At 34.6% G+C, this 72,089-nt stretch overlaps 1 protein-coding gene across 1 annotated transcript; it reads left to right on the plus strand.

Annotated features, from left to right (window-relative positions):
• The first annotated feature begins 32,717 nt into the window (after positions 1 to 32,717).
• LOC115985827 lies at positions 32,718 to 34,568 on the plus strand. The gene is made up of 2 exons (XM_031108728.1): positions 32,718 to 33,969; positions 34,057 to 34,568. The coding sequence occupies exons 1-2, from the start codon at positions 32,718 to 32,720 to the stop codon at positions 34,566 to 34,568; spliced, it is 1,764 nt and encodes a 587-aa protein (XP_030964588.1).
• Positions 34,569 to 72,089: the final 37,521 nt, after the last annotated feature.

Genomic DNA, 72,089 nt, shown 5'->3' on the forward strand with positions numbered 1-72,089 from the left:
TCAAGGGAATATTCTGTATCTCCGTTAAGAGACTATGAATTCCATCTTGGGAATATATGTTCCATCAACACTAAATATGGCTGCCTAACATACTAAGGTTTTGATCATGTCTTATATATCTCAGTCCTGATATATCAAAGCAACTTACACCTCATGATCAAGTCTATTATTCTCTCAGGATTAAGACTTTATGTAAATAAAAGTCATGAGATTTATTATTCACTTAACAGTCATTAGGAGAATAATAAATCTCACAACGGTCCAATCCAAAATGTCTTAACTCTTAAAACATATCAACATACCAACTAGAAGTCTCCACTTCCAAGATCAAGACAAATCATCTTAATTGATATGTTATAGTCTTCGCAAATGAAATACCCAATTTCATCATCGACTACGAGCTATGTTTTGAGTTTACAAGGAACTTGTGATTTTATATCTTCTGTGACTAAATCACATAAATCACATAAAATGCATCTCATGGATTATGATAATGTCCCATTAGTTCATTTATAGATAATTTCATATAATTAAACAATTTAATTATTTATGACATGCCAATAAATTGGATTTTAGGGCATAAACCCCAATAGAAGAAAGGTGGTTAGATAAGAATCTATGTGGATTTTTGGGATCTTAATAAAGCTTCTCCAAAGGATGAATTCCTAATTCCTAATGTTGATATTCTGGTAGATGCGACATCTGGTCATGAACGTTTCTCATTTATGGATGGTCATAGTGGGTATAATAAGATCTTTACGGACCTAATAGATGTTTCAAAAATTGCCTTCAAAACACTTTTAGAAACTATTTCTATAAGGTTATGCCTTTTGAATTGAAGAATGTAGGTGCTACCTACCAAAGAACTATGACTTTGATCTTTGGTAATATGCTTCGTAAACAAGTGGAAGATTATGTTGATGCTCTTGTGGTAAAGGCAAAGAATCCTTTAGGGCATTTGTTGCATTTAAGGCAAGTCTTTGAAAGATGCAGGGAGCACAACTTGAGAATGAACCCTTCCAAGCGTGCTTTTGGGGTATCTTTAGGGAAGTTCTTGGGATTTTTTGGTCATCACAGAGAGTTAGACAAAGTTATAAACAATACAAATCAAGTTGGAAGGAAAAAGTAAATTGAGAGTTTTTCCTTAATCCAAATCCTATAGTAACGTGAATCTCTGTGGAGGGAAGGCTTATCAATTTCTTCAAACTTTTTAATCCTGTTGAAGAATGAAAGAATAAGGTGATGAATTTAGAGGGTATAGGCATATTTTGTTGAGTTCATTTTTATTGCCAATTAGCTACGTATGGTACAATCTTGGTATTATAGAAATAAAATAATGTCTTACCTTAAATGTGGCCTCATGACTGAGTAAGATGTGCATTCAAGTCATGATACTTTGTGATCAATTTGTATTCTAATCATGCACCACAAATGTGTAATACTAATATCCATATTCCCAGGTCCCAAGAGCATTGACTTTTTATCTTTTGTGGTTACTTTGCTTTAAGTGGATGTGTTTTAAAACTAATTGTGAGAATTAACACAAATCTATCTTTTGAGAAAGGAATATATTTATCTTCAAAAGGAAGATAAGCAGAGAACTTACTAAATAGGACTGCTTCATTAATAGAAAAAATATTCCCTACAGCCACAATTAATTTGCAAACAATCAGTTAAACTCGAATGGAAACAAATGGAACTTAGATTTATGGGAGAAGCTGTGTTTCATTTTTGTTTAATTTGGTAAAAGTCTTGGAGGTGGTAAATGTTTGTGTGTCAAGGCAAGTGTGTGGTATGGAGTCTAATACGGGTCAGCCCTGTTTTTAATGCTATTACTTGGTTCTCTTTTAGAATAAGTTTTGTTATTGCCTTTTGGCTTTTCTTTCATATTTTCTATTAAAAGTTTTTATTGCCTTCCACTCTATCTGCATAATTAATGAGGTTAGGTACTTTAAACTTTTGTTTTAATGGTAAACAATTGCGGACAATGTGTTTTGTTATTGTAGTTTTACAGTTGATGGTGTGTGAATTGTATTAACACAACCAAAAAATGAGTGGTCGCTATTAGGTTTGCAAGTAATAAAAAAACTGCAAAGATGCACTATTCATGTACTTCTTTTATATAGAATAGGTACAATATTATTCTAATAAGTATTGTTTTGGTTCTTAGGCTCATTGGCATATCCGGCTGAATTCCAATGAGCCAGAAAATTGTATTTTAGTGGTGGAACTCTCCCTCTCAATATTCATTCATTCTAACTACCAACTACATTATTCATTCTCTGCCCTATCCCTTCCCTTCTAATTGCCATCTTCTTTATCCGTACTTTGCCTCAATCCTTGCTGCTCTATTCATTTTTCTTGCCCCTATCCCTTCTCTGCAATAGTATATCTAGAAGGTAAGCACACTCTTTCCCACTTCACCCACTATTTTCAATTCCTGTAACTTTTCAACGATACTTTTCTTATTTGAATTTCTATATTTAACATTTTCCACTCTTGCTGAATTTTCGAGGGTTTTCCTTCGATCCCTATTGAAGGATAGATGGGTTTATTCTCTTTCTTTGGATGATTTGGTCTCAAATTATCATCTCTATATTTTGGTTTGGGTAATATTAGGGATTTTCACTCTTGATTTTAATAGTTAGAGTAAAGTTCAAAACTTAGTTTTTAACTAAGATCCTTGCAACATTTTTTCTTTGAGAATGCACTTGAAATTCCAATGTCTCTTTAGTTTCACAAGTTTACTTAATTTCTGTTTATTTTTTATGGATCAAACCTTTCTTTTGTAGTCTCTCTTTCATCTTTCTCTCCTATAATTTGAAAAACCTTCAAACCCTACATTTTGTTAAAATACAGATTTGCTTAGTTCTTTGCTAAGCACAACACTTGGGAAATTTACAAGAAGAGTTGAGGAACAAACTGAAAGGTAAGGACAGCCTGATTTTCTCTTTGTTTATCTCATACTTTGTACTAGATTTTGTCCAATATGGTCCGTTTGGATTGAGGGGGAAGGAGAGGGAGTAGATTAGAGTAAATTTGGCCCAAAATTAGCTTAATTTTTACCAACTCTACTCTACTCCCCTCCACTCTCCCACTTTCTCCCCTTAATCCAAACGGGCCTTTAGTGTATTTATGTTTGAATTGGCTCTGATTTGCATATTTTAGCTAGCTTTCTCTTCAAAGAAACAAATATTTGCATTCAATTAATTCTTATTCTGTATTCAACTAACCTGTCAAGCTATTATGTTCTCTTTTAAAAATAATTGCCACCAACCATATTGGGTTTTTGATTTGTCCTAACTACATAAGCTGTTTGTGATTCTCTTTCATTAGTTTATAGCATTAAAAGCTCGACAATAGGAGATTTATTTGCATAGGAACAAAAGAAGGCAAATCAAATGAGTATTCAAAAAATAAAACACCTATTGGGAGGGCTTTTGTAGAACACCTAGCAGATATAATAATTTGTTTTTACTTACATAATCCTTATGGAAAAAAATAAACAAGATATATGGTTCTGTAGAGCCTAAGTATTAACAACCCAAACATACCCTATACTTTTGGCCAAATTAATTAATAGCAAAGTGATGCCATGTTGTCTTTGGCAAGATGCTAAATGGGATGGATGTTTTCTACAAGAGTGAAGTAGAAGGATATCTTCCTTTGAGTTTTATAAAGTGCAACTCAATGCATCATTTATGTGTTATGCTAATGCTATTTTTTATGAATATTTTGTTCTTATTTTGCTAGGTCTTAATTGATACTTAGAGCCAGAGAGTAGTTGAAAAAGGGGTAGAGACAAATAAGAAAATGAATATTGGTGATACTGAGAAAAGTGCAAATATTATCAAGATCTTAATGAAGTAGGAGTTGATGGAAAAGGACAGTAGTAGGAAGCATCAAGAAATTGAAAATCAAATGTACATGGGCTCAAGGAAAGAGCAAGGCAATGCAGATTTCTATTGGTACTGGCTCTTATCTTTTAATGATTGCTATTGAGAAAATTCTATAATGGAAGACTTGGTTAGGCCTACCATAGCCACTTTCTTTGCTTTTACATAGGCTTGGACATTTGATCTTGAGGGACCAATTTTTAGTTTCAATCAGTGCAAGTGCAAAATAAGGATTGGCTTTAAGGGATCTCATTTTCTCTCCCCCCCCCCCCCTACCTCAAGATATATATATATATATATATATTTTACTTTGAATTCTTGGAATTAATTGTCCTCTTCGCAACGTAAATTGGGGAGCTACAGTAAGAATCCTATAATGGTGATGAGGTGTTTTGTATTTTCCTCATTATGTTTCATTTGAATATATTTCATGCATAAACACAGATTAAAAGGGATCTTATAATCTCCTTAAAAAAAAAAAAAAAAAAAGGCTAGTTATGAAAAAAAAATAATAGGGAATATTTTTGTCATTTGAACAATTTTTGTCTTTTTCTTTTTTGACAGAAGTATTTAGTTTTCTATTAATCATCTATAGAGTTATCATAAGATTTTTATGATATCATATTTATGATTAGTTGGCTTAAGGAGCTATCATGGAGTTTTTATGATATCATGTTTATATTATTAGAGAATAATATTGGTAGGATTAAACACTTAGTGAAAATAGCAATTTCCTAACAATAGAATTTAAATATTTTATTATTATTATTACTTTTAAATATTCTACCATGAATAAGAATTAAAGTGTCCCGCGCATTGCTCAGGTTGAACGCTTGTAAATATAAATGAATAAACAGTTTGAAATAAGAAACATATAAAGTATCAACAAAAATACTCCCCCTAACATAAATATCCCATCAATACATGGCAAGAGCTAAAAAGGTAAAATAAAATGTGAAGCACATAAATACAATCTAAACTCCACAAGCTCCAACCAAAGAAATACTCTCCCCCTGAAAACAAAAACTCTCCAAAGTACTCCCTTTTTTTGTGACGGAATGCCAAAGGGCAAACAAACTCCGTCATCAAAAGGGAGGTGGTCTAAACTGTGCCAACTCTGCATGCAAGGCACAGATCTCATCGAGCACGTCCACCAAAATCTGTCCATGAGTCTCCTGAACGGTCAAGACATGATCCAACATACGTTGAATGTCTGAATCATCCAAAGTAGTCGGTGGAGGAACATCAGCATCAGCAGCAGCAGCACCCGATGTCTCAGCGGCATCAACACCTGTAGAAGAGGGAGGAGGGGGAACAACACTAGATGACGCACCACTAGGACGCGAAGGAACAGCTCGCATATGAGCAGCCCTCTATCTAAGAAAGGTGGCACCTATGGGAGCAATGACATGAACAGGCTCACCAAACGAAAAACCATCTAGACCTAAAAAGAGCAAAATCCTATGAATGAAAATATGATGAATAAGCACATGCCCTACGGCAGAGCTCCTATGAACCTCGTTCAAAGAACTAAGGAACAAATGAGGGAAACTGATCGATGCACCAGAAACAAAACCATCTAGACCACAATGAATGACACACTATCCTAAAGAAGAGATAGGGAATCTCAGTAAGCTTAGCGGACGTGATCCGAGGATCAGAACCCTACTAGATAGATGACCCAGTGATGTATGACATGACAACATCTAAAGAGGGTGACTCATCATAGGGATAGTCAGGCTCCCAAACAACCAGAACCCCAAGAGCCTTAGCCACTACCCGAGGGGTAATGGTGAACTCAACACCTCATATCCAACTCCTAACAAGGGTGTTGGAATCATAGACATGGCAAGAAAAGTTCGAGAAGAACTCTCTAATCAGAACGGTCAGGGGTGGATGATCTATCTCTAAGAAAGGCAACCAACCTCTAGACTCAAAGTTAGCCCTAATGACCGGATCAATCTCATCTAAAACCACAGCACGCTCAACCCAAATCTTACGCTTACTGTTCAAAGTATCAGAGGCCTCTTTGCACTTATCATTCCTAAACACCTCACTCCTAGAGGGAGACTCAGAGGAAGTGGAAGGGGTCCTATGGGCTCTAGTTTTCCTAGGCATGGTGCTAGGATAAGGACCAAAACATAGATCAAAGGAACAAAAACACAAAAGAAAAAACCAAGGGCAGACTGCAAGTTAGCACATAAAAAAATATAGAACAAAAATCTATATGATACATGAACAATTTAAATGGCATGATGCATGTCCTAATGCAGTGCAATTAAGTCCAAAAAGTTCAAATTCACAAAATTGGCTTGAACATAGAGGTATTAACACAAAAAAACCCCAAAATTTGGAAAACCACTTGATCAGTTTGAAAGATATTGACTAATTGATCATCTTACAAGATAGATTTCAGAAAATAATGACCAATTACATCAATTGAACAAGCCAATTTCATCAATTTAACCCAATTTGAACAAAATCCTCAATTCGGATCAATTACAAACCCTAGAATTTTCAATTTTTCATGAATCCCCAAATCGATCAAATTAACCAACATATATCATGAATATAACAATATAGAGACAAAACCCAATGATCAGTTTAAGAAAAAGAGGATTGAAACATCAAAAACCCCAATCATGAATAGTTCTGAAAATAACCAATGAATATGCATGAAAAATGCATGAAAACATGAAATAAAATGCAAAAGGAAGGGCATAAATTACTTACCGGCCTTGGAAGACAAAAACCTTACAAAAATTTCGGAGGAAAATGACAAAAAATCCTTAGTGGAGCCTAGCCAAGTCACAGAAAGAGAGAGAGAGGAAAGTCTGAAAAGTTTTGAAAAAGTTCCTTTGAAAAACTCCAATCTATCTTTTTAAAAAACATGATTCACGAGTTTCGATCGATCGAAAAACAACCTCGATCGATCGAAATAGACAGAGACTTTTTTGATCAATCGAAACAGACAGAGACTTTAACAAAACAATTTTAAAAGAATTCGATCGATCAAAACAGACAGAGGCTCTCTCTAACATATTTAAAAAATTTTGTTTGATTGAAAAATAGAATGGATTGAACGAAATGGGTAGAGGCTCACTAAATTTGTGGAAAAACACAGTTTTTTGAAAAAAATTCAGAATCAACTCAAAGCATTGAAATTTAAGAGCAATATGAATGAGTATGTGATGATGTGATTTTCAAAAACAAGAATTTTAAGCCCAAATTTCTCAAAAATAAATTTCTTGCATTCTCCATAAATTTTCAAGCAACAAATTAATTTTGCACAAAATTCAAAGTATTTTTAAAACTTGGTTGGTCAGACCATAAACACACATAATAACATGTACAAAGTTTAGCAAAGAGTAACTCGTGTAGTATGTGCAACTAGCAAAAGCTTGAGATACATGTGAGGTGATATGTGAATAGCAATCAATCACAAGGTCTACAAAATTCATCACAAAGAATTTAAAAGAGACTATCACCTAAAGAGTTACATCATATAACTCCCACATCTCCTAGAACATAAGCTTGCAATCATGTAAGTTTCTTGAAGTCTAATAGTACACACCAATTTTAAGTATTAAGCACTTAAAACCGAGGCTTCACCTTATGTTCTTTTCGTGCATGTGCTACACTTTCTCGAGCACAAAATCTTATGATATGCACTAAGGTGTTCATGATTGGCTAGTGAACAGTGGTGAGATGGTTATTTATGCCTTTCTCTATAAGTTCAAGTCCGACAGTCAAAAACATGTGACTTCAAGATTAAGACAGAGTAATCAAAAACCATAAACATCTTTCTCACACAACATGCACTACAAAGCTTCAACTAGTAAAGTGCAATAAGTAAGCTCATCCAAGCTAAAGAATAATACAAAACACAATTTGCTTCCCTTTTTTTTTTATTATTAAAAAAAAAAAAAAAAAAAAAAAACTAGAATGAAATGCAAGAATTTTATGCAATGCAAATCCTAGAAAACAAAAAACAAAATCAAAGAACAAATGGTCACAAAGGGTAAAGTAATGAAGCACAAGGACCATGTCAGAAAGACTCAGTTAGTTCAAGTCTTTTGCATCCAAAACCTTTTAGATGCACCATGAGCATTGGAGTTCTTATTCACATGGAAATGATTACCAACTCCAGGATTGGAATAAATATTTAAAGGCTTTACCAATTCTCCAATAAATACCATAGGATCTTGTGCTTGAGGTATAGGTACTTTTGGTTTGTTTGCTCTCTTTGTAACTTGCAGCTTGTAGCAATTTGGATGAATGTGTCCAGACTTTCCACAAAAGTGACAAACCCATGCAGGCTTATCATGTGTCTTGTCCTTAGATAGGGTAGGCTTCTTAGACTTAGACTCTTTCAGATCAACCCTAATCTTCCTAGATGATGAAACTTATATGGGTTTAACAACCTCACTCACAGAGGGTTTGACAATTTCACTCACTATCTCACTCACAGAAGGTTTAGAAGAAGATGAAGGGACAAACATTATGGAATGGGAAGCAAATACAGAGATGCTTTCAACATAACCTAATCCAGATTTGTCAGAAGAAGACTTTTGAACACTCAGCATTTGATCAAGTTTAGAACTAATAGATCTAGCAATAGATAAATTAAGTTCCAAAGTTTTAACTTTATCAAGCAAAGTAGTATATTCTCAGTTTTCACATTGTTCAAAAGTTCATTAGTATCAAATAGTTTAACAAGCAAATTCTTCTTATCAAGCTCAAGATATTCAATTTTCTTCAGGCCAAGTTCAACATTCATAGCATCCTTTGCAGCAACTTTGCAAAGTTTATTATAGGCCTCTTGAAAATCTGCATCTTCAGAGAGTTCCCCATTAAAAGGGTTCTCTTCAATAGATATGCTCTCATTGACTACAGTAGTAGCGGTGAAAGCAATGAAGTTTCCATCCTCATCATAATCAGACTCATTATCAGAAACTTCACCATCACTAAGGGTTACAGCCATAACCTTACCCTCAGACTTCAAATAGGTAGGACATTCAAATTTTATGTGACCATACCCTTGACATCCAAAACACTGAGAACCCAAAGAATTATTAGAAGATTGACCTACTTTTTCTCTAGATTTATCATTATTGTTCACCTTAGTGGGATCATGCTTCTTAAAGTTTCTAGGTTCAGCAGTGTTCATGCCTCTTGCCTTTCTGTTACTATTTCTGAGAAAGTTTCTAAAATTCTTGGCAAGGTAAGTAATCTCTATAGCAGAGAGCTTATCATCAAATCCACCACCTTCAACATCGTCAACTGACTTAAGAGCCATTGATTTGGATTTGGTAGTTTTGGGTATATCCAACTCATAAAATTGAAGAGATCCTACAAGTTCATCAACAAGGATGGAGTCCACATCCTTGCTTTCAATAATGGTAGTCACCTTGGGTCTAAAGTTTTCAGTTAAAGATCTAAGAATCTTCCTAACAATTTTAGGTTGATCATAGATGTCACCTAAGTTAAAAGCAGAATTAACAATGTCATTCAATTTAGCATAGAATTCATCAAAAGATTCATCATCAGACATCCTAATGCTTTCAAATTTAGAAGTTAAATGCTGCAATTTATTGATTTTGACTGCCTTTGAGCCTTCATGCATAGTCTAGAGGTTATTCCAAGCAGTATGAGCAACCTTAACATTAGAGATTCTCTTAAATTCCTTCATAGAAACAACGTTAAAGATAGCATTCATAGCCTTGCTATTAAACGCAGTTGCTTCTTTTTGAGAAGTTTCCCACTCACTAACAGGAGTAGTGGCCTTCTCCCATCCGTATTCAATGGAGTTCCACACTTTCTTATCAATAGATTTCAGGAATACTTTCATCCTTACTTTCCAATAAGCATAATTATTCCCATCAACGTGAGGAGGAATCACTAGAGAGTGTTCATGTTCCATGACAACAGGGGTCAAGGATTAGCTCAGTGATCAAAAGATCATCAACAAAAGAGCAACCCTCTCTAACACCACTTGATGGTTTTTAGACCCCTTAAAAACAATTGATTTAATCTAGGTAATTAGTCAAGTTGTTACTTAGTCCAATTTAACAAGTCTAGGTTATCACAATAACAAAAATCATAACATGGAAAGCAGCAGAAAAATAAATAACACAAGATATGATCATCTAGGAAACTAAACCGGTAAAAACCTGGGGAGGATTTGACCTAGCTATCCTCAAGGTAAACTTGAATCTACTATCTTGAAAGAATCGAAATTTATACAATAAGACTTACAAGCCCCCACGCTCGACTTCTTATTGCTACTAACCAATAAAACTTACTAACACGACCGCGTGCAAGCTCCGAATCCACGGACTCCTTCTTTCTTGGATTCACCACTAGATACAAGCACATCTGCTTGTGTAGATAAATCTTCTCCTTGAAAATCCTAAGTTTGTGTAAAGGAAAGCTCTTCTATATCTTATAAGAGATTTACACAAACGGCAATATGAGCAACACTAAAACATGGCTAAGGTTTGCCTTTTATATTTAGGACAAATTAGAAACCCTAAAAATGTTTTAAAACAACTAGGGCTGAGTTGGAAATTCTACAAGAAAAACATTATGCCCGAGCTTTGATCGATCGAGCCTAAGCCTCGATCGATCGAGCCAGGTTGAAATGCATAATGCTTTCCTGCATTAGCTCAATTCCAACTTTACATAAATGCACAACTTTGAGCAAGACTAAAACACTTCTGAACACATTGTTTTGATCATGGTTTGCCAACAATACAAATTAGAGTTCTAAATACATAAAATCCTAAGTCTGTAGAACCTAAGAATCACCACATTTTTCTTCCATAATAAAGCCAATCCACCCCCTGTGTTCGGCTGTTTATCTATAATTTTATTCTGGAACGGCAAATATCCCTACAAATTATCAAATCCCTCTTTGTCCAATCGTATTTCCATAAGAAAACACACAGTGAGAGCTTATTCCCTCACAAGTTTGCAAAGGCTTCACCCTGTCCAAGGGTTCCTAAGCCCTTACCAGTTCCAATTTAACAGCCTTATTGCTCCTAGCAAGGGTGGTCATCCACCCTCGCCACTTCTTTAGAAACAATAACTTCCACATCATCTAGCTTCCCCGACTTAACTCTTACCTCCTCTCCCTTACTATTTTGTTTTTCTTCAAAGTCTGATAAGATTTGCCTTTTACCTATGGACGGCAACAACACCTTTGGTAGTCCTCCAAGCCCAAAATCCATTCCATTAAATCTAATCCAAGATGACTTGGACTTTGTTGCAGTCGACCCATTTGAAGATGCTCCTTGTATGTCAGCAGATGAACCTAACTCCATCACGTGGCTCTCACTAACCTTAACATTTAGCCTATCATGCGACACGTCCACATGCTTCGGGTTTACACTAACTAGCACGTCATCATTCATTAAAGATATTTCCTTCAATTCAGAGCTTGGATTGTGCACGTCAGCAGTACACCTCTACACGAAATCTGCATAGGCGAGTCTTTCCCTAGAATATTCCTAAGATTGTGGCATGTTCCTTAAGAACTCAGATTCTCCATCTTCATTGCTACTAGGTTTTTTACTCTGCCTCTTCTCTACCGTCTTTCCCATGTTTAGTTGCAGACTAGCTTCAGACTTGTAAGGACCATCATCAGGCCTGTATAGACCATCATCGAACTTTTAGCCACCATTATCTGAACTATTTTCCGACACCCCTTGTTTCTCTGTAGGCAAATCGACTCTTGGTCGTCCCCCCATTACTCTAAGGAAGTCACCATATTGATAGTCTACCGTACCTCCATTCTGAGTCATAGCAAAGTGCGTAGCACAGTTCTTGAGATCGTGTCCAAGCATCCTACAATAATGATAGAATATCGGCAATTGTTCGTGATAGGCCAAGAATGCATTGACCCCTTGTGATAGATTAATTGTTTAATTAGACAAGTTTATTAATTAATCAATTTAACATGCAATGTATGTGGCAACACAAACAAATCACCAACTAAAGTAAAATGTAGTGGAAAATAAAGTTGACAAGGCAATTTGTTTTCGAATGGGGAAATCCTCCAAGGCAAAAACCCAACTGGGTGATTTTAAGGTTACTACTCCCGAGAATTCACTATTATCACAACAAGCGGTTACAAGTAAAGAAATCCCAATACCATATACCAACCTACAGTTAAACCCTTACCCCAATACCCAATTGGACTTGTTCTGTAGTGACAATCTGTTCTTTTGATGTACGACTCCTAGTACATGACTAACCAATTTAATGCGTGAATCCCAGCACACGACTTAATCACCAACTTGAGAAGGATGTTGGTGGCAAAGTTTTTTAGTTCATCACACGATGAAGATCACGAAGTTGTGTGGTCACAAAACCCTAGGGTGTACAAACATAGTAGCTTCTTCAAGAGAAAGAAGAACTAGGGCAAATTAGGTTTTTGGTCACAATTTGCATGAACAACTCTTTTCTTCACACTCGTGCAACTGTGCAACCAATGATGGCCCTTAAAATAATCCTTATATATGTTTAGGGTTGTGAGAAAAGAAAGACCAACTGTTGAGTAGTTGTAGAGCTTCGGGCTTAGGCAACTTTTTAAACCTTGATAGACACTAGCTATCGAGCTAGCTGACAAGATTTAAAATCCAGCACTTCATCACTTGAATCTTTTACAGACTTACATGGCTTTAACACTTAAACTTGAAACCTTATTCCTACTAGATCTACCCAAATACAAGTGCATTTTGTGAAAGGATTAGCCAATACATGATGACATATGTTCCTAACATGAATCACATATGTCCACAATCTCCCTCTTTGGCAATTCGGAACAAAACCACAACAATCAAATGATCATATGAGAGAAGTCATAAATCACTCTTAACTCATACTCACTTGTTAAATACAATGAAATTTATCTTAACACAAAATTTTGAAAAACTTTGCAAGAAGAGAGTTGATGGCAAGGAAGACTTTGACAACCTGTATTTTTGAAACATTTTAAACAAAACTCATCAAGGCATTTTAGTGTGAAACAGAAATAAAAGATTACATACAAATATATAAGAAGCATGTGCATAAAGAGAGAAAAGAAACAACACATGAAGAGATATAAAGACTGTAATAACAACCTCATCATATATATATCAGGAAAAAGTACAAGGTTTTCTATCACAAAGTGGTCACAAGACCAAAGGTATACGAATAAAGTATCTAAAAAAGAAAGAAAAGAAAAGATACATAAGTTCTTACCACATCCCTTAAAATATAGACACTCCCCCTAGCAAAATCTCATGAGTACTAACTCTCCTCCTAAATACATGACTACTCTCATCTCAAAACTACTCCCCTTTTTTTGTCACGAATGATAAAGGGTAAGTAACTCAAACAGTCATCTCATCATCACTGGAAGAGCTAGCATCCACATCCTCAACATCAGTAGCATTAGCATCACCATCATCGTCCTCATCCTCAGAAGTCTCTAGAGAAGGAGTAGCAGAAGCAATGAAGCCACCAAGGTGAACTTGTCGTCGTGCAATTCAATTGACATAAGTGTTCATCTAACACAACTCATCACTGAGAATGTCAAGTTGATCATCCATGAGCTGAAGTTGTGCCATGATCGCATCAAGAGTCACATTGCCCACAAAAGAAGAGGAAGCGGATGTGGATGGAGCTGAAGAAGTTGGAGGAATCAAAGTCCTAGTCCACCTCGGTCAAAGCTACGTCTCGCTCAATTTAACGATAGCAGCGTCTATGGCACACATAATAGAGAAGTGGTCCAACTCGGGACAGGAGATAGAAAAATGGCGAATAATTTGCATGATAGCTGAAGAAAAAATTAGCTTATCATGGGTCGTTGTATCCTTATAAACATCTATAAAGGAGAGGATGAAGTGAGAAGGGAAGTCAATAGAGATGTGCTCCAAAAGGGATAACTAAAATCAAGCATGGGGCTCTGTGATAGAGTTATAATGAGACAAATGATGTCGAACAAAAGTCATCACCATATTAAGAAACCTTGAACCTTTAGCAAAGGCCAAGTAATGGGTGTTTTGACGATCACCCTAATCAGAAGGTCGCTCATAAAACAAAGACATGAGCTCATCTTTATACATAGTCTTAAAATGATCATAGCTGAGGTAGTCAGGATGTGCTACCCTCGAGACGTGGAGCACCTCAAATACAATATCCGAAGTGACCACAATGCGCATACCTCGAATGCAAGTGAAGAAATGAGGCACTAAATAATCGAATCTGTGCATGTTAGAGTAGAAATCCTATATGATCACGGAAGGACAAGTGATCAGGATGCTATACAGTGACTCCCAACCCCTATTATGGATGACACTAAAAGGTCAGTATCGGAGAAATTCGATAAGATGACGTGGCATTCCGAATGAATGCCTCATCTGGAAAAGTTCTCAGAAAAGTTCTTACGGATTTATCATCATGGAACCTAATGTAGGAGGGGGTAGAATCAAAAGTAGATGCCCCAGAACGAAGAGAGTTCTGGGAAGGAGTAGATTTTCATTTAGGTTTCATAGAGCAACTAACTGAAAGAAGGAGAGAGAGAGTGACAAGCAGAAAAGCACTAACACAGATCAATATAAGAAAATAAAGAAATGAAGGTACATATGCATGAAAAATGCATGAACATGTGACATATAAACTTAAAAGCATCATGGGCTCAGCCCAATCCAAACCTACTAGCACACAAGTTTGCAACAAAGTAAACACACATCTAAAATGCATCTATCTAGGATACAGAAATTTTCTCGATGGATCAAGGAGTTATCGAGAAGCTATCAAGATTGCAATAAAGAGAAGTTGAGGAGTTCAATAGATAGCCTAGCTATCAAGAGGTATCGAGAAGCTGTCAAGATTGCATAAAACAATTTTTCAAGAAGAGAAAAATACAGATATGAATGCAATCAAGCTTGCTACTCAATCAAGGATCCAAACAACTTTTTAATCTCTCAATCCAGAAAAATGTCAAGCATTTTGATCCACAACACACACACTAAACAAGTCTAACCAATTTTATATTTCAAAAAAAAGTCAAGAAAGTTTAGTGGGTATACATTAACACATGTAAACCTTCTGATGGCCAAATCACATTGTACCTACACATATATCAAAAGTAGCAAAGAATATTGTGTGTTGTGTGTGAAAAATATTGCAAGATTGCATAGGTGTTTACATGTTATGACGATTTAAGATATGAGTAAATCAATTTAACTCACACATGATCATAACTACTTGATGAGGACTATCACCTTCGAAGTACATCCTATATCTCTCACATCTCCTAAAGCACACACTTGCAATCATATTTTAAAGCATTTTGATTCATTTTGCTTTAATTTTTCTTTGCATATTTTTCTTTAAGCATATCATGCATAGGCATATAAGAGAAAGAAAAGAAATACTTAATGATGTTAAGCTTTTGACATTGCACTTTTGCAATGTTGAAGCATACAGATGTCATTTAATGATTGGTGGGCAACAATGGTGAGATGGTTTTATGCCTTTCTGTTAGGATTTTCTAGTCATTCCCATCAAAAAGAGTGATACGAGTGTTAAGTACTAGAGGTAACTTAATCTTATTCATCACAAACAAGAGCCACAAAGCTCACTTGCTTAGTTGTGCATAGAGATGTTCATCTAAGCTACAAGAGACACAAAGTTTAAAAATCTTTGTTTCATTGGCCATTCAAGGTACACAAGTACCAATGTACACAAACACACTCTGTTTTTGTATTTTTATGATTTTTCAATTTTTTTTAATTTTTATTTAAAAAAATAAAGAAAAAACTGAAAACAAATAAAAATGTGTTAAGAAAAGCAATGCATAAAAACTAAATTGACTCAAACGATAAAGCAAAACACACAAAAAGAGGGAGAGAGAGAAAAGTGACAAAATCACTTAGAGTCTTTTTCCTTCCACACCTTGGAGGAACCTTTCCTTCTAGCGAATCCTTGAATTGGTGGAGAGGGCGATGAATTGCAACCATTCAAGTTCGAAAGGAACATGAAGGCTTTGAGGAGATCTCCAAGAGGAGCAAGAGAGGATGGAAACTGACTTAGGTTTCCTGATGAGACCATACTGTTGCTCTATTGAATGGCTTGCCACTTGTAGAAATTAGGTCGAGTATGTCCAGCTGCTCCACAATGGTAACAGAGATTTTGCTTCTTCTTCTTAGACTTTTGAGCATTACTCTTCTTAGCCCTATGGTTTTTAGTTTCTTTCTTAGTAAGCTTAAGGGGTGCTCCTAAGATAGATTTACCATTTTCTATGTTTTCACTAGCTATCATAGTTTTAACATCATTGTTCTTAGATTCAACATTGTTAGATGGAGAAACAAAAATAGTAGTACTAGAAGAGGCAATATTAGGAGAAGAGAAATCATACCCTAAACCGATTCGATCGGAGGCAGGTTTTTGCATACTAAGCATCTCATCAAGCTTTGCACTTAAAGTCCTCTACAACTGAGCTCTGACTTGGAACAGTTTCGCCTCAAGCTTCTTGGTCTTCTCAGCCAAGAAATTGTTCTCAAAGCTTAGTGCTCCAATAGTCTGATTGGCTTTATCAAACTCTGTGGAGATTTCTTCTCGTTTGAGCTCCACATCACTAAGCTTCTTGGTGGCCAACCTATACAACTTCTCATGCTTTTCCGAGACCTTGTATAACTTTGCATAAGTTGTATGGCTATATGGATATTTGCATAGGCTATATAATAATAATAATAATAATAAAGAAATAATATTTAAATGGGGATAGAGAAAATATCATAGTTTTAAAAGCCAAATTGGTCAAAGAACCAAAAAAGGAACCTATTCCTAGTTTTTCCTGGTTCTTGACCAATTTTGACTGGTTTTTACAAGACCAATTCCTTGTTCAACTAGTTGAACTAGCTGGTCCGGTCTAGTTTTTAAAATAGTGGAAAAGATAAAGTGTCTATTGGAAAATGTATTTAAAAAAGTAAGTAAGCTATTGGAGATGCTCTTACTCTTAGATGTACGTCCTCTTGAAAAAAGTAGGGAAAATTTAACAAATGCCCTAAGGACAGTGTTATTCAACCCAACCTAACCTGGTAACCCGATGACATGGCACATGTCTAGGTCATCAATTGGATCGGATGTGCACAAGACTTGATCAAAAATGGTAAAACCTAGTGGGTTCTAAGTAAACCATGTGATCCGGCTAGGTTTTTAATAACCCAACTAGGTTTCTTAATTGTGTAAAATTACAATAATAGGTCAATGTCATTGATTTCTTTACAATTTAATGTGTGATAATATGATAACTTGAATAATCGAAAACCTAAATAAATAAATGAAAATGCACTTTTCAATTTCACAAAACTAGTTAGCACGTAGGTATGAGTATATCCTATATAATTTATGCTTAAACCTTCTTTTCTCTTCTTTTTGTTTACATTTTTTGTGCTTTATTTGTTTATTGATATAAGCTTAAGTCTTTAACTTTCTTTTGCTTCTTCTTTTATTTATACTAGCTTGTAACCCACAAAATGTGCGGAATACTTTTATTTATTACAAAATCATGGTAACTGAAAATATAAACATTTTTTTATTAAGATAATACCAAAAAAAAAAAAATCAAATAATTACTTGCAAGAAAAAAAGTGAATCTAGAGAGTCTTTCATAGAGACTTCAAATTTAATCTTGAAATTTATGAACGGTCAACAAAATTTTAAATAGACCTTTTAGAAAAAGATTTAGAAAATCAATATTCCTTTACCACCCATGCACTCAAGTAAAAAGAAAGTGTTATTTCTTTTTCTGTTTTATTTTTTATTTTTTTATTTGTTTATTGCAATAAGTTATTATTCAAAACATGTTCCAATGGTCCAAAAGATTATCAAAATAAAATTATGGCGGTCCAAGAGAGATTATAGTTGTCTTTGTTTTTTGTAGAAGCAAATATAGGTGATTTCAACAAACAATAATTAATAATTAAAATATTATGATACTCAAATCTTGTAGTATTAATCCATGAAATGCATCAAACTACAATAGTAAATAGTCTCACAAAATTCTACACCAAAGGAAAATGTAGAGCAACAAACAAAGAAATACAGGATAAAAAAAGTCATTGAGTTTTGCCTAAATGTAGAGACCATTGATCCAGGAAATTTAAGAATGTTAGATTGTCTAAGAAAAACATTCCCTATAATGTAATAAAGAAACACATTAGAGCAGAATTAGTTGCAATCAGGGATCAAAATTAAAACTAATATTTAGGATATGTATTCTAATTACAATGAAATTCTAGCAATAGCATAATACAATTTAATTGTGTGTTGAAATCAACCAGCTTCAAACTTTAATTGTATAAACATTATATCATAACAATTATAAAATATTTTATAAAAAACTTTCAGAGGTTTGTGTCATTTGTATTTTTTAAATGTTGATGGATTTTTTTGTTTCTTGTAATGATTGACACTTTAACTAACTAGCGCCTCAAGAAATAGCATAATATATGCACGTTGACCGTTCCTTTGGAGCACCTAATTCAAACATAAGTATAAATGACACTCTAGTAGAAGATGGTTCCAATTGTTCCCATGACCATTCTCCTATTTTTCCTAGCTAGTGTAGGACCATTTCTAATATACAGTTTGGAAATTATTTTGTCTTTCATGCCATTTTCTTTTGGTTCTCTTCTCAAACATTATCATCCGCCTCTTTGTCATGCTACCATTGCATTATATGTAATCTTTGACATGCTACTATTGCATTATATATTTCTATGATAACATTGTAAAGGATCAAAAGTAATTTTAATATATATATATATATATATATATTAGTTACAGAGAGTACATATGTGAAAATCTGCATATGCTATTTTTGATTTTTTCTTTTTTTAATTATCAAGTATTAACAAATGAGAAAGACACTCATTTAAAAATAAAAGCAACAAAAGGAAAATTATGCTATCTTGACCTTTCAATTTAATTTAGAACTTTTCTTGAACAATAACCAATGATCTTATCTGCCTCTGTGCTACCACAAAAACACGTGAAAAAAATAGATATTGAAAAGACATAAATCTTAATAAACATCAATGTAAAATAGGTTCTACAAAATACAAACTGAGTTCCTATACACATTCCATCGACAAAAAATCTAGAAGTAAATTTGGTCACATATGTAAAGTTGTGATTTAAACCTATGTTTTATGTTGGCTTTATTCCATGACAAAAAGTGTTGTAATTGCTTTAATTTATTTCCTTGTATTTTGTGGGATGTTATTGTATTGGGTTTAGTATTAAGTTGGTGAAGACTCAAGCTTAATTGAAGATCAGTGCATTTCGCAACTAGCTCGCGAGAAGGGTTCCCACGAAAAAGGCATGTGAGGAGCACATAACTGGAAGCTGAAGAGTCGTGCCAGGCTGTCGTTTTCGTGAATGTCTCGTAGGTAAGGCCTTCCAGTGAGGTAGTCACGAAACATTCTGCCTGGAGGATTTTTAAGAGTGACTTTCTTACCCTTCACCCATACTATATATACCCTCATTACCCACAAATGTAAAGGAGGCCATTCAGAGAGAAAAGCCCTAGATAGGTTTTCTACAACACACACACCCATCTTTTAGAGAGAGAGCTACTCACGCTTAATGAGAAATCATTGTGGCCTATTCTCCTTTCCTCTCCCAGAATCATACCTTGAGAGGAGATTTGTACTCAAACGCAACCCACACCTTTTTAGAGTGTAGAGAGTGTTTTGGTGCTTGGGAAGCTTTGGGGAATTGCCAAAAGAAGCCGGTGAGGTTTGGCGGATGGAATCGAGCATATTGCGGGATCTAGAAAGCTAGACAAGACACAGTTCCGAGAAGCCTTGTTGGAGTAGGAGCTTGGAGGGCTTAGGTACATCGGATAGATTAGGCTTGAAGGGTCTCTTTCTAACTCAGGTATCCCAATTGATTGTCTTGGAAGTGCTATGTGTTGAATCTTTTGTGAGATCTAGAGGTGTTTACCTTCAAACACATACTTTGAATTATCAAGATCAAGATTTACATCAAGAACTTAATGGTTGCTTCAATTGCTGCATAAAGAACTTCAGAGAAGATCTTAAACCTTTGAGTGGAGTCTCAAAATCATAAGTAGGAGAACTTATGGTTACAACAAATCAAGGAAAGAAGTAGTTTGTGGACTCGGAGTTGTCACGTGGTCATGGTAGTAAGTTTTCTACACGAGGTAGCAATAGAATGTTAATGGTCTAAGTTCTATTGTAAAAACTTCAATTCCTTCATAGGGGATCTGTTTTTACCTTAAGGATAGTTAGGTTAAATCCTCCCCAGCTTTTTTACCGATTAGGTTTCCTGGGTTATCATATCATTGTGTTATTTATTTTTCCGCATTATTTACATGATATGATATTATTGTATTAACCTAAATCTGAATAATTTATCTAAGTAATCACTTGGCTAAATAACTAGGTTAAATAACTTGTGTTAAGGGGTCTAAAAACATATAAGTGATATCAGAGCAGGTTAGCTCTAGTGTTTAGATCTCTTGATCTAAGAGTTGATCCTTGACCCCTGTTGTCATGGAATATGGTCACTCTCTTGTGATCCCTCCACACTTTGATGGGAACAACAATGCTTATTGGAAAGTAAGGATAAAAGCCTTCCTGAAATCTATTATTGAAAGAGTGTGGAATTCCGTTGAACATGGATGGGAGAAATAGATTACTCCTGTTAGTAAGTGGTCAACTTCTCAAAAAGAGGCAGCCGCTTTTAATAGCAAAGCAATAAATGATATTTTTTATGTTGTTTCTATGGAGGAATTCAAGAGAATATCTAATGTTGAGGTTGCTTATACTGCATGGAATATTCTCCAAACTGTGCATGAAGGTACAAAAGCAGTTATGATTAATAAGTTGCAGCAGTTAAAAACTAGATTTGAATGCATTATAATGTCTGATGATGAATGTTTTGATGAATTTTATGCTAAACTTAATGATATTGTTAATTCTACTTATAATTTGGGTGAAATTTATGATCAACTTAAGATTGTTAGGAAGATTTTTAGATTCTTGATTGAGGACTTTAGACCCAAAGTGATTGTCATTACTGAAAGTAAGGATGTGGACTCTATCCCTGTTAATGAGCTTGTAGGATCTTTCCAGTCCTATAAGTTAGACCTACCCAAAATAAACAAATCCAAATCAATGGCTTTTAAGTCAGTTGATGATGTTGATGGGAATGGATTTGATGATGAACTCTCTTCTACAGAGATTGCTTATCTTACCAAGAACTTTAGAAACTTTCTTAGGAACAACAATAGAAGGGCAAGAGGTAAAAACAATGTTGGACCTAGGAATTTTAGGAAGAATGAACCAACTAAAGTTAATAATGCCGATAAATCAAAAGAAAAAGTTGGCCAAATCTCTAGTAACTGACTAGGTCAACAATGTTTTGGTTGTCAATGGTATGGTCATGTGAAATCTAAATGTCCTACATTCTTGAGATCAAAGGGTATGGTTGTAACCCTTAGTGATGAGGAAGTTTCTGGTCACAAGTCTGGTAGTGATGAAGATGGAAACTTCTTTGCTTTCACAGCCATTGCTGCAGTTGATGAAAGTGTTATGGTTGAAGAGAACCCCTTTGATGGAGAACTCTCTGAGTGTGTTGATTTGCAAGAATCTTTTAATAAGCTATGCAAGCATATACTCTAGGAGATGTGGGAGTTATAGGATGTACCTCGAAGGTGATAATCCCCATCAAGTAGTTATGATCGTGTGTGAGTTAAATTGATTTACTCATATCTCAAATCGTCATAACATGTAGACACTTATGCAATCTTGTGATGTTTTTCGCACACAACACACAATATTCTTTGCTACTTTTGATACATGTGCAAGTATAATGTGAGTTGGCCATCACAAGGTTTATATTTGTTAATGTATACCCACTAAACTGTCTTAACTTGTTTTTGAAATATAAAATTGGTTAGACTTGTTTAGTGTGTGTGTGTGTGTGTTTTGGATCAAAATGCTTGGTATTTTTCTTGATTGAGAGACGTTTTTGAAAGATTAAAATGTTGTTTGGATCCTTGATTGAGTAGCATACTTGATTACATTCATATCTATGTTTTTCTCTTCTTTGAAAAACTATTTTTAAGTAATCTCGACAGCTTCTCGATACCTCTTGACAGTTAGGCTATCTATCGTGCTCTTCAGCCTCCTCTTATTGCAATCTCAATAGCTTCTCAAAAGCACCTCGATTCATCGAGAAAGTTTCTGTCTCCTCAATAGATTCTTGATAGCTTCTCAATCCATTGAGCCCATTTTGTGGTGGACACCTCTGGAGAGCTCCTCGACAGCTACATATATCGAAGTTCAAACCTCGACACCTCTCAAGACCTCTCGATTTGTCAAGAATTATGAGCTTCTATATATAGGATCTAGGAGAATTCTTTCTCACTTCTCTCGATCTTTCTCAACTTTTGTTGTCTTCTCACCTTCCCAAACTCCTCTCAATCACTGCAAACCTCTTCCCCACTCCATCTTCGGTCTCAAGATCTTTTCTTCATCTGGTATGATGCTTCCTTGCTCATTTATCATGCATTTCATATCTTTTGACCTAACTTTTGGGGGTTTTGAAAATTTTTGAGATTTTTCAAAATTATTGAGGTTTATACTAAAGTTTTGGGATGGGTTTTGTTTACATGATCCTATTTGTTCATGCATTGCACCACATTTGCATTATAACAATGTTTCTTGCATTATAAATGTATGATATATATGTTGAATTGATGTGTGCTGGTAGGATTGCTGGCTGAGCCCATGATGTTTATAATTTTGCATGTCACATGTTCATGCATACATACCTTCAAATTCTTTATATTTTTATATTGATTTGTTTAGTGCTTTTTTGGTTGCTACTTTCTCTCTCTCCTTCTTTCATTAGTCACTCTATGGCACCTAAACAGAAATCTACTTCCTCCCGGAACCCTCTTCATTTCGGGGCGTCTTCTTCTAATTCTACTCCCTCCCATGTGATCCTTGACCCTTTGTGATGGATGCCCCACCATTCTTTGATGGGGGAAATTATGCCTTTTAGAAGGTCCGAATGAGGGCTTTCTTGTGTGCTATGGATGAGTCCGTATAGGATTCCATTGAGAATGGGTATGTTAAACTCACAACAGTCAAGTCCAAATGGGACAAGGCAGTTCTTGCATTAGCTAATGCGAATAGTGATAGGCCACAAACTGAATGACCCTTTGTGATAGAAATTAATTAATTAATTAGTCAAGTTGTTAATTAATCAATTTATCATGCAAACGCGTGATAGTACAAAAAAATCACCAATAAACTAAATATGCAGCGGAAAATAAATAACAAGGTGATTTGTTTATGAATGGGGAAAACCTAACGACAAAAACCCCACCGGGTGATTTTCAGGTCACCACTCTCAAAACTCCGCTATTATCACAACAAGCGGTTACAAGTAAAGAAATCCTAGTACCTTACCAACCTACAGTTAAACCCTCACCCCAATACCTAACTAGACTTGTTCTGTAGTGACAGTTCCCCTTTTAGATGCACGACTTTCAGTACGTGACTAACCAATTGCGCAAATCCCAGTACGCAAATTTAATCACCAACTAAGAAGGTTGTTGTTTGCAAAGTTATTCAGTTCATCCACATGATGAAGATCAAGAAGATGCTTGGTCACAAAACCCTACGGTGCATATACACAACAACTTCTTCAAGAGAAAGAGATGAACTAGGGCAAGAACTTCGTCTCCGATCACAATTTGCTTGAATAGAGTTTGCTCAATGCTTGTGCAACATTGTGAACACTTTGACAGCCCTTAAACTAATCCTATTATATGTCTAGGTTTAGGAGAAAAGAAGGCCCAAAGACATATTCACGGATCCCAAGAAAATCATATTGAAATTCTGAAAATATTAAACCTCGACAAATAGCAGGTGTCGAGCACACCAAATGTAGAACAACTTCCTTAAGCTCGATAAATGCAACTATCGACCAGTTGTTGAGCTTTAATGATTTTGCACTCTAAACTTGTTTTCTTGAACAGACTTGAAAGCTTCAATACTTGATCTTGAAACAAGGTTTCTTAAAGTATTTAAAACATCTTAAATCTACCCAATTACAAGTAAAGTGCGTTTTGTCAAAGGATAAGTCAATTACATAAAATCATGACATATGTTCTTAACAAGTGAAACACATATGTCCTAACAATCTCCCCCTTTGGCAATCCGTGACAAAACCACAACAAACAAATGAACATATGAGAGAAGTCATAAATCACTCAACTCATATTCACTTGCTAAATACAATAAAATCTATCCTAACACAAACTCTTGAAAAACTTTGTAAGAAGAGAGTTTATAGTAAGTAGACTTTGACAACCTGTATTTCTGAACACTTTTTAAACAAAACTCATCAAGGCATCTTTGTGTGAAACAAAAATAATAGATTGCATACAAGTGTAAGAAACATGTGTATAAAGAGCGAAAAGAACCAACACATGAAGGGGTAGGTGAAAGAAAAACATACATCAATATAAGTAAAGAGATAAGTACAATGTATGTCTAGAAATGGTCACATGACCTCATGTATAAAAGTAATGTATCAAAAAAAGAAAAGAAAAGATACATACTATCCTCACTACATCCCTTAAAAAATGTATCAACACTCCCCCTAACAAAATGATCCTATACTAACTCTCCCCCAAGATGGACTACTCTCATACCAAAACTACTCCCCCTTTTTGTCACGAATGACAAAGAGTAAGAGTGTTAAGTAGACATCTCATCGGTAGAGCTAGCATTTCCATCATCATCATCTGAAGCATCATCGTCATCACCATCATCATCATCCTCATACTCAGAAGTAGAAGCCACAAGAGAAGGTAGTGAAGGAGTAGCCTCAGGAACAAAGCCATCCATAGACGCCTGTCATCGAATTGGGTATTAGGGTAAGGGTTCAACTGTAGGTTGGTAAGGTACTAGGATTCCTTTACTTGTAACCGCTTGTCTAATACTATATATAATAGCAGAAGCCTTTAACCACGTGCTGACACGTAAGCAAAAATGCTTATCTAAAAAACTGACACGTATAGAGTTTAAACTTTAAAAAAACCGGATGGTGTGTTTGGAGTGCCTCATCTTCAGTCAGTAACCCGCTTATTAAAAAAAAAAAAATGCATGTATAGAGTTTAAACTTACAAAAACCCAGACGGTGCGTTTGGAGTGGTTTATCTTCAGATAGTAACCCGATTATCAAAAAAGAAAAAGAAAAAACGCAAGCCCTTTGTAAACACCAGCCGCTTTTCCACAGAACAAAAGGAAAGAAAAAAAAAACAAAAACCCTAAAATCCAATCCGTATTTCCCGATCAAAATTCAGACTCAGACTAGCGATACATTGCTGCACCTTTAAACACACAAATCGGACTTGCGTGTTTCAACCTATCAAACAGACGAAAAAGAAAACTTCTGCAACATTGAAAACCTCTGCGACGGTGGAAATTTCTGTTCATTCTCTACAATAGACGATTTAGAAACTAATCCGTCTCTGCTCTTCAACAACAAACGATTCAGAAGGTAGAAATTTTCCCCCTTTTTTGTTTTTTCTATTCAGTTATCGGTTATAGGGTTTCTAGGGGAAAAAAAATGGGTGCAGTCGAAGGTAGGCATTTTTTTCCCCTTTTTCCCCTAATTTCTCATTTATTTTTGCAATTTCTTGAATCCTGTTTTGTTTGACTATAGTATAAATAGACGAAAGTAAAACCTCTGCAACGGTGGCAACCTCTGTTCGTTCTCTGCAACAGATGACTTAGAAACTATTCTGTCTCTGCTCTTCAACAACAAACAATTCAAAAGGTAGATATTTTTCCCCCTTTTTGGGTTTTCTATTCATTTGCCATTTCTAGGGTTTTTAGGGGAAAATGGGTATAGTCGAAGGTATGCATTTTTTCCTCCTTTTCCCCTAATTTCTCATTGATTAAATTTAGTTTTAGTTTGGCATATTTCTGTTTAGATTGTATTTTTTAAAAAAAAAAAAAAACTGAATGCTTGGAATATACAATCGTCTTTGTTGTTTTCCTTTTTTGATATTTATTATTATTATTATTTATTTCTCTACTGAAATAAACCTCTATTGATATTTATTTTCATGTTTTGATTTATTAGAAAGTAGGAACTGCTTTTATGTTTTGTTTACTTATTTATGTCTTTGTTGGTTTATTTTTGAGATATTTCACTTTGTAATGTTGAGGGTTGTATAACTGCTAATTACAATTTCAAGCCGGTTTTGAATATTTAGTTTGTGGTCCTTAGCATAAAGTGTTTCATGTATAGTAGCTGTTGATTTTTATAATTCGCAAAATTAATCATATGTGAATGCACCCAATAGTAACTTTTTGTAATACAGTTTCTAAAATTACAAAGATTACAAAGTGTAGTGATTTGTGAATTTGGGGTTTCATGAATTTGGGCCTTCAAGAAGTTGAAGTGGAGTGTGTAGTAAAAATTTGATAGATGAACTAAAGTCAGGTGGTCCACTAATTTGCAGATTGCCCAGATCCTTAAATAGTAGTGGGCTTGACTCTTCTATCAAGAATATATGTTTCTCTAATCATCTTTCTCGGAACAGCATATGAAGCAAAGAACTATATTGATGTAATAGATTGGCTAGAGGAGTCCCTTCCATGTATTATGAGTATAATAGACAGTGATGTACCTGTTACTTAATCATAATATTATTAATAGGGTATACACAATAGTTTTATTCACACACAAGAAAATGGGTGTCTCTATTAAGCAAATTCGCAATATTTTTTATTTTTGCAACAATCTAGAAACATTTTTAGGCATGTATGATTAGAGATTCCAAACATGTAGATACCTTCATACAAACGTATTTTTAGTGTAGTTACTCCTTTGTTTGATATTCCGTATGTACTTAGATACATTTTAGTAAAGATTGTTGTTTAAAAAGAAAAGAAAAAAAGAAAAAGAAATAGTCATTAATTTTATCCATTTTAAAACCATAGTACCTTCAAGCAAAGTAAATAATTAAACAACTAACCATCCACCCCCATCCATATTTTCCATCACATTAAGTATAATGTCTTAAGTTGATTGTTTTCTAATTTATAAAATGACCCCAAGGTAAAATCCCTCTTTTTTTGTTTTCTATTCATTTGTCGTTTCTAGGGTTTCCAGGGAAAAATGGGTATAGTCGAAGGTATGCATTTTTTTCCTCCTTTTTCCTCTATTTTCTCATTAATTTTTGCAATTTCTTGAATCCTGTTTTGTTTGATTGTAGTATTGATTCATGTATAGTAGCTGTTGATTTTTATTGAAAATTTAGCTTTGCAACTTAATGAACTACTCAAATGTATTTTTAAATTGAGAACCATGGAGGAGTGTACCAACTGTAGGTTTCACAATAGTAACTTTTTGTAATACAGTTTCTAAAATTTTGAAACCTACCTAACTTTTAATGGTTGGTTATTTTTTAAAGTTAATAATTAAATTATAATTTTTGGGTTTTTTGGTTTTCTCTATTACCTATTCTGTTATTTGTAAGGGGGGTTGAGAGTGGAATTTTGAATATTTGGTCAATGTTATTTTTTGTTTACTTTGAAGAGTTTGTTAATGACCATATTTATGAGACTGTTTCTTTAAGTAACATGCATTGTTTATGCGAAGGTACAATTTACCTGCAGTTACATTCTTCATATCTATTTGGTTCTTTAATCTGTTTCTTCAACTGTTTTCTTATATATATTATTATATTTAGGGATTCTAATTGTAGTACACTTTTGGAAAAAAAAAATTGTTATAAATTTTATTTTTTAAAACCATTTTGTATAATTTATACCTGCATTTGTAATTAGTGTTTTGCAGAAAACAGTCTTACACTTCTTTTGTTATTGTAACAACCCAAGGAAAAGCGCTAGCCACATCTGCGCTATACCTTAAAAGGACTAGTCACAATTAAGGCTTCTTGTAGTTGTTAATAAAGCCCAATTCAACCTAGTAAATACCCGATGTGGGACTCATCAAACACTCACACACATCACATAATCAATCAAATTGGGGCATCACAATCTCCCCCACTTAAATCCCTAACGTCCTCGTTAGGGCCCACTTTGTGGGGTAGTGTCTCTGAGCCCACATGGGATTACTGGGCCGGCTCTGATACCATACGTAACAACCCAAGGAAAAGCGCTAGCCACATTTACGCTATACCTTAAAAGGACTAGTCACAATTAAGGCTCTTTGTAGTTGTTAATAAAACCCAGTTCAACCTAGTAAATACCTGATGTGGGACTCATCACACACTCACACACATCACATAATCAATCAAATTGGGGCATCACAATGACTCAAGGAAAAGCGCTAGCCACATCTGCGTTATACCTCAAAAGGACTAGTCACAATTGAGGCTCCTTGCAATTGTTAATAAAGCCTAGTTCAACCCAGTAAATACCCGATGTGGGACTCATCACACACCCACACACATCACACAAATCAATCATATTGGAGCATCACAATCTCTCCCACTTAAATCCCTAATGTCCTCGTTAGGGTCCACTTTATGGGGTAGTGTCTCTGAGCCCGCATGGGATTACCGGGCCGGCTCTGATACCATATGTAATGACCCAAGGAAAAGCGCTAGCCACATCTGCGCTATACCTCAAAAGGACTAGTCGCAATTGAGGCTCCTCGCAGTTGTTAATAAAGTCCAGTTCAACCCAGTAAATACCCGATATGGGACTTATCACACACCTACACACATCACACAATTAATCAAATTGGGGCATCACAATCTCCCCCACTTAAATCCCTAACGTCCTCGTTAGGGCCCACTTTGTGGGGTAGTGCCTCTGAGCCAATACGGGATTACCAGGCCGGCTCTGATACCATATGTAACGACCCAAGGAAAAACACTAGCCACATCTGCGCTATACCTCAAAAGGACTAGTCACAATTGAAACTCCTTGCAGTTGTTAATAAAGCCAAGTTCAACCCAGTAAATACCCAATGTGGGACTCATCACACACCCACACACATCACACAATCAAACAAATTGGGGCATCACAATTCTCATATGTAACGACCCAAGGAAAAGCGCTAGCCACATCTGCGCTATACCTCAAAAGGACTAGTCACAATTGAGGCTCCTTGCAATTGTTAATAAAGCCCAGTTCAACTCAGTAAATGCCCGATGTGGGACTCATCACACACCCACACACATCACACAATCAATCAAATTGGGGTATCACAATCTCCCCCACTTAAATCCCTAACGTCCTCGTTAGGGCCCACTTTGTGGGGTTGTGTCTCTGAGCCCACACGGAATTACCGGGCCGGCTCTGATACCATATGTAACAACCCAAGAAAAAGTGCTAGCCACATCTGCGCTATATCTCAAAAGGACTAGTCACAATTGAGACTTCTTGCAGTTGTTAATAAAGCCCAGATCTACCCAATAAATACCCGATGTGGAACTCATCACACACCCACACACATCACACAATCAATCAATTAATCAAATTGGGGCATCACAATCTCCCCCACTTAAATTCCTAACGTCCTCGTTAGGGCCCACTTTGTGGGGTAGTGTCTTTGAGCCCACACAGGATTACCGGGCCGGCTTTGATACCATATGTAACAGTCCAAGAAAAAGCGCTAGCCACATCTGCGTTATACCTCAAAAGGACTAGTCACAATTGAGGCTCCTTGCAATTGTTAATAAAGCCCAATTCAACCCAGTAAATACCCGATGTGGGACTCATCACACACCCACACACATCACACAATCAATCAATTAATCAAATTGGGGCATCACAGTTATAAAGACATTTTATTTGTTAGTGTAAAAGCAAAGTTTTTTTGGTTGATGTGTTCATCCAAAAGTATGCATTTATAGACTTTCAATTACTATTATAAGTGTGACGAAAAATATTAAAATATAGCAAGATGCTAACTTCTGATTTTTGCTTGACTTTTGTAATTCATTATATTGATCAATTTTGCAACAATCTAGAAACATTTTTAGGCATGTATGATTAGAGATTCCAAACATGTAGATACCTTCATACAAACGTATTTTTAGTGTAGTTACTCCTTTGTTTGATATTCCGTGTGCACTTAGATACATTTTAGTAAAGATTGTTGTTTAAAAAGAAAAGAAAAAAGGAAAAAGAAATAGTCATTAATTTTATCCATTTTAAAACCATAGTACCTTCAAGCAAAGTAAATAATTAAACAACTAACCATCCACCCCCTTCCATATTTTCCATCACATTAAGTATAATGTATTAAGTTGATTGTTTTCTAATTTATAAAATGACCCCAAGGTAAAATCCCTCTTTTTTTGTTTTCTATTCATTTGTCGTTTCTAGGGTTTCCAGGGAAAATTGGGTATAGTCGAAGGTATGCATTTTTTCCTCCTTTTTTCTCTATTTTCTCATTGATTTTTGCAATTTCTTGAATCCTGTTTTGTTCGATTGTAGTATTGATTCATGTACAGTAGCTGTTGATTTTTATTGAAAATTTAGCTTTGCAACTCAATGAACTGCTCAAATGTATTTTTAAATTGAGAACCATGGAGGAGTGTACCAACTGTAGGTTTCAAAATAGTAACTTTTTGTAATACAGTTTCTAAAATTTTGAAAACTACCTAACTTTTAATGGTTGGTTATTTTTTAAAGTTAATAATTAAAATATAATTTTTGGGTTTTTTGGTTTTCTCTATTGCCTGTTCTGTTATTTGTAGGGGGGGTTGAGAGTGGAATTTTGAATATTTGGTCAATGTTGTTTTTTGTTTACTTTGAAGAGTTTGTTAATGACCATATTTATGAGACTGTTTCTTTAAGTAACATGCATGGTTTATGTGAAGGTACAATTTACTTGTAGTTACATTCTTCATATCTATTTGGTTCTTTAATCTGTTTCTTCAACTGTTTTCTTATATATATTATTATATTTAGGGATTCTAATTGTAGTATACTTTTGAAAAAAAAAATTGTTATAAATTTTATTTTTTAAAACCATTTTGTATAATTTATACCTGCATTTGTAATTAGTGTTTTGCAGAAAACAGTCTTACACTTCTTTTGTTATAAAGACATTTTATTTGTTGGTGTAAAAGCAAAGTTTTTTTGGTTGATGTGTTCATCCAAAAGTATGCATTTATAGACTTTCAATTACTATTATAAGTGTGACGAAAAATATTAAAATATAGCAAGATGCTAACTTCTGATTTTTACTTGACTTTTGTAATTCATTATATTGATCAGAAAAGCCTTGAGGAATTAAAAAGCTTTTTCCAGTTTTTGAAGTGGGGTTTCAGTTTTATTTGTATCTACATAATTTCAAAATCATATAATTATGATACAATTTTGTTTCAGTTTTGATAAAGTAATTTAAATTGAAGTATTTCATTGAAGTTGGTATTGTCATTGTAATTCTATCATGTTCTATCACGACTGATAGTTTGTACCTGTTGGATGAACATTTTGTAAGTTTGGATGGTTGTTTATGACATAATACATAAGAATTACCCCATACTAGCTTCTTATCTTAGCATTAAAATTTGATTTTCGAATTTTAATTCAGATTTCAAGTTTCAAAGAATAGGTCTGAATTAATTCTATCTTTACACCAAATTTCATGATTTTAAACATATTTAGCACACTCACTTCTATTCTTGCCTTTGTATTTTTCTTCTTGGTATTTTATTTTACTATTATTTCTCTTCTGATTTATTGTTTTGGTTTACTGGAATGCTTACTATTATTTTTTAAAATTTTCTTTCCTGATGTTTATTTCAAAATTGTTGTATTAGACTTGGTATCTTTTATTTTTTGTACTGCTCAGGCTATTAGGTTCAGTTTATTGGCAGTGTTTTTAAATTTGTAATTGTTGTTGTTGTTAGCTTTACTTATTTTGTATAGTCATTTGTTTTAATTGTGTATGTCTCATTCTTAGTATTAATTACTTTATTTTTCATTATTTCAGTAAACTAATAGTTTCTGCTGTTTAATACAAATAAACCTGCCATGTTTTGTGTTTTCAATAGTGTTTACATTCTCGCGTGCTATTGTAGGTTTATCATCTCTGTTTTGGATTTTAAGACGTTTTTTTTACTATTCAAGAAGAACTGCTGAATTAAATAAAGAGGTTAGTATTGCCAAATTTCCCCATTGTTGCTTTTATTTAGATTAGTATCTTTTTATCATTTGACTCTTAAAACAGATGCTAAGCCCAAATTCCCCTTTGTTGGTTTTATTTAGATTTGTATCTCTTTATAATTTGTTGATGCTTGATTAAAAAAAACAATTGAACAAAAGTAGCTTTGAGAAGATTATTAAATATGTACTCTTTCACTTTTAAAATAAATGCTAATTTTACTTTTGTTTTTCCATCTTATAATAGTAAAAGAGAAAATGGAAAATGCAAGTTTAGAACGACAGAAAAGACGGATGATGATATTTGAAAAGCGATCCAAAAGAGAACAGTATGAAATACAAAATACTTTACAAAATGAAGTTGCTGAAGCTAGAAAATACAGGAAAATAGTCATTGCTGAAAAAAAAAAAAAAAAAAAAAAAAAAAAAAAAAAAAAAAAAAATGGTAGTCAATCATGAAAATTGGTCATTACATTCACCCGGTAATGCTATTGAACCTTGGAATTTTGGCCCACCTTCTTATGTATGTAAGCATTGTGGTGCTGTGTTATGGTATGAAGAAAGGAGTGTAAAATCTAAAAGGCCTAGAATTCCAATGTTTTCTTTGTGCTGTATGGAGGATAAGGTGAAGTTGCCTTTACTTAGAAAAACACCTCCTCTTCTTAATGAGTTATTAGATCCTCTTGGTGGACAACGATCTAAAACATTTAGAACTCAAATAAGGAGTTATAATGCAATGTTTGCAATGACATCTATGGGTGGCAAGGTGGATAATAGAGTTAACGATGGTAGAGGCCCATACATTTTCAGACTTAATGGTCAAACCCATCATAGGATTGGAACACTTCTTCCTAATAATGTTGAGGACCCACAATTTGCACAGTTATATTTCTATGATACTGAAAATGAAGTCCAACATAGAATGAATGCCTTTAGTAGCAGTACAGCTAATAAAGACCTTGATCCATCTATTGTTGATGCATTGGTCAAAATGTTTGATGAGTCAAACAATTTGGTGAAGATATTTCGTATGTCTAGAGATCGTTTCATAGAACGTGATATTCATCATTTAAGATTACGTCTTATTGGCTCACGAAGTACAGATGGAAGAGAGTACAATCTTCCTACATGTTCTGAAATTGCTGCAATTATTGTTGGCGATATTGGTGTTGATAATGCATTTCATGATATTATTGTGGAATTAAAAGTAGGAGGGTTACATAGGATCAATGAGTTGCATCTGTCATACATGGCATTGCAATATCCTCTTTTATTTCCATATGGTGAGGAGGGCTTCAGGCTTGGCATATTGTACAGAAATATAGATGAGACCAGATCTGACACAAATAACTTCGTTACTATGAGAGAATACTATGCATTTAGATTGCAAGAGCGGGATGGTGAGGGACATACATTAATTTCTGGTGGCCGATTATTTCAGCAATTTGATGTAGATGCCTATACATGTATTGAGGCAATAAGACTTATGTGGGTGAAAAGTAATCAAGAAAAGTTGAGGATTGAACTGTATAATGGATTGAAGGATGCAGTTATGAGAGGTGATACCACCCCTGCATCTGCTGGGAAAAGATTTGTTTTACCTTCAAGTTTCACAGGAGGTCCAAGGTATATGATCGAAAATTACCAAGATGCAATGGCGATTTGTAGATGGGCTGGCTACCCAGATTTGTTCATTACCTTCACATGCAATGCAAAATGGCCGGAAATTGAGCTTTTCCTATCTAGGAAACCTGGGCAGAAAATTGAAGACCGACCTGATGTGGTTGCAAGAGTATTTAAGATAAAGCTTGATCAACTTTTAAACGATTTAAAGCATGGTCAACACTTTGGAAGAGTAATTGCAGGTACACTTTGGAAGAGTGATTTCTTATTCCTTTTGGTGTTTATAATTACTCTATATTAATATATTTAACTTGCTATTTTGGTACCAGTTGTCTATACAGTTGAATATCAAAAGAGAGGCCTACCTCATGCACACATATTGCTTTTTCTGCATAATGATGACAAACATCCTACAGCAGCAGAAATTGACAAGATAATCTCAGCAGAAATTCCAGATTTGAAAAAGGAACCGCTGGCTTATGATGCTGTCAAACAATACATGGTACATGGTCCTTGCGGATCTGTAAATTCAAAGGCAAGTTGTATGATTGAGAACAAATGTGTGAAACACTTTCCTAAGAAATTTTGTTCTCAAACCACAATTGATAATGATGGTTTCCCAATCTATAGAAGAAGGAATAATGGAATATATATTGAAAGAAATGGAGTCAAACTCGATAATCGATATATAGTTCCTCAAAATATTGATTTATTGGTGAAATTTCAAGCTCACATAAATGTCGAGTGGTGTAATCGTTCAAGGTCTATCAAATACTTATTCAAGTATATTACGAAGGGACCTGATCGTGCAACTTTGATTCTTGAAGAATTTACATGTTGATGCTTCTACTGGAATGCAAAATATGACAGACACGAATGAAGTTAAAGCATACTTAAATTGTAGATATGTGTCTACCATAGAGGCATGCTGGAGGATATTTGAGTTTGAAATCCACTATCGACAACCTGCTGTTCAAAGACTTAGTTTCCATATCGAAAATCAACAGCCAGTTGTTTTTAAAGATACAGAGTATTTAGATAACGTTATTAATAGACTAGACATCAGAAAAACTAAATTTACAGAGTGGATGAAAGCAAATGAGTTGTATGAAGAAGCAAGAGAATTAACTTATTCTGAGTTTCCAACAAAATGGGTTTGGCATAAAAAAGACAAGGAATGGAGATTGAGAAGTCTGGAAGATGTATAAGGCGTATATACTATGCTCATCCTGCAAGTGGAGAGCGTTTTTATTTACGGATGTTATTAAATGTTGTTAAAGGAGCTCGATCCTTTAAAGAAATAAGAACTATAAAGAATGTAGTATATTCAGATTTCAGATCAGCATGTTATGCGCTTGGTTTGCTTGATGATGATAAAGAATGGCATGAAGCTTTAAATCATGCATCACATTGGGCTTCAAGAAAACAATTTTGCGAGCTTTTTGTCACAATGCTGATTTTTTGTGAAGTTTCTGACCCTTATAAACTATGGATTTCGAATTGGCGGTTATTATCTGAGGATATTCTTCATTGTCAGAGAGTAGTTTTACGCTATGACAATTTACATCTTGATGACTTCCAATTGCAGAATTACGCACTTAGTGATATAGAAAAAATTTTGATAAGAAATGGAAGATCTTTGCAAGAATTTGAAACAATACCATATCCAAACACATTGCTTTTGAGACAATGTAATAACAGAATATTACAAGAAGAATTGGATTATGATAGAGATTCTTTGGCAGTGGAACATATTGAACTTTTTAATGGTCTTAATTCTGATCAAAGGAATATATATGATGCAGTAATTGATTATGTTTTGAGAAATAAAGGTGACTTCTTATTTGTATATGGACATGGAGGTACTGGGAAGACTTACCTTTGGAAAACCATTATATGCTGGCTGCGTTCAGAAGGAAAGATTGTCATTGTAGTAGCATCATCTGGAATTGCTGCATTATTATTGCCAGGAGGGAGAACGGCTCATTCGAGATTTCAAATACCAATAATTGTAACAGACAGTTCAACTTGCGGAATTAAACAAGGTTCACAAATTGCAGAACTTATGACAAAAGCAAGTCTTATAATTTGGGATGAAGCGCCTATGACACACCAAAACTGTTTTGTAGCTGTTGATCGTTCACTAAGAGATATATTACATTTTACTGCCAGCTATAGTACAGACAAACCTTTTGGAGGAAAAACAGTTGTTCTTGGTGGTGATTTTAGACAGATTTTACCGGTTATACCAAAAGGACGAAGAGAACAAATAGTTGAAGCATCAATTACCAAGTCTTCATTATGGAACAATTGTAGAGTTTTCATTTTGTCCAAAAATATGAGGCTGACACAAGATCTAGGTGATATTGGTGCAAGAGAATTTGCTGAATGGATATTGAAAATTGGTGATGGTGGACTTAATGATAGTGAAGGTGAAGCATTGATTGAAATACCACATGACTTACTAATTCAACCTGGTAGTCATCCTTTCAACGATATCGTGAATGCTACTTATCCTGACTTCCAAGCTAAATTCAGCGATTCAAAGTACTTAGAAGAAAGGGCAATTTTAGCTCTAACAAATGAAGTAGTTGAAGACATAAATGATTACATGATTGACCTTATCAATGTTGATGAAAAGACATATCTCAGTGCAGATTCAATATGTAAAGCTTCAACCAACATTCTAGATCAAGATATGATGTATCCAACAGAGCTTCTCAATTCATTGAAGTATCCCGGTATTCCAAACCATAAACTTAGGTTGAAAGTGGGATTGCCAATAATGCTACTTTGAAATTTAAACCAAAGTGCTGGACTTTGTAATGGTACCAGGCTTTTAGTCACTCAGTTATCAAAATGGGTTTTGGAAGCTCAAATAATATCAGGATCTCATGTTGGAGATAAAGTATTTATTCCAAGAATAGTTCTTTCCCCTTCTGAATCTAAATGGCCTTTCGTACTAAAAAGAAGACAGTTTCCAGTATCTGTTTGCTTTGCTATGACAATTAATAAGAGCCAGGGACAATCTTTGAAATCTGTTGGAATTTATTTAGAGAGACCAGTTTTCAGTCATGGACAGTTATATGTTGCCGTCTCCAGAGTTACAAGCAGAAATGGTCTTAAAATACTTATTGCTGAAAATGATAATGGCGATCACTTTCATACAAAAAATATTGTATATAAAGAAATATTTAATGGTCTACCAAAAGCTAACACATATTATCTATTAAAATTATTTTGCAGTTGATGATAATGTAAACTAGATTGTCACTTTTATTGTAAACAGTAGATTTTACTCTAATGTTATATATAAATTTTACTAATGTTTACATTGTGCAAATATTTTAGATTTATATCGCAATGAAGTACAAAACTTTGAAGCAAATAGCAATGAATGAGGGATGCAGTTAACATAGCAAACAACTATGACCTGATCAACAATGCTATGATTTCGGTTAACTAATAGGTAAGTTTTAAATTTTTTTTTAAATAGAAAATAACATTAAAAAAAAAAAGGATACAGAAATCTAAAAAACATTTTCCATATCTGCTATGGGGAGTTATTGATGATCTTAGTATTGATATATACACTTCACATGAAATTATAATTTGTGTATACACCAATTTTACACTATGTTTTTCATATAATATATATTGATAATGTACAAGATATTTCACATTTAGTAGTAAAAAGGAAATTACTATTTTCGTGAAAATCTTAAGAGTCAAAGAGAAAAATGATAAAATGTTTGCCTCGGTTGTTGTACCTGTGATATACTTCTTACCAATTATTATATTACTGTTTGAACCTAACTGTATTTATATTGATTTTTTTTTATTTTTTTGGATTAGTTGGTCAAAATATTTTGGTACCGTTTGATTTAGTAATTATGATATTGAAATATGCTGTCATGATCTATATGTTTGATTGATTTCTTATTTAAAAAGTCTCTGCCAGTGAGTTATAGAATGAGTTAATGGAGTTTCATCATTTCATCCATTAGTATTTTAAAGAAGTAATTTGCTAAACATTAGGTGATTCTTCATGTGGTGTATTGTAAGTTGAATTTCAGAATGTATAAAATTGCAAAGATCAACCAAAATCCATACCTGAGAGAACTACATTTCACAAAATCAACCAAGTATGGTGACATGAGATCATATGTATCCACAAGGAAAAAGTTATATGTCTATATATAGTATCAATATTCACCACTATACTACTCAATAGTACCCAGAGGCCATAGCAGTATTTCATCATGTTAGGAAGGAAGCAAAGCCACTCCAAGTACACTGGCAATGTACTATAGAAGTTAAAATAGAATTAAAGTAAAAGAATTTTGACACGACAAACACCATATTAACAAAAAATGAGCATGTAATCATGATCCCCAAAAGGGAAAAATAAGTGATTAAAGATCTATTTAAGCTGACTTTATTCATTAGAAAACATAAAATCATTGAATCTGGCCAATAACACAAAGGAATTATAGCAGAGAAGGATTTGATTTATTAGAGTTGAATTAATACCACAATGTTTTGAGAGCAGATTTGCAGAAAGCAAGCAAAACTTGACGTTGAGCTTTAGCTCAAATGGCATCTCCATACCTTCTAGGAATAAGATTGAGGGTGATATATAGACATGGGAAAGAACAATTCAATATAAAGTAGAGAACAGAAGTCAGAAAGGCTTCTTATTGTAGACAGAACAACTCTATACATGATGAGTTTAAAATTTTTAAAAACAGCAGACTTCTTAAGTCACAAAACATAAAGAACTACGTTGACTCATGGACATATGTCTCATGTGTCAAATAAGAGAAAGTCAAAGTTCAAAGACTCATCTTAGGAAGTCAAACTACATTTGCAATACTCTAACGTTGAGTTGGTTTATGAGCTCTAGCAATGTCAGAGGATTGAATTTTTTTAACTTGGAACTTCAAAAACCAAATATTAGCAACCACAATTTCTTAAATTTGATTGTAAAAGGAGAGAGTTTTTGATTTGTTTATAATATGATTTGTAGTGTAGTTTTTTGGTCTTTTAGAATCTGAAAGTTGCTGACTAATTAAAATGAGGGGTTTGTTTTTATGATCACATGAATATTACACTTTTTTTTTCCCGTTTGCATCCTACTGATCATATTCTGAACTAAATTTTGTGGGATGTGTATGGTTGTGGTGCAGTGGGTATTCAAAGGGGGGAGGAGCGCTAAAAAAGAGAAAGTGTTATCACTATTCGAAATGATGCAGCAGCTAGCACGGTAACATCAGAAGAAAAAATAGCAACTACAAAATTCTATTTAGTTGCCAGTTCCCGTTTTACATTCTACCTGATCTGCTGTTTTTGAAGAGTTATTGAAATCGTAGAATTTTGAAATCTGAAACTGTAAAGTTTGGGTATCTTATATTTGTATCTATTTAATTATTAACCTCAATCTTTCATACTGTTGAATACTTTGTTTTGTTGAATTTGAGTGTCCATATGTTGAATTAGCAACATTGTCACATTTGTGGCTGTATTAATGGCGTGGAAGATTTTTTATATTATTTTTAAAATGTATTTGAACAATGGTAATTTGTACCATCTGTTTAGTGTACAGTTTTATAGCCTGAATTTTTTCTTTCTTTTTTACATGCTTGCTTTTTGTTTCCTACGTTTGATTCAGGTACTAATTTTAATTTTAGATGGACCAAACTCCATATTTTGGGCAAAAAATTAGTTACTAGAATGATGATTACGTTATGTAGAATAATCCTTTCATGACCATTACCACATTCATGCCCTTTTACAAACAATGATACTAAATAGAATGGTTAAAATTATGTTCAATTGGTGCTTCACTTATTGTTTTGCCAAATACACAAAAATCTCAGAATTAAAACTCCAGATAAATTCTTATTGTGGGTTTATAACAATGCCCAATTTCCCATTTGGGTAGGCCCATACCTTAAGCTAAAAAAGCCCAAACCATTTCATCTAATAAACCTGAGACCTATAGAGTTATTTGGGTAGGCCCATACCTTAAGCTAAAAAAAACCAATCCATTTCATCTAATAACCACGAGGCCTATGGAGTTATGTTGGAAAATCATATACAATAAAAGACAATCCCAAGCCCGGCCTCAGTCATGAGAAAAAAAAGTCATTGATTGTATGATAGTTTCTGTTACTGAAGTAAAATAAGCCTCAGATGAGATCCAAAATTGGGCCAGTCGGAATAAGCTGATCAAGCCCAAAATTGATGAATCACCCATTCAAGTGGTGCGATAACTTTTTAATATCTTCAAGCAGTACACTTATTCGGCAAAACACACAAACAAAAATAGAGAATCTCTACCCCAATTGTTTCAACCGCCATTCCTTCACTACAACAGTCAACAATAAACTATTCAGAAGGCTTCACTGAAACAACAAATTATTTAGAAGGTTAGCATGTTTTTTTTCCTATTCAATTACCGTTCCCAATTGTGTATAACTGCCCACAGACCATTTCCTCTCTATGGAATTTAATTATCTAGGGTTCTTCTTTTATCTCTATTGAAAAACATATGAGTTCTAACTTTCTCCTTTTTTATTTTAAAATTTTTTTTTTTTCCATTTAGGAAATTTTTGTTAAGTTTTCACTTATCTTTTCCGGTTGTCTTTGTGTTTTGTCGAATACTGAAGAGTATAAATTTGTTGATGGTTTTCCTTAAACTAAAATTATGGTTTCCCTAAAATTAATTATTGCATATTAAATTCTGTTTTGCCGCATTACTCAATAAATATTAGTTTTGGCTATCTTTTTCTCTAATTTTCCATTTATTTTTACAATTTCTTGATATCTTTTACAGATTTATATTACGTAAATCAAACTGAAAGTTTGGAATGCCCTGATTTTTTTCCTATTTATGTCATTTTTATTTTGATTCAATTAAAACTTTATTTTGAATTAAATTGACATGTATAATTATTATGTCCCAATTAATTTATTTCCATTTTTTCCAGTGGTCAAATAATGGTCACAGATTGTTAACATTGTTTTTATTGTTGATCCTGCCATGTTAATATTGTACATAAAGAAATATTGAATAGTACATACAGACGTAATACATACTGTTCTTTAATTTGAAACTGTCAATAATATAAGTTTCATTGTCACTTATTTTGCAAATGATAGATTTTATTCCATAATTATATATAAATTTTAATGATGTTTAAATTGTGCAGATAATACAAATTCTAATGAATATGGAGTACACAACATTGAAACAGATATCAAGTGACAAAGATAACTCAAAAGTGAAAGTTAGAGTTTTGCGAATGTGGGATGCAATTAATATAGCAAGCAACCATGATCTGATCAGCCTCGATATGATATTGGTTGACAAAGAGGTAAATTCATAATTGATTTCAAAATAAAATAAATTTTACTAATATTATTTTATTGATTGACGAATAATTCATTTGAAATGGTCATAGGAAACATTGATACATGCAAGCATCAGAAAGAATCTTGCTCAAACTTATCGTTCATAACTAATTGAAGGGAGCATATATACAATTACAAACTTTTTAGTTGAAGAAAATAAAGGAAACTATCGTCCAGTACATAACAAATTCAAAATACTCTTCAATTCAGCAACTTCAATCTCAAAATTCAGCGGAATTGATCATTCAATACCTCAATTCCAATTTGAATTTGCTGATTATGGAACAATAGCTTCCCGTTGTTATGACAATACTTACTTGAGTGGTAATTTTAATTATTTTACAAGCCAAGCATCTACTTTTACAGAACAAAAAAATAATGCAATTCATAATTTAATACTAACTATTATATATTTTTTTTTAAATGTGTTCTTTCCAGATGTGATTGGCATATTGGACTACATTGGAGCCATTGAGGAGATCAAAACAAGAGGGCGTCCAACAAAGATAAGAAACATTCAACTATTGTTAGAAGAGTAAGATCTATATACATTTTTTAAAACTCATATGTTATAATTTTCAAATAACTCAAACTTACATATAAACAACTTCAGGACCAAATCAATTCAAACAACTTTGTGGGGAAATACTGCACATCAAATAGATGATGATTTCTACAAAACAAATAAAGGGCCATTTATTGTAATAGTCACTTCAACTATTGTGAAAACTTTTAGAGGTAACAATTGATTGAATCATTTATCAAATACATAATATTTATGTATCTATAATGCTTAAATTTTTTTACAATTTTTTGTAGGTGACTATCAATTATCATCAACTTTTGCAACAAAACTGTGTGTAAATTTAGACATTCCAGAAGTTGCAGAAATTAGAAACAAGTAACTACTATTACACCTTTTCTTTTAGAAAGTGTACCTACTTTGAAATACTTCTTAAATGATAGATAGCTTAAAATTGCATAAAACAGATGCTATAGAAGTTAAAAAAGAGACCAGCAAGTATCTTTAAGAAAAACATGTTTATTTCAGTTTATTTAGAATGCAATACTAGGTATCAACAATTAAATATGTACAAACTGTTCTGTTATTGTTTTATTGAGTTATACCTAATTTTGGGTTAGATAATCCTATATGTAAATTAATAATAAACTAATGTTAATGTTGATGCATAGATTGAACACCACAATAGACGTAAATGTTAAAGAAATACTCCCAAAGAGACTACTTAAAGTACAAGATGAAGAACTTGCGTCACAAAATAAAAAAACAGTTGCTGAAATAAAGAACTTGGAATGGAACTCAGAGACAAAGGTAACAACTATAGTCTTATATTATGAATTTATAACTATTTATGTATTTTATAATAAGAAATAATTTTATAAACCGACTAAACTTTGTATTATAGGACTTGATGGTAACATGCAATGCCAAAATCATTAATATCAACAACAAATATGGATGGTATTATGTTGCATGTCTTATATGCAAAACAAAAGTGAAACAAGTCAAAGGAGTTTTATGGTGTGAACGTTGTAAAAATGAACCAAAGTTTGCAGTCCCAAGGTAATGAAAAAAAAAATGATTTGTAAACATAAGCACAAAATATATATAATACTCTACTAACAACTTTGTATCTAAAATAGCTATAGAATACAAGTCGAAGTACAAGATGAGACCGGATCAACCACATTCATATTGTTTGACAAAGGAGCTGAGAAAATTATATCGAAAACTGCAAAAGAACTTGCAGAGATGCAAGAAGAGGTAATTTTATATATAAATGTCAGCCCTATATCTTTATTATTTAGAAATTGAAGTTTTAATACTTTCTTACCAATGTTATATATGCACACACACAAAAACACATAAATTCACGCACCATTTTCTATTTTTTAAAAATAAAATAAAAAATAATTGCACAAGACATGATGCATGTATATATACAAATTTTGCTAACAGTATGATACTTTATTCATACAGATCTTGAAATTAGATGAGAATATTTTACCAAAAGAGATTCAAAAAATCATTGGCAACAAATATTTGTTCCAACTGCATCTTGATGAATATAACTTGAAGTATGGAAAAGAAGATTACACAGTTTCGAAGATTTTGGATATGGAAATTTCACATAAGCAAAATGACTCATGTAAAGTTGAGGAACATCAGGTAACTGAAGCATACTTACTTCACCTTGGTTACTATATGATTCAAACATTAGTTTACACATAATTTATGATACATATTTAACTGATATGTAAGAATACAAATTATTGCAGAACATATTGGAGGAAATTGTAAGAAAACCAAAAAAGGACAAGTACATAGCCGGTCAAAAAATAGAAATAGGAGAAACATCTGTTGAACGATCTGAATTAACCGCTCCTACAACTACTGAAGATGGAAGAACTGGTCATAAAAGAATGCCCCTGCAAATGCTTCAAAAACGTCAAAAGGATACTAGACAAAATGCATCGAAGAAAAAAAAATTCTGAATTCTAATGTATATACTACCTTACTGAATGTACATATGTTTCTTTAGAACTACCTTACTAAATGTACATATGTTTCTTTAGAACTACCTTACTGAATGTACGTATGTTTCTTTAGAAGACTAAACTGAATGTAAACAGAATGTACTGTTAAGTTACTATGATTGTATTAGTGCTTTTTAAGTATTTTCTTTTGGTTCAAACACAAGCTTCTGATATGTGAGTGTATATTTATGTTAAAGCTCCTGCTATATATTGATCATAGATTAAGACATCTGCTTCTATATTTTTCTATTATGTCTTATCAAAACAAATTTCTAATTTATCTGAACACATTATGCTGAACTATGATTTTTATGAATCAATATTTTGTTCCAGAGTGCTTCTGTAGCTTCGAACATTTGCTTTCAAAATATATAGGATCATGGACAAAGTAAAAAAAAAAAAAAAAAAAAATTGCATGATGCCATGAAACTCTATCCTTAGAATCCTTAAAACTTTTGTGAAAAAACCGTATTTTGTTGTGAGAGAAGTGCAACTCAAACTTCAAGATTGATTTAAGAACAAATTAGAAACATGTTAATTCAATGAAAACCTGAAAGAAGTTTCAACTTCAAATATAGTAGCTTTAATTTTAGAATCTCATGCGAGTGTATTACCTCCACAAGTAGCATTTACTTCAATTAAAATAGAATGTTACAAAAAAAAATTTTCTCTTTGATTTGGATATGAGCTAAGTAGATTTGGTTATCTACTGAAGATGGAAGCACCCGTCATAAAACGATACTGCTCCAAATGCTTCAATCATATAATTTTTTTTTTTTTCCTTTGATTTGTATATGAACTAAGAAATTTCAGTTAGTCTTGAGTGTTTTCGTTGTATTAATTAAACAAAAAAATTGATAACTAACGTATCATACACACTTTACAACAATTTTTTGCTTTTAAAAATTATTTTATTACACAAATTTCTCCGCAACTTATGAGATTTCAAATGATCCCGCGCATTGCGCGGGTTAAATACTAGTTATGATAATAGTGGAGTTTCAGAAGTGGTGACCTGAAAATCACCCGGTGGGGTTTTACCATTAGGTTTTCCCCATTCGTAAACAAATCACCTTGTTATTTATTTTCCGCTGCATATTTAGTTTATTGGTGATTTATTTGTGCTATCACGCGTTTTCATGATAAATTGATTAATTAATAACTTTGCTAATTAATTAATTAATTTCTATCACAAGGAGTCATTCAGTTTGTGGCCTATCACTATTCGCATTAGCTAATGCAAGAGCTGCCTTGTCCCATTTGAACTTGGCTGTTATGGGTTTAGTGTACCCAATCTCAATGGAATCCCATACGGACTCACCCATAGCACACAAGAAAGCCCTTATTCAGACCTTTTAAAAGGCATAATTTCCCCCATCGAAGAATGGTGGGGCATCCATCATAAAGGGTTAAGGATCACACTCAGGTAATTTAACCACAACGAGTGTACCTACTCTGATAGCAATTGAATGCTAAAAAATGTGTGAAAACACGAGAGCTATTTAGTTCCCTAAATTAAAGATACGGCTCGATTGATTTTACTCTAATTTAATACTAAGTGCGGAATAGAGTAAATGTGAGCAGATAAACAAACAAGTTACTCTAACCCATAAACATTATAACATAGTAGTAAAATGAAAGGTAAAAGAGTAGAGAAGAAGAATGCAAACACAAGATAACATGCCGATGTGTTATCGAAGAGGAAACCGAAGAACTTGGTGAAAAACCTCTGTGTCGTCCTTTAAGTGGTAATCGATCTACTAGACAATTAGTTGGGATACATAGCTTAGTAAGAGACCTTTCAAGCCTAATCTACCAAATTTACCTAAGCCCTCCAAGTTCTTACTCTAATAAGGCTTCTCGGAACTGTGTCTTGTCTAGCTCTCGAGATCCTACAATAAGGTCTGTAAGGTTGAATTTATTCAACCATCTAATTGGCTTTATTTCGTGCCAAATTTGCTTGTATTTCAGTATTTAGTAACCCTGTATTTAGGTGGGTTTGTTGTAAGGGTAGTGAGTGAGATAGAGTGAAGTTTGCTCAAGAGTGTGCAAGAAAACAGAGACTCGCGGCTTGGCCTCGCGGGTGACTCACGGCTGCAAGCCGCTAAACGCAGCACACGTGCCAAGCATGCCGGAAGATGAACAGTCATGCTAGCTGGAGCACTACAGGACAAAACAGGACAACTGGCCATACGGTTATCTCGCGACTGGATCTCGCGACTTAGTCAAGCCGCGAGGTCAAGCCGCGAACCACCCTTATTTTGTAAATCCTAACGTTTCACATTCCTCTCCCACTCCATTATAAATACCCCTTTTACCCACAAATGTAAGAGAGCTTCCAGAGAGAATTTTGAGAGAGAAACCCTAAAGAAAAACAAGATTGATTCACCCACAATCTATACATTAGAGTCTCTTCAAATTCCTCAACTCTCTTCCTCTCCATTGTCAAATCCTTGAGAGGCATTTTACCAAACCTTGTTCTCACCATTTTCATTACTGTGAGAGAGCTGTTTGGATTTTTGGGAAGCAGTTAGGAAGGAACCAATCTTCATTGGTTGATGCTACGGTCTAGTAGCGGAATCCGGGAAGTTAGAAACGAAAAAGGTTCGGCGCAACCTCGTTAGAGCAAGAAGCTTGGAGGGCTTAGGTGCACTGGGTAGATTAGGTTTGGAGGGTCTATTGCTGTCCATGTATCCCAACTATATTTTCTAGTAGATTGTTTACTGCTTGGAGGGCGGTGGAGAGGTTTTACGCCGAGGGCTTCGGTTTCCTCTTCGATAACACATCACGTGTTGTCTTTGTGTTTGCATCTTCCTTCCTCTTTATCTTTACCTTTTTATTATCTGTTGTGGGTTGTGATTTTAATTTGGCTTAAATAGTTTTACCAATTCCATATTATAGCTTATGTTAATTTTCCGCACACTAGTTGTTTGACATAATGCTTGAATTAGTTAAGTTGTAATTTGAAGGTCTAAACGTTCAAGGGTGTTTCTACACATATTTGAACTTTCATTTGGTATCAGAGCGGGTACACTTTTATTGGTTTCAATACCATTATGTGATCCTTGACTCCCTATTGAGATGGATCGGTCTCAATCCCTAAATGCGCCTCCATATTTTGATGGTAGTAATTATGCTTTTTGGAAGGTTCGCATGAGAGCATTTCTTTGCTTAATTGATGAATCTGTTTGGGATGCAGTTGAGATTGGTTGGACCAGACTTGAGGCAGCCAAATCCACATGGGATAAGGCAGTACTTGCTGCATCTAATGCTAACAGTAAAGCACTCAATGCTATTTTTTGTGGTGTGTTTTTAGATGAATTTTACAGGATCTCCCACATTACCATTGCCAAAGAAGCATGGGAGATATTGGAAACCACCTACGAAGGCATGAAGAAAGTGAAAGACACCAAGTTGCAAATGCTGACCACTCGGTTTCAAGAGCTCAAAATGAGTGAGGATGAGTCTTTTGACTCTTTCTATGGGAAGCTAAATGAGGTGGTTGTCAGCAAGTTCAATTTGGGGGAGAAAACGGAAGATTCTAAGATTGTAAGGAAGATCCTCCGATCATTGCCGGAAAGTTTTCGTGCTAAAGTGACAGCGATTGAAGAGAGCAAGGACCTTGATGACATCAAAGTCCAGGAGCTGGTTGGTTCTCTTCAAACTTATGAGATGTCGCTACCCAATCAACGGAAGAGTAAATCTCTTGCTCTTAAGACCATTAATGAGAAGGTGGAAGATCAAGACTTATCGGGAGAAGATGTGGTTGACAAAGATATTACATACCTTGTCAAAAATTTCAGAAAATTCTTGAAATTCAAAAATAATGGCAAATTTAGTGATAAAGGAAAATTCCAAAATTCAGGAAGGGAGAAAAAGGAATTCAAAAGGAAAGATGGAAAAGAATCTCAACCTACACAAGGTGTCACTTGTTTCGAATGTAACGGGCATGGACACTTTAAGAAGGAATATCCGAATTATTTGAAATCGAAAGGCAAAGTGTATGCCACGACATTGAGTGACTCGGATTCATCCGTCTCAGAATCTGAAGAAAACTGTGATGGAGAGGGGAACTACTCAGCTTTTATGACTATTGCTCATGTTAAGTCTTCAGACGAGCTGAATCTGCTTGTACAAGACTTTGGAGAACATAGTGATGAAGAATCATTGGGAATTGTTGAAGAATCAGATGCTGAAGAATTAGATGCTGAAGAAGATGTAAGCACAGCCAATCTTCAAGAGAATTATAACTCACTCCTGGAGAAGTCGGGTGAGTACACAAGGGTGGCCAAGGCTGCTGTGAGAAAAATGAAGAAGGCAGAGGAGGATTACAAAAGTCTCCTAATCCGTTACAGGGAGGCCAAATGTGAGATAGAAACACTGAATGGTGAACTGTCCGAAACTTACACAAAAGTGAGATTTCTTGAGCAAGAAGTTGTGCAAGCAAATGCTAAAATAGAGAGGGTCACCACCAAGAAGCTAGATGATGTTATTTCATCTCAAAAGAGTTTTTCAGACAAATCCGGATTGGGATATACCGGTGGAAGTAGCTCATCTGAAACTGTCACTAAAGAAGTGAAGTTTGTAAAGGCTAAAGATCCAGTTGGAGTTGACCTTACTGCTGAGAATTTCAAGATGGAGGAAAAGAAAAATGTGGAGAACCAACGGTTGTTGAATCCCCGCAATCAGCATGTGGGCAGGTCTGAATCTCGTGCCAAGTCACGTCCACGACCACAAAGAGGACCTAGAGCAACCTATGTGTGCCATCATTGCGGACTTCAAGGGCATACTCGACCAAATTGCCAAAGGCTGAGAGCAAAGAATAGTGCAACTCCACAAAGGTCACGAGGACCTAGAAATGATAAAAGAAATTGGGCAGGTGAACAATCTAGAGATCAAAATGGTGATCCCGGAATGATGAACGTGATGAAGATGATTGGTGCATTCACCAACTGCTTGGCAAGCTTCTCACGAAGGTTTGAAAGCCCTAACTCCCATACCCAATCCTATAAGGAAATCACCCCAAACGCAAGTGACGTGTGGGTGAAAAAGGGTAATCATGCATAAGCATTACAACATGTCCATGCATTAATACTTCCTATGCTTTGCGACGATGTTTGTTTGTTTGCTTGTTGTTTTTACTGGTGGCTGTTTGCTTGTCTACTTGTGCATACTTTTGATTTTTGTTTAACAATCTTTTTCTTCTAGTGTCAAAAATCCAAAAATCACATAAAAATTAGAAAATCAAAAAGTTTGATTGACATTGTTGAGCTTTTGTCTCAAAACCTGTTTTGCCATGTACCTTTATACTAATGGCTTTGTGCATTATCGAACATTACTTGTTTCTTTGCACTCATATCACTATGGGAGAAATCTTGAAATCTATGTGATTGTTGTAAATAGATCTTCAAACTTGTCATGAATGATTAGTGAATGGTTATGATGATCTTGAGACATGCATAGACTTGTGTCTATATATCTTCCCACTCTTTATTTTTGTTTTTGCTTAAAAGAGCTCACCAAATGTAAATCTCCAAATGAAAAGAGATATTGAGCTGCAAAAGCCTGTCGCACATTCTAGTATTCGACTAGGAAAAAGGGTAAGCGACGTAAAATTAAAGTGATTGTTTATTCAAAAAGCCAAAGGCTAGTTCATCAAAGTGAAGTATCAAATATGACTCTCACAATGAGAGGTGATTGTCTCAAATGATCAAAATGATCAAATGTGTTGATTGAAAGTGGAGTCAAATGTAAAGCTCCAAGATATGTTATCAAGTTTTGTGGGAGGTCATAGATGCATATTTCTATAATTGAGATGGATCACTTGATCTAGTGCTAATTGTGTATGCCTTGGTTGAATTGATCATTGAAACTTCACATTAGACTAAGGACTATCTCATTGTTGATATCCACACATAACACACAAGTTTATGTTCAATAAATGCCATATTCATTTGTGTGATTGTACTTGATGAAATGTGTTTTCACATGCTCAATCTTTGTTAATTCAAGCACAAAAAGATTTTTAAGTGTTTTAGGTGTTTTTGGAAAGTATTTTGTTTAAGAAATCTGAAAATTTCAAAAATCCAGTTTTGCCCTGTTTTGGCGGCTCAGTCGCGGGTAAGTCAAGTCATGAGACTCAGTCGCGTCTTCGCGGGTCATTTTTGGCGACTTGTTCGCGAGTGGAAGGTCCAGTCGCGAGGGTTACTCAGAGATTTTCGCGGCTCAGCTCGCGGGTAGACCTTCCAGTCGCAAAAAACACTTAGAAAAATTTTTCAAACCTTTTGTCTTTGAGTGTTTTGGCGGCTTGAACTGGCAACTTTGTGGCGACTCACTTCAGTCGCGAAAAACGCATGTTTGGCAAATATTGAGGCAGTTTTTGAAATCTTTTTCAGTTTTTCCCTCGAACTTTTTTTTGTGACTGTTCATTGTCTCTCTCAATTGCTCTTACCCATTCTCACCGTGTCTCCATTTTTGCACCTCTTTGTTGCTTCATTTCTTCTCAAAATCATCAAGAAAAGGTATGGGTCTCGTTTTCCTTATCTCATTTTCCTTGCTTAATGATTGTTTCTTGCCATTTGGATAGATACTGTGTTTGAAACATTCCTCTCTTTAAGTGTTGGGTATGGCTTGTTTTGTTTGTTGTTGTTTTCATCCGTTTTCATGTTGAGTGGTCACATTGTGCTCTTTCATTGTTCTAATATTTGCCTGTTGTTGATTCTGAAAATCGTTTGTTAAATGGGTTTGGTATTTATGTGTCTTGCTCCATTCACTTGTTTGTGTGTTGTTGTTGGCTTGTGGTTTTGGGTTTTCTGTGTTTTCTGCTAACATATCATGTGTGATGGCATCTTCAAAATATTCCTTTAAAACAACTTCGTTTTCTAAGTATTGTATCTCACTGCCATGTGTTCTATTTTGAATGTTCTAATTCTTCAATTTGAAATTTTATCCATGTTCATATCTTATGTGGTATGTTTAATGATATCCGTTCTTAATGTTCGAATGTTGTCTTTGTATGCATTTCATGATCATGGAAAATTGTCTCATTGACAGTTCTGTTTGAAGTTGTGTCTCTATATGTTCTTTTGCACTATCACCATTTTGCTGCACCTGTCATATTGTGCACCTTAGTATTGTTGGAAGTTTGTTTAGGTCTGAACTGTCTTAAGTTTGTATTGAAATCTCTGTTTTTCCACTTCTATTTGCATCGAATCATGTTGATATTTATCTTGTGTGGTATTGTTGTTAGTTCTTTGCTGTGGGCCTATTCTCTTGCAGATGTCTCGTCGATCTTCCAAGGGTAAAGACATTGTTGCTGACGACCCAGCAACACCAGTTGCTAAAAGGACTCGACTCTCATCACAGGCATCTCAAGACTCCAATGAGGAGAGGTTTAGAACTCCGCTTACCTCACACATCTACTCAAACATCTTTGACAAGTCAACTCCTATAGTGGAACGAGTGGTGGAGTTTAACACCTTGGGGACCACTTTCATCCCTTGAATCTTTGAGCCACGAGATTGGGCAAACTAGTTTGGGAATTTTGTCGATCCAATGGATGAACTGGTTAAGGAATGCTTCTCCAATGCAAGTGATCTTGGAGTAGAACTTATTTTCTGGGTGAGAGGAAAGGAATTTGGCGTTTCTCCAAACTCCATTGCCGAGGTTCTCGGCATCACTAGACCTCAGACTGTGGATCTAACTCCGTACGATGATCGAACTCCAGAGATTCAAGACATTCTACAAATCCTAGGATCAGATTATGAAGTATCCACAGCCGGCACATCCATCAACACTGCAAAGTTTGCACCAGAACTGACCACACTGAAATTGATCATGTTCACTAATCTCTACCCACTGTCTAACACCACATTCATAAATCTTGGGAGAGCTTTATTCCTTTGTGATCTTATTACAGGAGCCCCCATTGATATCTGTGCTCACATCTTTTACACCATGAGGAAGACCGCGGCTCGATCTGCAGCTCGAGGAATTATTCCTTTTTGTAGTCTCATCATGAAGCTCATTCTTCGTGAAGGCATTGTTCCTCCCACAAATGGAAAATTTTTGACCCGTCAGCGTTCTATTTCCATGTGCACTCTTCAAGCTAGCAGAAGTCACTCATCTAAATCACCAAAGATTGCACACATCTCTCTGGTTACTCCATCTGCCCCTGAGTCAGAGACACCTGCACATGCCACATCCATTTCACATGCTGTTCCTGAAGTTCCACAAGCTAGTATTCCGCAAGCACAGACTGATCCTCATACTGATAGAGTGGGCAGCTTACTTGAACATATTGAGAAACACATTGATGAGATTGTGCAACTTCTCTACTCCACAAACAACCATGTTCAAATGCGTCTCGAGACTATGGAGAATCAGCTAGACGCTATTCAATGGAAGTTGGACGACAGCCTTTAGCTATTCGTGCCAAAAAGGGGGAGAGCATTCAGTAAGGGGGAGAAAGTTCAAAGGGAAGTGTGCATAGTGATAGGGAGAGTACACACATACTCTTGTTTTAAGTCTTAACCTTTAAACTTATAGGTTTATATTTTTTTTTTGTGTTTATATGGGTTTAATACACTGTGGTTTTGGTGTATTCTTATTTCTAACTCATAACTTATACTCTTGGTTTAATCTTCTATATATTTTGTTGATGTTATTCAGAATATATGTGATTTGTACCCATGTGCTTTTGTAAGCTTTTAGGGTTAATGTTTTTATGCATAATCTGTAGGCTTTATGGTTTGTACCTTACTTAATGCAGCCTTTTATGCTATGTTGAAATCAGTACTTATATCTAAATGTCTTGCATTTTGATTTTTGTACTGTCACTCTTGTGCCCTTGTAGGATTGTTCCTAGATGCATATACCTTATGTATTATGCATTGGTTGAGTGTTGAGCATACAAGTATCTTGCCTTGTGCTTGTTAGCTTGTATGTCCTTGTGTTCATTCTAAGTGTGAATGAGCATTGTGGTCACTACCTTGTAGTGATTACTTGCTTGATCAAGTCATGATTTGATTCTTCTCTTCATCTTTGCTTGATCACCTTTAGCTTGTTTCATATGCATTTCATGTTTTTCTGCATACAATGATCATGGTGTATTGTTGTGTTTCAGGAGTTTCATGTCCTTATGATTCAAGTGCTTCATAGCTTCTAGAGTTAGGTGTGAGTGAGTTTTGTTCAACTGTTCCCAACTCACATGTTAAGTCTAGAGTTTGTTTTAGGGTTTTGTCACAGAATAGCCAAAGGGGGAGATTGTAAGGTTGAATTTATTCAACCATATAATTGGCTTTATTCCGTGCCAAATTTGCTTGTATTTCAGCATTTAGTAACCCTGTATTTAGGTGAGTTTGTTGTAAGGGTAGTGAGTGAGATAGAGTGAAGTTTGCTCAAGAGTGTGCAAGAAAACAGAGACTCGCGACTTGGCCTCACGGGTGACTTGCGGCTACAAGCCGCCAAACGCAGCACACGTGCCAAGCATGCCGGAAGATGAACAGTCATGCTAGTTGGAGTACTACAGGACAAAACAGGACAACTGGTCATACGGTTATCTCGCGACTGGATCTCGCGACCTAGTCAAGCCACGAGGTCAAGCCGTGAGCCACCCGTGTTTTGTAAATCCTGACGTTTCACATTCCTCTCCCACTCCAATATAAATACCCCTTTTACCCACAAATGTAAGAAAGCTTCCAGAGAGAATTTTGAGAGAGAAACCCTAAAGAAAAACAAGATTGATTCACCCACAATCTATACATTAGAGTCTCTTCAAATTCCTCAACTCTCTTCCTCTCCATTGTCAAATCCTTGAGAGGCATTTTACCAAACCTTGTTCTCAACATTTTCATTACTGTGAGAGAGCTATTTAGATTTTTGGGAAGCAGTTAGGAAAGAACCAATCTTCATTGGTTGATGCTACGGTCTAGTAGCGGAATCTGGGAAGCTAGAAAAGAAAAAGGTTCGGTGCAACCTCGTTGGAGCAAGAAGCTTGAAGGGCTTAGGTGCACTGGGTAGATTAGGCTTGGAGGGTTTATTGCTGTCCATGTACCCCAACTATATTTTTTAGTGGATTGTTTACCGCTTGGAGGGCGGCGGAGAGGTTTTACGCCGTGGGTTTCAGTTTTCTCTTCGATAACACATCGCGTGTTGTCTTTGTGTTTGCATCTTCCTTCCTCTTTATCTTTGCCTTTTTATTATCTGCTGTGGGTTGTGATTTTAATTTGGCTTAGATAGTTTTACCAATTCCATATTATAGCTTATGTTAATTTTCCGCACACTAGTTGTTTGACATAATGCTTGAATTGGTTAAGTTGTAATTTGGGGGTCTAAACGTTCAAGGGTGTTTCTACACATATTTGAACTTTCAAGGTCCATGTTACATTTGCCATCCTTGGCTTCTCCCATTGCTTCCCAACAGTACCAAAACCTCACTGAACACTCTGAAAGGGTGTGCTAAGTGTTTGGGCTATCAACCTCTCAATGGTATGGAAATGGAGAGGTAGGAGTTCAGGAAAATCCATAAGCAATTATGTGGAGGATTGTGGGTATAACAATCTCTAACTCTCAAGGTTTGTGGCTAGGGTTTTCTCTCTGAAGTACTCCTAAACTTTTGTGGGTAATGTGGGTATATATAGTGTGGGCATAGAAAGTGTGTATCAAATAGCACAGTCTGGAAAAACAAAATGTTTCGTGAGTGTCTCACGGGAAGGCCTTACCCACGAACTACTAGAAGTACCAAGAATGCCTTCTGCCGCTACCAACTCATTCATTAATTCAAACAATGAATAAATCTTTTTGTTCATATTATAATTGAGTCTAAATTCCTTGAATGATTTCGGTAGTGACTGGAGTATCATATCCACTTGGGATTCTCTATTAATATCGGCACCTAAAACTTCCAATGTATTCAGATTAGAGATCATAGTGAGACAATGCTCCCTAATTGAACTGCCTTCAGTCATTTTGGTATTATAAATTTGCCTCATGGTTTCTTGCCTTGCAAAACGGCCCTGCTCACCAAACATCTCCTTCAGACTTAGCATAATATCTGAAGCTAGTTCTACATCCTGCATTTGATGCTATAGAACATTTGAGATAAATGCTAGGATGTAGCACTTGGCCATTTCATTAGATTTCTGTCAACAATCATATCATTGTTTTTCCTCAGGAGGAGCATCAAATGAAGGAAAGCTAGGACATAGTTGAGTAAGCAATTATTTGCGCTCTTCAGCTATAAGAACAATGTCCGAATTCCTTTTCCAGTCAACATAATTGGATCCAATCAGTTTATTTTGATTAAGAATATTAACAACTTGGCTAAAAGATGCCATGATCAAATCTAAAAACAATAAACATGAATATAATAAGTAAAATGGACATTATCAATTTAGCATATAAGCATATAATATGGAACCTTAATAAAACCATGAAATAATATATGCAACGACAACCCAATCCATGTCTATAATTCCTTGGTAGCAAGTTTATTACAAACACATTAAGTGATTGAGAAGTATTCTCATTATTAGTGCTGTCACAGCCCGAACCCAACAATAAAGATTGGCACGTGACAACCGCCGTACGCTTATAAAGTAAGCCCTTTACAAGTGTGCAAGGCCTTCTTAGCAACTAAAATTTATCCTCAAAAACTAAATCAATTAAATCCAAAATACCTCAACAATTTCTTTATGAATAGATCTCCAATAATTTAAATGGGAACAAAATCCAAAACCTTATGTACATAATGCCAATTGGCCAATAAATATAAAACTATTAGAAGACCATCCAATCCCAAAAACATTGAGCTTCTTTTCCCGCTCACAACACAATATCAAAACCTATAAGTTAATCTTCCAACTATATCATAGATGGTTTAAAAAGTAGCTAGTCCTTCATATATCAAAAGCTATAACTTACAACAGGTTCTAAAAATACATAAGCAGTTTTAATGACTCAAAATAGTTCAAATACTCAAACATTTTCAAAATCACATATGTAGTTTTAAGGACTCAAAATAGTTCAAATGTTCAAACATAATTCATATTCTTAACAATCTTATGACTATGGTCACGCTATATCCCCATGACTGGGCATCAGAGTACTAATGAATAATCCCCATTGGCTGGGTATCAGAGTACCAATGAATAACCCCCATTGGTTGGGTATCAGAGTAACAATGAATAGCCCCCATTAGTTTGGATATTAGAGTACCAATGAATAACTCCTAGTAGTTTGGGTATCATAGTACCAATGAATAACCCTCATTGGCTGGGTATCAGGGTACCAATGAATAACCCTCATTGGTTTGGGTATCAGAATCAATTCATAGTCCAATTGTCTATAATCATATATATGAAATCATAGTTTCTAACAAAATATATCTTATTCAAATACATATATATATATATATATATATATATATAATCATATATTCAATAGTCAAATATATTTGTGATACTTCTATATTCTTTACTTTAAATCAATACAGCTTAAAAAAACAATTAAATAACATAAATCTTATATTCAATGCTTATATATATTTGTGAAAATTCTATATTCTTTAATTTGAATCAGTATAGCTAAAAACAATTAAATAAAATACATCATATATTCAGCAATCAGATATATTTGTGGTAATTCTTTACTTGAAATCAGTAATAAAAAGGAAATAAAATTGTAACAACAATAAACAATTTTCATTAGTTAAAATTATGCAAAATAAAACCAATTAGGATAAAGTTACTTACCTCCAAAAGCCATACCAAAAGGAACTTCTCCCTAACATTACTTCTAAAATCCTTAGATATCACCTGATTGAAGTATGGCGATGTGAACTACCTAGCTCCCTGAATGTAAGGATCTGCCATCTTTTGTACCTTTATAACATGTGGTAATATAGAACTCTTAGATGCATGGTGGGCCTCAAACCTTTTGGCAGTAAGTGAATGAATATGTGGTTCAAGAGAGGTTACAAATGTCAACCATTGTTCCATCATACTTGGTAGCCATTTAGTCATCATTGTTTCAACGTAAGGCTTAGCCCACTTTTCAACTTGACCTTTATTTTCCTATGCCTTTTGGATTAACAAATCCAAGGCTGGTCTTCCATGATCATTCCAGTGAGTCACTAGATAGGACTGGAAATAGCGTAAATGGACTGCAAGCTAATGTGGAACCCACCATCTATGGACCTTCACTAACTCTACAGATACTAAAGCAGCCTCCAATTTTGCCATCAGCATCTCTTCCCCAGCCACTTTCAGAAGATGTTCAGCTTTACAAGCTCTAGTCTTCTGTTCATCACCAAATTTTTTTTTTTTTTTGAAGATTTTCTGGTTTTAAATTCAGTTCATGAATCTTCTTCTCAACTACGTTTGCCCTGGCTTCCAACACATCTTTTATCAAATTTTGTGTTTCAATTTCTTTTTTTTAAAGTCTACCAACCTGCCAAGAACTGTTGAACTTGGAGCATGTGTGCTACCACCCATGGGCTCCTTAACATGTAGTGATCCTTTTTTGCTGGAGCAAAAATGAAATGCTATTTGATTTCTCTTCAATGATTCTCTCCATCTGTCTGATACCCTCATCCTTGCTTCTCCATTCATCGTTTCACTCTTCAATGCTAGAAATAAGCTTCTATAGTTTCAACCATATTTTTTTAGAAAACTCCCTTATAATTATAAATTATAAAATTAACCCCACAAGAGATTTACTTAAATACCCTTCCTTTTATTTATTTATTTTTTGGGTATTGTAAGTGCTATCATGATAACTCTTATCATACACTAATAATATGTCGTATTATCTTTAGCCTCTAAGTAATAATGACATAGATCCTTTGGGAGGTTAACATTAAACTTAGTCTAGTGTACACCATTATCTAGAATCATATGTAGCCACATTTCATCTCCCTTATAACGTTTAAACTTGTAGTACCACGGAACAAAACACCCTCATTTGGGATCGCAAGGCACATATGCCAAGAAGAGGTGCTTGTCTACACTACTTTAAACAAGTAAGTTCAATCTTGTAATACTATGAAGTAAGCACCCTCCTTTGGGATCGCAAGGCATATACGCCAAGATGAGGTGCTTACCCACATTACTATGAACCGATAATGGAGGCCGTGAGATCCAACCCTTATATCTCTCTCCCACCAGATGTTTTAAAATAAAGGTTTTTATTTTGTAAACATGCGTAAACTAATCACACGCAGCCTTGCAATTTATACATTTGAAAACACTTAGAAAAAATTCAAAATTCCCTTCAGTGGCATTTTCACGAGAATCTTGCAACCAACCTATTCTTGCAAAAATGAGTTAAGGAAAAATAGTGAAAACAAAAAATTCACACAAAAAATTTCGCTACTGTCTCGCAACTATTTTGCTAGTAAAGCTTACCAGCAAAAAGTTTCGTGAAAACACAAAATTTAGACAGAAATATTCGCTACTGTCTTGCGACTATTTCGCTAGTAAAGCTTACCTGCAAAAGGATTTGTGCTTCAGAGGCATTTTTCGCGAGTAACTTCGTGAGAAGCTAACCCATGAAAAACTCGTGTTTTCAGTTTTTGAAGGGAAAATTTTGAACAGTTTTCTACAGTTTTCATGAATAAACAAACACCATATGAACATGATAGATAGGTTTTGATATCAAAACTTAATTCCATTTGATGCTATAGCCTTAAGGTTCCATTTAACATACTTAAATTCAAATTTAAACAACATCATAACATCAATATTAGTTTTCATCAAATCATAGTTTCAACAACCATGCAAAAAATTAAATACATAATATTCTAACATCATGAAACTATTATCTCTAATTCCAAAACTCATAAAACATGTTATATAGATTGGAAATTGAAGACCGCTCTGATACCAATTGTTGGAAATATGAATGTATGCAGCGGGAAATTAATGGATCTACTTCATTCATAATTATTAACATGTACTAGAATAAGAGAGTATACCTTGGTGTGGTGAATCTCAAAACCGAAGATCAGAAGTTCTTGAGAACACTTTTAATCTTCACTCCAATTCCACTTATTACCCAAGAAGTGTGGTCTTTCAATTAGTTTGTTCTTAGGAGAATGAAAGAGAGTCTTACACTAACATACACACCATTTCAAGTTCTTAAAAATTATGTATGTTTCTCTTTACATAACTGATTATCTAATTGGGCTAGCTTTTTGGGCCTTTCCAATCGGGCTTTAGTGTGTGGCTTGGAGTAGAACCAAAAGGGAACAAATAAGACTCTAGCTCCAATGGGCCTTGGGCTTTTCTGTCAACTCTTGACAAGTCCAAAGTTACCATTAATTATATTTAATACCACTATATAAATATAATTGCACTCTAAGCCTTATTAATAAATTATATCCCAAGACTTTATTATACATGCAACCCCTTTATAAAATATTTGTAGTAATACAAAGTCATGAATGTAAACTGCCACTTTGTAAATTATTACATCTTAATCCTTGAGTACCCTGTTTAATCTTTTTAAGTTATTCATCATATATTTATGAAATCCAATTTCATAAATATATACTTTAGTAATTTCTTTCCAAAGTGGTTAGACCTAACTCTCTGAATAACCAAACCCATTAAACTTACCTCAAGGGAATATTTTATATCTTCGTTAAGAGACTGAATTCCATCTTGAGAATATATGTTCCATTAATACTAAGATTTTGACCGTTACATTAGATCTCACTCCTGATATATCAAAGCCACCTACACTTTATGATCAGGTCCATTATTCTCTCAGGATTAAGAGTTCATGTAAATAGAAGTCGTGAGATTTATTATTCATTTGACAGTCGTTAGGAGAATAATAAATCTCACAGCGGTCCAGTTCAATATGTCTTAACTCTTAAAACATATCAACACATCAACTAGAAGTCTCCACTTCTGTGATCAAGAAAAATTATCTTAGTTGATATGTTATAATCTTCGCAGATGAAATGCCCAATTTCATCACCAACTACGAACTAAAATTCTGAGTTTACAAAGAACTTGTGACTTATATCTTCTGTGACTAAATCGCATAAATCACATACTATGCATCTCATAGACTATATGATAATATCCGAATATTCATGTCACCATTATTTCAGATAATAATAAAATAACTTTATTAATCACAACATTAAGTCATACATAGCATCATACAATAGGATTTAAGGCACTAATCCTAACAAATATGACCCAAACATTGGCCAATTAAAAAAAAATTAGCATTGATAATTCTACAAACATAGTAATATTGTGAACAATCTCTTTTACCTTTCTCTAAGAAAAGAAAATTGAGACAAGGTTGAATTTTTTTTTTGTTGCTTTGCGATAAAATAGAGTTTTAATTCATTCAATCCTATTATTTTTTTAGGTGATTCTTTATATTTTGTTGCTTCTTGCTAGGTTTAATAGTGAAAATCTTGATTTTTTTTTCTTTCTCTCAAATGATTCTAGCAATCTTATATGGTGGTCACAAACTAGCATCATTGTTAGAATTGGATTTTGGGTTTTTGTGACATTTAACAAAAGATTACTAACACTTTTGTTAGTTTACGGGTATTGTAAACTATTTTTCAAATTAGCATCCTAAGTTTAGGGGGAATTGAGTTGCTTGAAGGAACTTGAGTATTTGCCCTACTTTCTTCCTTCCTAGCTTTCTACTCCCTTCTTTCTTTTCTTTCTTCTTTCTCTAGCTTTCTTCTTCCTTATTTATTCTTTCACCAGATCTTTTCTTCTCCTTTCTCAAAGATCCAAACCTATTTCTCAAACACCCAACCCAAAAACCAAAAATACCCATTTATCCAATCCCATCTCAAAACAAAACCCAACAATACCAGAATGGCGAGCCTTTTTTGAGGGATTCAATCCTTATGGTTGACTTGGCATTTCGAATGAATGCCTCGTTGGGAAAAGTTCTCCAAAAAGTCCTTATGGGCTTTGTCATCATGGAACCTAATGTGAGAGGGGGTGGAATTAGAAGAAGACGCCCCAAAATGAAGAGGGTTCCAGGAGGAAGTAGATTTCTATTTAGGTACCATAGAGCGACTAATGAAAGAAGGAGTGAGAAAGAAGCACCCAAAAAAGCACTAAACAAATCAATATAAAAATATAAAGAATTTGAAGGTATGTATGCATGAACATGTGACATGCAAAATTATAAACATCATGGGCTCAGCCAGCAATCCTTCCAGCACACATCAATTCAACATATATAGCACACATCTATAATGCATGACACATTTTTATAATGCAAATGTGATACAATGCATGAACAAATAGGATCATGTAAACAAAACCCATCCCAAAACTTTAGTATAAACCTCAATACTTTTGAAAAATCTCAAATTTTCAAAACCCCAAAAGTTAGGTCAAAAGATATGAAATGCATGATTAATGAGTAAGAAAGCATCATACCTGGTGAAGAAAAGATCTTGGGACCGAAGATGGAGTGGGGAAGAGGTTTACAGTGATTGAGAGGAGTTTGGGAAGGTGAGAAGACAACAAAAGTTGAGAGAGATTGAGAGAAATGAGAAAGAATTCTCGCGGATCCTATATATAGAAGCTCATAATTCTCGACAGATCGAGAGGTATTGAGAGGTGTCGGAGTTTAAATTTAGATAGATACAGCTATTGAGGAGCTCTCCAGAGGTGTCCATAGTAAAATGGGCTTGATGGATTGAGAAGCTATCGACAATCTATTGAGGAGACAAAAACTTTCTTGATGAATCAAGGTGCTTTTGAGAAGTTATCGAGATTGCAATAAGAGGAAGCTGAAGAGCACGATAGATAGCCTAGCTGTCGAGATTTGAATGCAATCAAGTATGCTACTCAATCAAGGATCCAAAAAACATTTTAATCTTTCAAAAACATCTCTCAATCAACAAAAATACCAAGCATTTTGATCCAAAACACACACACACACACACACACACTGAACAAGTCTAACCAACTTTATATTTCAAAAACAAGCTAAGATAGTTTAGTGGGTATACATTAACAAATATAAACCTTGTGATGGCCAACTCACATTGTACGTGCACATGTATCAAAAGTAGCAAAGAATATTATGTGCTATGTGCGAAAAACATCACAAGATTGCATAAGTGTCTACATGTTATGATAATTTGAGATATGAGTAAATCAATTTAACTCACACACGAGCATAACTACTTGATGGGGATTATCGCCTTCAAGGTACATCCTATAACCCCCACATCTCCTAGATTACATGCTTGCATAGCTTATTAAAAGATTCTTGCAAATCAACACACTCAGAGAGTTCCCCATCAGAAGGGTTCTCTTCAACCACAACACTTTCATCAACTGCAGCAATGGCTGTGAAAGCAAAGAAGTTTCCATCTTCATCACTACCAGACTTGTGACTAGAAACTTCCTCATTACTAAGGGTTACAACCATAGCTTTACCCTTGGATCTCAAGCATGGAGGACATTTAGATTTCACATAACCATACCCTTAACAACCAAAACATTGTTGACCTAGTCAATTACTAGAGATTTGGCCAACTTTTTCTTTTGATTTATCAACATTATTAACTTTAGTTGGTTCATTCTTCCTAAAATTCCTAGGTCCAACATTGTTTTTATCTCTTGCCCTTCTATTGTTGTTCCTAAGAAAGTTTCTAAAGTTCTTGGTAAGATAAGAAATCTTTGTAGAAGAGAGTTCATCATCAAATCCATTCTCATCAACATCATCAACTGACTTAAAAGCCATTGATTTGGATTTGTCTGTTTTGGGTAGGTCTAGCTTATAGGACTGGAGAGATCCTACAAGCTCATTAACAGGGATGGAGTCCACATCCTTGCTTTTAGTAATGGTAGTCACTTTGAGTCTAAAGTCCTCAATCAAGAATCTAAAAATCTTCCTAACAATCTTAAGTTGATCAAAAATTTCACCCAAATTATAAGTAGAATTAACAATATCATTAAGTTTAGCATAAAATTCATCAAAACATTGATCATCTGACATTATAATGCATTCAAATCTAGTTTTTAACTGCTGTAACTTATTAATCATAATTGCGTTTGTGCCTTCATGCATAGTTTGGAGAATATTCCATGCAGTATAAGCAACCTCAACATTAGATATTCTCTTGAATTCCTCCATAGAAACAACATAAAAAATAGCATTTATTGCTTTGCTATTAAAAGCAGCTGCCTCTTTTTGAGAAGTTGACCACTTACTAACAGTAGTAATCTATTTCTCCCATCCATGTTCAACGGAATTCCACACTCTCTCATTAATAGATTTCAGGAAGGCTTTTATCCTTACTTTCCAATAAGCATTGTTGTTCCCATCAAAGTGTGGAGGGATCACAAGAGAGTGACCATGTTCCATGACAACAGGGGTCAATGATCAACTCTTAGATCAAGAGATCTAAACACTAGAGCTAACTTGCTCTGATACCACTTGTACATTTTAGACCCCTTAACATAAGTTGTTTAACCTAGTTATTTAGCTAAGTGATTACTTAGATAAATTATTCAGATCTAGGTTAATACAATAATATCATATCATGTAAATAATGCGGAAAAATAAATAACACAACGATATGATAACCCAGGAAAACCTAACCGGTAAAAAAGTTGGGGAGGATTTAACCTAGCTATCTTCAAGGTAAAAACAGATCTACTATGAAAGAATTGAAGTTTTTACAAAAGAAATTAGACTATTAACATCCTATTGCTACCTCGTGTAGAAAACTTATTGCGATGACCACGTGACAACTCTGAGTTTACAAACTACTTCTTTCCTTGATTTGTTGCAACCACAAGTTCTCCTACTTGTGACTTTGAGACTCCACTCAAAGGTTTAAGATCTTCTTTGAAGTTCTTTATGCAGCAATTGAAGCAACCATCAAGTTCTTGATGTAAATCTTGATCTTGATAGTTCAAAGTATGTGTTTGAAGGCAAACACCTCTAGATCTCACAAAAGATTCAACACACAGCACTTCCAAGACTTCTAAAACGTAGCTAGGTTTATATATATATATATATATATATATATATATCTGAAGTAAAAAACTTAACCCTACACATCATATGGGCTTGGGCTGAAATGGAATTTTTGCAAAAAATTAAACCTGCACAAGATTCGATCGATTGAGTCTAATTTTCGATGGATCAGGCCTTGCAGATTTTGATCAATAAATCCTGCAATCAGTCGATTCCAATTTTACATAAAAACATACTTGAGCAAGCCTAAATCTAGACTCTATGTTTTGGTCATGGTTTGCCAACATAATACATATTGAAGTTCTAATACATTAGTTCCTAAGGTCTTAGAACCTAACATTTCTGACTCCCCATTTATGATATTCTCTCTCTTACTTTAAAGAGATTTTGGAGGCTTTAGTCTTAAGAATTTATTTTTTGGAAGGAAGGGTTTTTAGGTTTCAAAGACAATTGCATAAATTTCTTTGAACCCTAAAATATTCTTTCGAGAAAAAGAGCACGACCATGCAAGAGGTAGCTTTTCTTTTCGCTTTTCTTCTTTTATCTATTTTGATTTTATGATCATGAATAAATATGTGTTTAGTTTGATTTTCCAATGTTCATCTCATATGTTGTCAAAATTTTCTTTATTAGAATATGTTTATAATGCTTTTATTGTTAAGATCAATTTTTTTTTTTTTTTTAATTTCAAAAATCTGCTTGTTATTATATCTTTTCTCAACTAGAAAAAATGATTTACCTCTTCATTAGATGCAGATCAAAATTTTTCCAAATCAAAAATTGATTTGCATCTTCATTAGATGTAGATATGAATTTTTCTCAATCAAAAAACTGATTTGCATCTTCCTTTGACGTAGATTTGATTTTTCCCAAATAATAAATTGATCTACATCTTCCTTAGATGTAGATCTGAATTTTTCTTCAATAAAAAAACTAATTTGCATCTTCATTACATGGAGATCTGATTTTTCCCAAATAAAAATTGATTTGCATTTTCACTAGAAGTAGAACTAAATTTCTCTTAATAAAAAACTTATTTGCATCTTCATTAGATGCAAATTTGAATTTTTTTATTAATAAAAAAAAATAAAAACTGATTTACTTCTTTATTAGATACAAATCTGAATTTTTCTTGATTAAAAAACTGATCTATGTTTTTTTAGATGTAGATCTGATTTTTTTTTAACATAGCAGATTTTTTGAAATAAAAAAGAGTCATGAATCGTTTGTTTGTTTTGTTTGATGCATGTAGCATAGGGTTACATTATGGATTTGTCCTCTTCTAAAAATATTTTTCTTATTTTCTCATAAAAAAATAGATCTGATTCTTTTTAATGTAAATCAAAAACCAATTTTTTTAATTCTCAAAAGCAGATTTGATAGTTTTTTTTTTAATCAAAAGATTTGTTTTATTTAATAAACACAAATATGAATTTTTCTCACCTAAAACTATTTTTTTCGACACATCAAAAACATATATGATTTTTTCTAAATAGATATAATTATTTGGTAGTTTGTAACTATGACCGAAAGCCATGTAATTTTCAATTTATCAATGTAAATTTGTATTTATTTTTTTCTTATTTTTTGTATAAAAAAAATAAGTGGCGACTCCACATCACTTACCAAAAAGCGAGGTGTCTTGAAAAAGCACTCCAAAAATCTCTCTTTTTTTGAGAGGCACTTTTGCGGCCTCTCACAGTGGTGACTCCGCTAGGGATGTCAAGTGTTAAGTTTCGTGTTAGACTTAAGTGACCAAATGTGTACCCTTCTTTTGCATGTTCTTGCATGATATTGTTGTTTTTTTGTTTATTTATATTTGTTCTGTATTTGTTGAGATGTTAGTTGTATGATATTTTGTTGTATTTATTGTTAGTTAAAAGCTTTCCCTAACTGTCATAGTGTGTGTCATCCAAACAATAAATATGTATTCACACCTTTCAACAACATGTGGTGGTAGTAACTATGGATCATCGGTCTTCATTAGATTCGGGTACCCAGTGATGAACTCACCAACTCATAGCCTAAAGTCACTAGATCATTTCCTGTTGACTATAAATGACAGACCACGCCGTTTGGGCTAACACAAAGTTCATTACACTACAAGTTGGGAGGTGTAATGTCCTAGCTATGGGAAACAATGAAACAATAAAACCACCTTACAATGTAATAATTTAGAACCTACCCTTATGACGGTCTCTGTTAAAATTTCATTACATGTTATGTGTGTTTGTTTGGTTGATTAATTGATTGATGTGGATGGGGACTTAGATTTGATTAACCTGACCAAGCCTGTCATTAGAGGAGAATTTGATCAAGATCCGAAGGAAGGTTGCAAAGAGAACCTAAGGCCGACACTCAAACTAGTAGCTCCAGTTCCAAGCCCATCACTCCCGTTACGGTATTGAAGCCCGTAAGCATAGAAGATAGTCCACTGCTGCAACATCACAATCCCATATTCGACCTACAAGACAGTTCAAGCCATAAGAAGTTTGAAGCTTCTAACACTATGGCAAAAGAGGGGGAACATCCAAACACTGAGGAACCCATAAACACTCAAGAGTTACTCAACACCATGGTAGTTACTCAAATCTAGCTAAGGGAAGACATGAACCTTATGGTACAATAGTTTCAAATTTTGAAGAGTAACCAAAAGGAGAACAAGGATGACCAAAATCCACCATTCATGGAGAGTGAGAAGAAGATCAACGAAAGAATGAGCAAAATGGAAGAGATGATTAGAAGAGCTTGTAAGATGGAAGACCTTACGGACTAAGAATCCCTCTCACTTTTCCTTGATATGAGACTGCCTACCAAGTTCAAGATGCTGACCTTGGATAAGTTTGACGAGACCGATTGCCTAAAGTCCCATTTGAAGATGTATATGAGGGCTATGTAGCCCCTTAGTGCAATCGAGGAAGTACTTGCTCAAATGTTCCAAAACACTCTTACCGAAACCGCTCTTAGGTGGTTCCTCAACCTGGATGATGCTAGAGCAAGATGTTGGGAGGACATCTGCCAAGAGTTTCACAAGCAATACATGTACAACATAGAAGTGGACATAATAAGGAGCGATCTTTAGACCAAGAAGCAAGAGCCGAAAGAATCCTTCTCTACTTTCATTATCAAGTGGAGAGCCAAGGCAACACAAATGATGAATAGGCCAAGTGAAGAAGAACAGTTAGCTATGGTTGTAAAGAATTTATTACCTGTACACCATAATTACTGGTTTGCACAATACTTTCCTAATTTTAAAGCTTTGATTACTGCTGGAACCCAAATAGAGGATGCAATAAATAATGGCACCATAAAGAATGATGACCCACCAAGGTTTAAAAAGAATGTAGGATCTAATTCTAAGGCTACAAAAATTTCTAATATCCATAAAAATGATCCTTATCAACTGACTGCACCAATTGCACTTGTGCAAGTATCATAAGGGCCTAGACCTAGGAAGGAGTTTAATGAGTTATATATGCCAATGAGCCAAGCATTTGACAAGCTAAAAGCAAAATGGTTATTGAAACCCTTAGACCCAAGACCAATTCCAAACCCATTACCCTCAAGGTTTGATGTGAGTATGAAATGTGCCTATCACCAAGGCCTTGGCCATGATACTGACAAATGTTTTGGCCTTCGTCATGCAATCCAAGACCTAGTATACAACAAGGTGATTGCGCCGCCTACAAGGCCTAGCATCACTAATAATCCTTTGCCCAATCATATTTTTGGGAAAGGACCAAGGATTAATTGCCTGATGATCGAAGAGGAAATTAAAGAAGACCCATATGACCTTATCTACGACTTACCCAAATGCTTTATAATGACCTGGGAAGAACTGATGGACAGGATATCCCCTACCACTATAGAATATGATATATGGAATGAAGAAGTACTAGAAACCAAAAATTACTCAACATCGACAAATGGGGGGGACATTTCAAACCCCAAGTAGATAACCAAACATCCGCAAATGGGGGGAGACATTTCAAACCCCAATCAAACTACTAAACACCCACAAATGGGGGGAGACACTTCAAACCCCAACCAAAATACCAAGCACCTATAAATGGGAGGAGACACTTTGAACCTTAATCAAGTAACTTGACATCCACTAATGGGGGGAGACACTTCAAACCCCAAGATATTGACCCTAATGACCCAACAAAAATTGCCTACATCACAAGGAGGGAGACATTTCAAACCCCTACATTTGGAGATAGACAACCTAGCAGAAGCCTTGAATAAATCTACCCAACAAACACATGTCGAAGAAGATGAGGTCCTTAAGAACTACAGAAGACATAAGCCAACTTATCCTTATGGGGTTTACTCATGGTCTCATACAAACACCGTCAAAACCTAGTTGACCTTCTTAACCAAATCCAAGTCCCTACAACCACAACTTCTTAAGGTCTGAATGCTATGATTGGGTCCATAAATAAGGAACTCACTATTTCCTATTTTGATAAGGATTTGACCAAGAAGGGGAAGCACCAGAACAACCTGTTGAACATCATTGTAGATGCCAAGGAGAAGAGGATACCGATGGTTTTGATAGATGATAGAAGTGCCTTAAACGTGTGTTCTTTAAAGACTGCAAGTTTCTTGGGTTTAAGCATTGAAGATTTTATGCCTACTGATCAACATGTAATAGTATTTGACAATAGTAGAAGAAAGGTCTTGGGAACTATAACATTAGAGCTCACTATAGAACCGATGATCAAGAAGGTGGAGTTTCAAGTCCTTAATATAGCTTCATGCTTCAATATGCTCCTTAGGCGATTATGGATCCATGACATAGAGGTCGTACCTTCCTCATTATACCAAAAGGTTCTGTTTCCACATGAAGGAGCTATTGTGACCATATACGGTGATACTTTGATAGTGCCTAAGCCTATTTTTGGTATTGATTCTGAGAGAGAGCCATTGACCTTGGATGGCTTTGAGATTGAGAGACCTAGCTTTGAAAGGAGAGAAGAGGAAGTGGAGAAGATCTCGATAGACTTTACTCTCTATAGCAACAGCAATGTGGTAGCAATGATGAGAAGATTGAATTACCTTCCAGGAATGAACTTGGGGAGAACTTTGAAGAAGCCTACTGTTCAAGTCCCAATGATTCCTATTGCCACACCACCTTTTGAGCAAGGTTATAAGCCCACTGATGATGATTTATTAGAGATGGAAGTGAGAAAGATGGCCCGAGCCAGAGCTATAGCAAAGGGACTTCTTGTCCCTTGGAACCTCCAAAGCCCTATACAATTACATTGAATGGAAAGTTTGTCAAAGCTAGAGATACTCAATGCTATTGGGGATTCCCGAACCAAGATTTGATCCTGTGACAAGGACAATGGTGTCTGGGTTTGAATTACTGCTTGAGTGCAACAACAAGCTTCCAAAATTGAAGAAGGAAGACACAACCTGGGTTCCTATTAATTGGGCTGATTATATGGACCTTGATGCCACGACCACACTCCTTGGAGATTCCATGACTACACTCCTTGCTAGCATGCATTGAAAAGCCTATATGAACTAAGAGCCAATGATGAAGATGAGGAGGGGGGAGCAGCCCTTAGTGATGATGATAAAGGAAGTGATGCCAAGAGTGATAATGGTAGTGATAGCAGTAGCAATGACAGTGGATGTGGTGATGATGTAGCAATAGTGATAGTGAAAGCAAAATTAGTGAAGACTATGATAGCCAATACAGTGGAAATGATTGGGGTGAACCCCCTAGTGATAGAGAAGATGAAGATGCCAATCTTTATTATGAAGAATATGATGATGATGTGGACTACTATGATCAATATATTGAAGATGATATTGAAGCTAACAGGTGGAGTGACACTGATTGTGACCAATACAGGTTGATAAATGTAATAGAAAATGTAAGAGAGGAGGTTGGATAACCTAATGATGTGGACTATGATTATCATCCCTATGGGTGCCACTTAGATTGGAGCTATATCACTGATGTTAACTCAAGGTCTGGTCCTCGATATGATAACATGGAAGAGAGATTCCAAAATTGGGGTCGTATCACGATTCAGAACCTAGCTCACCAACCCTACATACCGAAGAGGAAGATGATATAGATGCTAGGTTAGCTGCTCAAAACTAATGGTCCACAGTCTTAGAATCCTAACACTTAAGAATGCTGGAGGTGACAACAAGAAAATGGAAGGGGGCGAGTCACAACATCTCCCTCAACACACTCACTTGAATAAAAGGAAGCATGATTTTTTTTTCAATGAGTGGATGGACAGCATAGAGCCCATTGATGCTTTTGTGTCTGACAAGTCTATAGACATGGAGATTGATGAAGAAGCCAAGAATTTTATGGATGAAAATCCCACAGTACTGATGTTGAGGGAAGAAGGAACTTCCTAGGAGCCACCTACCATTATTGAAGCCACGACTGAGTTAAAGAACTGGGCATAGGAGGGAGTCACCCACCCCATGGAGGGCTCTGTGAAGAAGATCAAGACCGTCAAGTTTGCCATTCTTGCCAAAAAGATCAAGACTATTGAACCAGTCAACCCTGCCAAGAACATTAGATCGCTTGTTTTCTAATTAACTACGACTAAGGAGAGATAAGGAAAATTGTTTCGATGGTGAATATTCAAAGTGTGAATTGATATATACTTGCATCGATAATTAGTTGTAAAATTTCGATGGTGGATGTTGACTTAGACCAAGGTTTGTTCTTTTGATTAATTTCGATACTTTAATTTGAATTGTTCCTTAGTTTTTTTTTTCTTCTTAAAATTGTTTTCATTATACTCCACCCCCCCTCCTTGTTCACATAGCATAAAACTAGGCTAGATACTCTCCATGGAAACGATCTTTACTCGCACTACTACATATATTTTTAGGAGTATAGGTTTTATTTTTGGTTGCCTGCGACAGCACACCACTGGGACTACTCGAGACCTAGCTCCTAATAATTTCTACTTAGAAGGACTTAACAACATATACAAATTGAATAGAAATTCTCAAGAAAGAACTTACTTAACGACACAAAAAATCATCCAACTTCTACACACCTTATCTAACCCATATAATGGTTTTGAAATCTAGACCATTTAAAGAACTGGTGAACAAAGGGGTTTAAAATTTTTGAGGTTGAACCATGATGATTTCATAATTAATTTAAAAATTATTTGAAATATAAATTAATAAAATAAATTAGTATAAATAGAAAAAATGAATAAATGGTTCAAAAAATAAAAATAAAAACCATCTTTCAAATGTATTTTTTATATCAATGGAATATTATCAATTGTTAAAAAAACAATAATAAAAAAATTATTAATATACATTATACTATCAAGATAAGATAGAATTATATTATAGACAAAACAAATGTTTACAGCATTATATATTTTTATGCAAATGTGTATAATATTTGCACTTGTTTAATCTATAATATAAATTTTAATTTACAATAACACATGAATTTAACATATGAATACATGGGTTTGTAGTACCAACAAATAATGCAATTAGATATTTAAATGTCTTATAAAACATGCAATTAAATGAAAATGGTTTTAAAAAATCTAAAAGCAAATGAATGGTGGAAACATGGCTACATGTCCAACCTTGTCATTCGGAAGGGGTAGTGTCTGCCATATTGGTAGAAAACTTTATTAGAAAAAGAAAAAAAAATAAACATAGATTTTTTATTTCTTTTGGTTTTGCCACTTTGGGTACCAATGACAGAAGAAGAAATGAAACCCCAAACAAGCAACAAGAATAAATGCAGAAAGAAAACATAGAATATTGGAGAAGAAGGAAAACTGGAAAATGCAGAAGAAGCAGGGTTAAGATAAGGTTTGTGCTTTTCATTTCTATTTTATTTTGTGGACTTGGTGTGTTTTGGGATTGCATTTTCGGATTTGTGGCAAGGATGAGAGATGAAAAGCTAGAGTTCAATGGAGAAAATGGCATAACGTCAATGCCCCCATCTTTTTTTTTTTTTTTTTTTTTTTCTAGCTTCAGTCTAACCCGTGAGACTGGCCATGGCTCTCAAATCCGAGTTCGTACAGTTCACTGTATTTTTTGTACAGAGTGGGTTTTAGGTTTAAAAAACCGTTTCAAGAGGCGGTTCTTCATTAACCGAGTCAAACCATACTGTCCGGTTTGGATTTTGATACCATTAATAGAACTAAGATAAAATAAAAAAATAATAAAAAAAAACCATTTCTAACACCCAAATACAAGCACTCTAAAACTAAATTCCCAAAAAGAAAAAGAAAAAAAGCCCATTACAGAAACTCTAACACTCAAATACTCAGACCGAACCAAATGGTAAAAACCGGGGAAGAAAATATAAAAATCCAAACAAAAAGGGAAAAAAATTATTGTTATCTTTTCCTAGCACCTAACATGG

Source organism: Quercus lobata, chromosome 4 (genome assembly GCF_001633185.2).
Source record: "Quercus lobata isolate SW786 chromosome 4, ValleyOak3.0 Primary Assembly, whole genome shotgun sequence".
In the NCBI taxonomy this organism is placed as follows: Eukaryota; Viridiplantae; Streptophyta; class Magnoliopsida; order Fagales; family Fagaceae; genus Quercus; species Quercus lobata.

Excerpts from the sequence above, each read along its gene's own strand:
- LOC115985827 (XM_031108728.1), top strand. The coding sequence starts at position 32,718 with ATGGAGGATAAGGTGAAGTTGCCTTTACTTAGAAAAACACCTCCTCTT. Across the intron at positions 33,970-34,056 it reads CTTTGGAAGAGTAATTGCAG|TTGTCTATACAGTTGAATAT; the intron begins GTACACTTTGGA and ends TTTTGGTACCAG.